The following is a 62,580-nucleotide window of genomic DNA, read 5'->3' as shown; positions in this document are numbered from 1 at the left end:
GTGCTAAGCCTCTTCCCTATGGCAACTTCCCCCAAACATACATGTTCCAGGCACTTCTGGCAGTTACTGTTGGGGCCAGGCATGCCAGAGCCACACTGGCCTCATGGTGCCCCCAGGCAGAATGGGTCTGGGAGGTGGGCAGACTCCTGGACGGTGATTTCCATGTCATCTCAGCTGTGCTGAGGACTGTGTAGCCTGTGTTTCCTTTGGGAAAGTGATCTTCCTACTTCCTAGCCACTGAGCTCCTGATCTCCATGAGAAGCAGGTTTCTTGCTTCTTCCCTGCTTCCCCTCCCAAACTCAAAGGACAACTAACTAAACTGGGATTTGCAAGCCCGATGGGATGATGTCTGGGGTCAGGACATCTCTGAGCCTCCATTTTCTTATCTGTAAAGGGACAGTGGCACTCACCTAACAGCTTTGTTGTAAACTTAAGAAATAATTTGGCTAAAGCTCTTGGCACTGTGGTCAAGAATAGCAGCATCGTAACCAGGATCCTGTCTAGTCTTTTCCCCTTGCTGTAGCTCTACCATTTCCTGTTTCCCTGGGATGCATTAGGTCAGGGGTATCCAAACTTTTTTCAACGATTTTTACCAAGGGCCATATGCTGTAAAATATACAAACAGCCAGGCCACTCACTCGAGGTGAAGTACATATTGCCTCACCTGGTTTATTTAAGTAAACTAAATATATTTTTGGAATTTGCTGTGGGACAATTAACAATGGATTGCAGACGACAGTTGGCCCGTGGGCCACAGTTTGGACACTCCTGCTCTAGGTCTTTCCCAGAAGCTTCACATCACATCCCTACATGGCCTGCTTCCCACTCCGCTACCAACGGGAATATCTGATTTCCCACTTACAGGAAGAAAGGCCCACACCCTTCGTGGTTGAGCAGAACATACTGACCCAGCCCCTATCCCCTTCCCCAGAATCTTTACAACAAGTGAGAAATATCTGTGATGACCTGGATTTTGAGACCCAGAAGCTTACTTTTATGAATCAAAGAAAAATTATGTGTCTTCTTCCAATAATTAACTTTAGCATTTTCAATAAATATAATAACCATGTTAGTAATGATGTAGACATAAATTTAAAAGTTTAACTGGTTTTGTTTCCCACTATTATTCCCTTTACACCGCATCTTCCTCAAATATAAATTCTCGGTTGGGTGGAGGACAGTGAGTCATTTTTCTTCCCCCCCTCTTTCTTCCGCCTCCCCCCACCACTCCAGTTCCAGCCGTTGTTTCTCAGTCTAGTTGTGTCGGACACAGCTCCCGACTGTGTCCCATGCTGGTGTTATGGGCTCTGCTCCCCCCAGCTGTTGGGCATTGATTTTTTTCTCTCAAAATCCCATAGACGTTGCTCCATCGCATATATATGAGTATGTACATTTAAGTGCATGTCGTATATATGTGTAATATACATGCATACATACGCATGTAATTGTAAAATATATCACACATAGAGAAGACTGCGTATAACACGTATACTTTGCAGAATAATTTTAAAGCGATGTTTATATAACTACCAATGAGGTCGAGAATTGCAATGTTGCTAGTACCCCCAAAACCCCCTTCATGTTCATGCTCTCTCCCCCACCAGAGATATCCATTTGCTGATATTTGTGATACTCACCCCTTGATTTAAAAAATCAACTTTATGGCAGTACACTTTACATAAAATGTATCCACTTTATATGTACAGTATATAGTTCATTGGGTTTTGATGGACATACACAGCCCTGTGACCGACACCACAATCAAGAGATAGGATATTTCCAATCACCCCAGAAAGTTCCTCTGTGCCCCTTTATAGACCACCCCCACCCCACCCAGGCAACCATCACTGATTTCTCTCGTCTTCAGCTCTGACACCTCTACGGAGAATCAGCTCTACATGCTGATTCTTATGGGAGACTCTATGCCCTCATGGCTTTAGGGGCCCAAGATGCCCTGATGTTCTTCTAAGCCCATCCCTGAGGTTTCCTCCCTTCACTCCATTCTGAGGGTGTGGCGACCCTTCACGAATCCCAGCTCCCTGTCTGGTACGAACATGAGGCATCGGCTCCTGTCCCCCAGTGGCTGTTTAAATGCCATCCTCTCTCCTCCTGAAGCCCATATCTGTTTCTAATAGTCCCCATTAGCCGCTCAGGATCAGATCCTGCTCATGGTCTTGGCTTTCTAATCTCTATACATTTCTGGCACCTGGGGATTTCCTTTGCTTGATTTTGGCTTCCGTCACATATTAAAACTTTTGGGGTTGCATTTTATGCAGAATTTCTATGTTTGGAGAGAGAAAGAAGCCTCTGTATTGACTTGGTCCACTGTATTGCCCCTAAATATGTACACTCTTATTGGATTATAATGAAATGTGACCACTTTAGACAGATTTTATATTTTTTTCAACCATCAGCACTTGCTTTGCTCACTCCCATTTTTTTGATTTTATAAAAAACAAAACAAACAGAACCCCCCCCCCCCCCGCCCCCAGGGATCAGACTGGGAATAAAAGGAAGCAGAAAAAAAACAACAGAAAAGCAGAACTGAGGTGACTGGAGATTTCTTTGAGTCTCTCAGTGGCAGAACCGAAACCCCCAGCTCTTGTCTATGCTGCAGAAATGAGACAGGGACCCATAGCCTAACACCTACTGTCAGCTCTGCTCATTCTGGGTCCCCCAGGTGAGTGACTTAGGAACATGCAAGGGAGCAGGACCCATGTGCTTTGCTGTTTGGTCTAGGGCTGCACCTACGGAATGTGCCATATTTCTTTCGATATGGCGAAAGAGGGAAGATAAGAAGTTGTGCTCATACAGCAAAAGATGATTTGGCAGAGAGTTCTAAAAGACAGTGACGTTTGGAGGCCATGGATATGGACTCCTGGGAAAAGAGAAGAAGCAGTAGAAGCCAATGACAGGGATTGTCACTGGATGATCTTTTCAGTTACCTGTGTCTTAGAGGAGAATATGCTTCTGATGCGTACGTTGGACGGGAGGGAGTGTATCACTGCCTGAGAGACCAGATGAGAAGCTATTTCAATGCCCAGGGCTATTCAAAAGATATTTAACATTTACTGAGCAGTTACTATGTCCCAGGTACTGTGCCAAGCACTTTACTTGTGTTCACTCATTTATTCGTATGGGATAAGGATGGCTATTATTATCCTATTTCATATGAGGAAACTGAGGATGAGCATGATTTAGTAACATGCCCAAAGGTATTTGGTTAGTAAATGATAGAGAGGGGAGTTGAGTTTGGGGTCAACTCTGTGCTCTTAACCAACACTCTTATCCTGAATTAGGTTAATAGTGTACAACCAGGAGGAGAATCCTCACAGGAAGTCAGAAAGTTGGGGCAGGAGCCCAGTGGGCTTATTAGGTGAGAGGCAGATGAATGAGGTCATCCACATAAAGGTAAAAGTTGAGAGAGATATGGGGGGGGGGTCCTCACCTCACATCTTTAATCGAAGGTATCTTATGATCCAAAAGGGTACCCAGAGAAAAAGGGCAGCTGATTGGATCAAGGAAGCAGTCCCAGACAGGAAGAAGACAGAGAGGGTCTCACGCAGGTTCTCCTCCATGGGAAGTTTCATACATTGGGACTGACTTTCAAAAAGGCTCATGGTGACCCAAACATTGTACTATCACTAAATAGGGGGAAAATCAGCAGATTTCCTGTGTTGCTTTTAATCCATTCTCTGAAATATCTCTTGCCACTCTTCCCCTTTTTCAAAGTAAGGCTTCAAATTAGGAAGTAACTAAGAGATTGACAAGGAAGTATAGGAGAGAGAAACACAGAGGAAACTTGAAGAAGTAGAGGGTGCATGACCGAGGCTCTGTTGCAAACATCTGGAATCCAGCTGGGACCTGGATTTGCTGGGGACACCGGCCAGAGAGATAGGACCATGGGGCTGCCACCAGCTCTGCTCCTTCTCTGCCTCCCAGGTGAGTGGGGCGGGGGCTTGGGGAGCCTGGTATTATAGGGGGCAGGACAGTAGGTAGAAGGTCTGTCCTGGGTTCAAGTAAGAGGCAAAGTGTCAGAAATGGGAAGGACACATCCATCCATCCATCCATCCATCCATCCATCCATCCATCCATCCATCCATCCATCTATCCATCCATCCATCCATCTGTATATTCTTCTATACATTTAAACATTCATCCACAGATCTTACATACACTTATTGAGTACCAACTCTATGTCAGGACTGTTCTAGGTGCTGTAATTAAGAGCAACTTCTGCACTCAGGGAATCACGCTTCTATGAACTTCCAGCAACCAGCAAGCATTGTTATAAAAAAAAAGCACACACACATTTACATAACCGCCCAACTCGTTTCCAGGGATATGCCAGATTTCATTAAGACCGACTGATCTTGCATCCGGGCAACATTCTAGCAAGACAGAGGAGAGTATTCTTTTGGAAGTAGTAGAAACTTCTTTTTTCTTAACTTCAGGTGCCCAAGATTGAACTGCTCACGGCTCATGACAACTTTTCATCATGCAAAGGCTCTTTTAATTGTATGTAATTCAACAAACATCTGTGAACTTACTGGCCAACCCAAGAACTAGAATGCCACCAATAATTTCGCTCTTTTTGCTCCTTTCCAATCCAATTTTGCTTCCTCTTTCTAACACTAGTAACTTGGTGTCATTTGTCAACACTTTGCAGGAATGTTTGCTTTTGTCATATTTGTGCGTCAGGATAGAAAATTGGGTTAAGGAACTGCAAGCCATGTTCTAAATCCAAGAGCCTATGATCTAACGAGCCACATCCTCCCACCCCGACCCTCTTCTTTAGGTTTCTCTATCCAGATACTCAATATGCAAATTGCCTTAATTTATCTGTTCTGGACGTGGCTTTGTTCGCTAGGCTGTACCTTCATGCATTTATCCACACTCCCTGTCCTGCCCCTGAAATGTAAGTCATGATCTCATGCAATCAATACCCAGCTCTGGGGGGCAGGCAGGTAAGGCTGTGAGCCTCATTTCCCAGACACTGATGCACAAAGTAACGACTAGCAAACGGTAGAGCCGTGCCTAGAACCAAGGTCTTATGACTCCTAGTCAGGGCTCCCTACGCCAGGAAGTGCCCCCCTCCCGTCCCTGTGTCCTCAATGCTCTGCCACAAGGTTCCATGCTATGCACTTTGCAAAATAGAGCTGGTATGTGTTCATTCACTCAGCCTACAAGAGCACCCAAACCCAGGAACAGCAGGGATGTGGGCAGGGGAGTCCTGAGTGGGAGAAGGAGCAGGAAAGAGGAAAGAGGGAGCAAGGGAGTCTTTCTGGGACGCAGGATTTCGTGGTAGGGAACTGCTGCCAGGAGAGTGACAGCGAGAGAGAGAGAGAGAGAGAGAGAGAGAGAGAGAGAGAGAGAGAGAGAGACAGAGAGAGAGAGACAGAGAGAGAGAGAGAGAGACAGAGAGAGAGAGAGAGAGAGAGAGAGAGACAGAGAGAGAGAGAGAGAGAGAGAGAGAGAGAGAGAGAGAGAGAATATGCACTCCCTGCTTCCTAGGAGGTTGTAGGAGCCCAGTTTGTAAGCAGGGGAGTGGTGGGTAGATTCCAGCAGCCAGGGGCAGACGGCTAGACCAGCTCTTATGGATATTGACTTATTTTATGGAATTATAGACTCCCTGGGCTGGAAGGAGCCTGGAAGTTTCTCTTTAGTCTGAATGCTCATCTGCTGTTAGAATCTCCTTGATTGGAGAGGCAGTAATTCTAGGGCACACTCAGCTCTGAAGGGTTTGTCCCCAAGCCCAGATGGATGGAACGACTCAAAGTTCTCCAAGGATTCCTTCCTGAGCCTGCCCCGAGCTCTACTTTCCAGGTTCCTGGTTGTGACACGTGCTCTGCATCCTGATAAATTCCCACAGTGGGAAAGTGAACTTCTGAGCTCTGTCCAGGACCAGGGGGAGGCACTGCTGAGAACACACCACCTCTAGGAGGAGACGGGGCAGGTGGAAGGGAGAAGGTGAGCCCAACTCTCAACCCATGGGTGGAGGATAGTGGAAACATAGATGGGGAAAACACAGGTGTGGGGCAAGGATCAGAAAAGGGAAGGTTCTCCAGGGTGAGGTGTTCAGGTTGGGAAAGATTGTCACATGAATTAGGACAGCAGGAGAAATGTGGAGAGCTCAGAGGCTGCAGGGTTGGGAGTCACTTTCTTATGGGCAAAAGAGAACACAGGCAGGGGTTGGGGTGAGGCTGACAGGTGTTGGTGAGTTTGGAGGGGCCAGGGGCAGTGACAGTAAGATTTTCTGGGGCCAAACCTGGTTGGTGGGTGAGGAAGCAGAGCGTGTTCACCAGCCAGGAGCATGACAGAGTGAGCAGGGGACAGTGTGGGGAGAAAGGGCAGGTGGTGGGAGGAAAGCAGGACACGAGGGAAAGCTAGGAGTCAGGGGCGCCCCCACCCTTGCACTCGCCTTGCGTCTAGATGTAATTAGCTCAGGTCCCAGCCAGGGCTCTGCCACCATTTCTGCGAATCCCCAGGGCTATGTTTCCCTGGCCACAGCAAGCGCAGCCCTTTCACTGTTTTCACACGCACACATGCACACACACTCAAGCTCAAAACAGTGTAAGTTTTGGAACATTTGCTCCAGATTGGGGGGGGGGGCTCTGCTGAGAGTAACATCACACAATGCAGGACTTCCGCCCACCTGCAGCTTTTCCGGCTTTTTCTCTCCTTCCACATCAGCTTCTCACACTTTACTTCCCAGATTCTAACCCCCACTGCTCCCCAGCTCCAAAATCATCCTACTCCGTGACATAAAGCACAATCTCATGAAACCCCTTTTTCCTCTGAACACAGAGAGTCAGCAGGCCCTGGGGACTACGATTGGATTGCGGGTGGTCAGCTCGTGCCCCAACCCCCCCAGGAAGCTGAATAGGGTCTCCTTTGGGACCCAGCCCTCTTCCCAGCAGCCAGGTGCATGACAGCGAGTGTGCTGGTCCTCCCTGGAGAGGGGGTGAGAGCCAGAGATTCATTTTTCCTCCCTGGAGGACACATGGAGAGCATAGTAAACAAGACATGTCCTCTTAAAGAACAAGGGTGAGTTGCAGAAAGCCCAGCATACAGAGGTCTGACTCCAAAGGCAAGTGTTCTGGTACATGACGGAACCTTAGGCCTGGCAGAGGCTGCAGGCTAAGGACAGGGCAGGACAGCCAGCTGTCTCTGCTCCCACCTCCAACTTTGGTCCGACCCTCCCCATCTGCATGGGCGGGGTCTCCATGCGGTAATTCACTGTTTCTGGGCTCACAGGGCACAGGTCTTTATTCATCCTGCCGACCACGGTCTCCAGATCATCCGGCGCAGGTGCTAAGCTCAGGTGTCCCTCCAGGTCCCCATCCTCGAGCCCAGAACCGTCCGCTCCTCCCTGGCAACCTTCCCTTTTGGCTTCTGGCAGTGGCTGCTGCTGCTGCTGCTGCTGGGCCCATCGGGATAGAATCCTGGGACGTGGCTTGTGTTTTCCAGGCTGTCTGTCCCTGACGGGCCCCAGCTTTGTGACGGGCACCACGGGGGACTCTCTGAGTGTGCAGTGTGGGTACGAAGAGGCGTACAAAGAGCATAAGAAGTACTGGTGCCGAGGACAGCATGACACAGACTGTAACACCATTGTGGAGACCCAGGGAAAAGAGACAGAAGAAAGGAGTGGCCGCATGTCCATCAGAGACAGCCCTTACGACCTCGCCTTCACAGTGACCATAAGGAACCTCGACGCAGCTGATGCTGGATCCTACTGGTGCAAAATTCAGACAGTGTGGCTCCTGGACGCATGGTCACGTGATCCCTCCTTCCAGGTTCAGGTGTCTGTTAACCCAGGTAAGAGCTCCTCTCACTAGCAGCAGGCCGTGTGAGACAAGACTGGACCTGGGGGCAAGGAGGGATGCCACACTGAAGAGTGTCTCTGGGCCTTGTCTTGTCCTGGGTCTCAGTGGTGTTGGAAGAGCCTATGATGCAGGCACAGAGAGAGGAGGCTGGTCCTTCAGCCTTGGCATGAGTGGGGGCAGAGCTCAGAAAGCCCTCACTCTCAGTGGGCTGGGGAGGCCCCTCCATGCTGAGCTAAGGCTACTTTCACCAAACCCTTCAGACACCTGTACCAAAGGAAATAAACTCATCATACATATGAGGGGTGATCAAAAAATACAGTGAATGTTTAAATAAAGAAGTATTACAGTAAAAGACACATGGCCATTAATCCCCCTCAAAATCCTCCCCCTCACTTCGAACACACTTATCCCATCATTCTTGCCACTTTCTGAAGCAGTTCTGGAAGTCCTCTTTCATGGGTGTCTTTAGTTGAGCTGTCATGGCTGTCTGGATGTCCTGAATCATTTGACTTTGGGGAAGAGCCAGAAGTCACACAGTTCAAGATCCAGTGAATGAGGTGGATGAGGACACACCGTAATGTTTTTATTTGACAGAAATTGCCGTATACCAGAAGCGATGTGTGACACGGAGCCTTGTCATGATGGAGGATGATGTATGGCACACTTTCAAACACACCTTCTCTCAACCGTAGCTCACACCCGACTGACTGCACCGAACAAGTGGAAACTTGTCACTCACTGTTACTAAGGTTCTAATACTAATACTGTTACTAATACTGTTACTAAGGTTCCACATGCCGCTTTCCATATTGAAGATCCCTGCCTTTCCGTTGGATGGCACTTGGCAGCAGCATTCACTGTATTTGGTGATCACAACGGAAAAACTCTGTCACACATCCCTTCTGGTACGGCAATTTCTGTCAAATAAAAACATTACAGTGTGTCTTCATACACCTTATTCACTGGATCTGGCATGGTGCAACTTCTGACTCTTCCCCAAAGTCAAAATGACCATGAAAAGTAAATGTTTGAACCAATTCAGGACACTGAGGCAGCCACAACAGCACAGCTAAAGACACTCATGAAAGAGGACTTCCAGAGCTGCTTCAGAAAGTGGCAAGAAATTTCTTGGGATAAGTGTGTTTGAAGCGAGGAGAAGTGTTCTGAGGGGGGTTAATGGCGATGTGTCTGTTACTGTAATTCATTTTTTAAAAAATGTAACCATCCACTGTGTCTTTTGCTCACACCTCGTACATCTTCAGCTTGATCACAGAACATTCTTTCTACCACATTGTCCTGAAATTGGCCTCACTCCTCTTGTTTCAAGAGGTAGGTTTTCTGAGTAGAAGCTACTCTTAGTCGAGGCTGCTCTTTCTCCTGCTCCCCATATGTCACAGGGCCATGAAGCCATGTCCACATTCTCCCAGCTCCCCATCACAACTTCCAACCTATTACTCCCAACCTATTACTTTCCCACCTGTAAAATTTGTGTGACCCACCCCCTATGTCTCTTTGACACGGCCATCCATTGGCTTCCAGGTCACTCCAGGCTCAGTGGGGACCTGGCAGCTTCTCCAACCCCCGTCGTTGTCTTCGGAGGTTTCAATGAATAGCTTGTTAGGCATTTTTGTCTCAGGTTCTATGGTCTTCTCAACTTCAGTGGCCTGCATTTCCACTCTTTCAGAATCCCACTCCATGACAACATTGCAAATCTTACTATCACCCCAAACCAGCCCATGTCTAGAACTCTATACTCCTCAAACATTCTACTTCCTAACAACGTTCCATGCACCAGCCTTCACGTACCCTCATCCCCATTTTCCCCATTCTTAACCTCACATACACCTCCAGGCTTTCGATCCTTCTCTCCTTGCCTGACCTCCCTTCCGTCCTAAGCCAGTTCCAACCCTCATAGTAAACTATATTTTCTTCCCTTACCAGTACCCTCAACTCCCGTGCACCATTTTCCTATCTACCTTTTGAAACCTTTATCCCTGAATTCATCCTAAAATTAGGGTGACCAACCATCAAGGTTTGCCCAGGACTGAGAGGTTTCTTGGCGTGGGGGGCTTTCAAGCTAAAGGTGGAAAAGTCTCAGGCAAACTTGGGCAAGTTGGTCATCCTACCTAAAATCTATCTGCTCCAGTATTGCTGGAAAAAAGTCACCAATGGTGCCTCGGGGTATCAGTAGAAGTTCACGGTTTCTAATATTACCCTACCATTCTGCTACCTTACCAAGAGAACACAGGATATCAGACCGAACTCAGTTTCTTTCCTTCTCTGCTGACAGATTTCCATGCAACCTAACTCACTCTTCCCTCTTTCCATTTTAGGTTGAGAGTCAAGTTTTCTCCTCCAGTTCAAGAGCAATCCTGGAGCTGGCTTCTTACCCCATGGCTCCTTGCTTCCCTGTCTCTTTGAGCCAAATTTCCTCAGCCATCTCCTTCCTCCATCTATTATCCACACTCTCTCCTGTCCTTAGCCTCTTTCTGGTCACTGCTCTTCACCTCCACCTATAAAGACGCTCATGTAGCTCGTATCCTAAAATCATCGCGTAATCCTGCAGCCTCCTACGCATGCCACCATGTCTCTTCTCTCCTTTCTGCTGCCCGGAAGGTGGATGAGGTATGCTTGTGCTGCTGCTATGCCTGGTGGAGTTTCACCCCCGTGCCCGCCACTTTCTATTGGAGTGAGCTGATTGGTTTATGTGTCTGCCTCTGTCATGGCAGGGATAGTGCCACATGCATCAACGAATCCCCAAAAGCAAGGACGTCAAAGGCTGTTGTTGGGTGAAACAGAGCCTGTGTTGGGTGCTCAGTGAAGGGCTGAGTTTCTGGGAGACTGCTTTTTTGGGGGACATCATGAGGCTGGGGCAGAGTCGGGGTGGGAGCAGAGGTTACGCCAATACTTTGGACACCTGAGGTCCTTGGGAGGAGCTGAGTGACAACGTATCCACACCCCAGCTGTGGGTTAAAATGGCCTTAGTTTCCATATAAAGGGTGCTGTGAGCCCCTCCCAACGTCTCTGTGCCCTTTTGATTCTTACATGGCCATCGTCATCCAGACTTCTCCCTTTCCCTACCTCCCCTTGGGGCTCCTCATCAGGTTGGGGAACCCCTGAGAGATCCCTGTCCTCACCCCAAGCAGAATCAAATTTGGGATGGAAAGAACAAGCTGGCACTTATTAGAACTGACTCCTGGCCACTTGTGGAAAAGCCTCATTGGTTCCTGAGGGGCTCACCCAGGAGGTGGTCTGGGTTTGGCTTCAGGCTATCTCTGAGTCCCTTGAGAGTGGATGATTATGTGTGACGTCAGATTCAGACAGGTGCTTCGTGCATAGCTGGGGAGAGAGCAGGGCCTGATGTGTGATCTTATCTCCAGCTCCACGTACAACCACAAGAATCACACATCCAGCCACATCTACCACTTTCCTGGCGGAGATCCCCGGGCAGAACTTCAGCACCAACCAAGTACTGAACCACTGCCCAGGGTAAGTGCCCAAGGCCTGGAGGCTGTGGAGGAGGGTCAGCAGCCTAATGGGACCCTGGGGTGGGGGCTGATGACACACCACGTCCTTTGTACCTTACTGTCTTTGGGTTTTTCTCCAATTCTGATCTTGATTCTTACATGGGAATTTTGTTCTGTGAATACTCTCCCTTGTGGGAAGCTACAGAGGCACAGGCGGGGGCTGATTTCAGGGATGTGAGCCCCTCCCCCCACCCCCACCTTTCCTCTCCCCATTCTGGACTCAAAGTCCTGGTTCTGTGGTCCCTAACCCAGGCTCGCTTCCAAAGAAAGGGCTTTGTTATACCAGAGATCCTGCTCCCATGAGCTGCTTGTGGGTCTGTGGGGAGATGGCCAGGCTCCAGGATGGAGTTTGAATGCGTTCTCTTCCTCTCAAAGATATTCAAAGAAGGGCTGTGATGCTGCTGCTAGACCCTGAAGGGAAGGGGACAACGGACAAGGGCTTTAAAGTGTGAGGTTTCAAGATGTCATTTCAATAAAGGGGAAACTGAGGGGGAAATGGACAGAGAGGGTGAGCTCAGAGCGTGCTTCTGGAAAGCAGGCACTGCCTGGGGCCCTCTTCTCTCTTTGCTGTGTCATCTCTCAATGACAGTCCCAAAGGAGTTCTTGACTAAGGGAGGAGAGGTGACAGGGGCCCCAGGGACAGGCCCTGGCATAGGTCCTTCTACATTTGATCCTGAGTTATTGGGGCTCTAGAGTCAGGGCCCAGGGGGAGGTGGGGAAAGAAGGGTCCTGGGGCCTCCCCCTGAGGAGGAGGCAGCTCGTTTCCGTCACTGTGTCCCCCACAGGGTTCCGCTCAGTACTTTCCATTTCCTGTTCCTGATCGTCCTGAAACTGCCCTTGTTCCTGAGCACGCTCGGTGCTGTCCTCTGTGTGAGGAGACGTCGGAAGGAGCCTGAAGGGACGCAGAGTCAGCCTGACCAGGGGAATCCACCATGCAGTGCACAGTCTCCAGCAATGCCCTATCCAGGAATACAGCTCTTCAGGCTGGACAAGAGAGACCTTCAGATTCTGCAGCAGAGAGCAGGGAAGCCATAGTGCCTGGATTCTGGAGGGACTCAACCCTTCTGTGTTCCTGTGTCCCAAGGGAAGGTCCTGGATCCTAGAGCACTTGTAGTCTGAGTCCTCAGGGGGAGGAAAGATGAGCCTCCAGGCCCCTGAATGGGGTCCTCCTTTCTCTTCCCCAGATCCTCTGGTTCCTTGCCCCTATGCCCACATCAGAAGGAAAAGAAGTCTCTGGAAGTTGCATGCTCAGAAGCCTGACTCTGTACTCTTCTCCTTGGCATAAAGCTTCTCAACTCAGTGTCCCCCCAGGGCAACCACTGCCTTCTTCCGGCAGACAGGCTGCTCCCTGAGGACCTGCCCCTCACCGCTTCTGTCCTTGAGCTCCCAGGGCTCTGCCTCCTCCTCTGGGACAATCCCAGGGGAGTTTGGACCTGACAGCATGCTCATAAAGCCACCCACTGTCCTGCATGCTTGGGATTCCTTTCCCTCTTAGGACGCCTCTGTGTGTCACCGAGCTTCAACCCTCTCGTGATTTTGTGATCAGGGAGTGTGTGGTTGGGCGCAGTGCATCTTTGTCTGGGGTGGCCATGGCTGAAGTTAAAGTTCTGATGTCAGTTATCACAGCAGTGGGGGAAGAAGGCGGTGGGTGCCCTTAATATCTCCTGAAATCCCCCAACCTGGAAGGTGTCCTATGTGCAGAGCCAACGGAGAGTCTAGCTTTATCTTCTTTAGGGGAGGCCTGGCTTGGGCACCTATCGATCACAAAGCCTGTCCATGGAGGAGGCAGACATAGTTTTCTAAAGACGGCGTAGGACACCGGAGCGAGAATATACTTTATCATTTGGGGAGGACATGATGCCACAGCCACCATTGGGCTTCCCCTAGCCCAAGAAAAGGTATGCTTGCTGCCCGCCGCTGAAGCTTGTAGGGAGGATTGCACAGTCTGTCGCAGACAAACATCACCATCTCCACTCACTCCCTGCATCTAGACCAGCCCCCCCCCCGAGAGCTCCCCTGAGTGCTCAGATATCGGGCAGGGCTGCCCTGTTCAAAACCTGAGCCCTGGTATGGATCGCACACAGGCAACTCATTCATGGCATCTCCAGGAGAGCGAGGGCTGGCCCCAGACTCATGCTGAAGGAGAAATTCAATCTAGCGAAGCACATATTAATCCTATTAATAAGACACACAGGGGGATATAGAAACACAATGCTGCCAATAGAGGAGCGAATGTGGCACTTTATTAAAAAAGATAAACTCACACGTTAGTACCCTACAGGCAGGACTGGTACGTGCCAGAGGAGAGCCATAGGCAAGATGCTTCATGATGGAAAGCACTATGTCAGATTGGCTGGACTAGAAAAAGGTAATATTGGAGAATGATGAGGAGGGAAGGGTAGGATTTCAGTGGAGTGGGGGGTGGTGAGAGGAGCAAGGAGAGAGGACAGATTAAGAGCCATGCAGAAGTGAAAGCAGAGAGGCAGGAAACAGTCATCATAATGGTCACTTGTAGAGGACCTATCAGCACATGGAGTGTTTCTCATGGAACGGGTGTGTCTGAGATTTCAGTGGAGTGAAAGTGTCCTTGTGGTTGTGCAGATGGAGCTAACCTAGAGTAGCTAAGGTTGGGGCATGTGGTAGAGGCTTCAGACCCTACTCTTACTTAAACTTAGATTGGAGACACTTGGATGGATTTGAGCAGATCAAAATGGGATCATGGATGTGTTGTCAGAAGGCTTATCTAGTAGATATGTAGGGTAGTCTGAAAGGAAGAGTCTGGGTGTATAAGGTCTCAAGTCTGGAGAACCAAAAGAATTGGGCATCATTTACAGAAATAGGAAAGGCAGGAGTGGACTAGAGTGACACAGAGCTTAGTTTTCTCTGTGTGACTGGGATTACCAAACAGGAGTTCTAGCAAGAAGTTCGAGATGTGGGTTAGGAGAGTATTGACTCTAGAGAGAAGAGAGATGGAGGTGAATTGGAGCCCAAGGAAAGGCGACATCTTCAAGGGGAGAGTTCAGGACAAAGGACAGAGTGTGGCGACCTTACAGTTAAGAACCAGGAGTTTGGTGTTCTACATTTTCTTCCATTGATCTATGTGCCTCTCCCTCCACTAATTATCACACTGTCTTGATTGCTATATCTAAATATGTAAGTCTAAACATCCGGGTAAGTGATTAAGTGATTCTTTAGGAAGAGTACAGGCAGAGTAATTCCTCCCTCTATTCTTTTTCAAAATTGTTTTAGGTATCCAAGTTCCTTCGCTTTTCCATATAAATTGTACAGTGAGCTTGTCATATATATATATATGACACTATATATATATATATATATATATATATATATATAGATATAGATATAGATATGGATATAGACGTCTTGCAGGGATCTGGATGCAAATTGTGTTAAAATTATAGATCAACGTTGTGAAAAAGATCTTTACTATGTTGACTCTTCCAATCCACAAACGTGATACATCTCTGTTTATTTAAAAATTCTTTGACTTCTGTCATGAACATTTTGTAATTTTTAACATACAAATGCTGCACATGTTCTGTTAGATTTATACCCAGGTATTTCTTTTTTGGGGGAGCAATTGTAAATAGTATTGTTATCATTCTGGTTTCTGCAGGCTTGTTGGTAGTATATAGGAATATAACGTGTGTGTGTTGATCCTGTGACCTTATTAATTATTAGTCCTAGCAGTTTTTTGGTAGATTCCTGGGGATTTTCTACACAGACAACGATGTCATCTGCCAAAGAAGATCGTTTGATTTCTCCTTTTCTAATGTGTATGCTTCACTGGCGTCCTGCAGCCCCTGGCAGAATTTAAACACTCTGAGGGCTGTGTGGAGAATGACACACTGTGCTTTCAGGCATTTCTACTTTTAAAAGAGAAGCTAAAAGGGAAATTCCTCATTTACGTATAGGCAACAAACTTCATTACAAACATATTGTCATCAAAGCAAAAGATGTTTGTAAGTCCATATTGGAGTCCAAAGTGGAGAAAATGCAGCATGTTGTTGTGTCTGCCCAGTATCTAGGCCTGTTTGCAAAGGTACCCAGATGTACCCAGGGTTTGTTTTAAAAGGGTAGGTCAGTCACACAGACATGGAAATGACTGTCATGAATGAAGTTTGTACTCATAGATCCCACCACACAGGACCACAGGAGGAAGGCCAGGGTCCAGCAGGAGGCGGAGACAGGGCTGAGGCAGAGGAGCTGTGGGCGGGAGCCATTATGTGGTGTTTGCTAGAAGGAAAGGGTGAAGCAAGGTAAACAAACGGAACAGGTTTAGGATGGGATAGTCTGAATCATTTCAGGAGGCTCTAGGCTATGGGGCTGGTTCCCAGTTGTTCAGTACCTGGCTCTGGGGTGATGTGGAGCCAAGGGATAAAGTCCCAAACTGCAGGAGCCTGATGAAAGGAGACACGTGGGAGTAGGATTTGGGATTGCTTCGTTTGCATATCAAAGACATGCTTGCAGACAAGTCCTGTACTATCTAGAGCAGGGGTGTTCAAACTTTTTTCAATGTTTTTTACCAAGGGCCATTGCGGTAAAATACACAAACAGCCGGGCCACTCATTGGAGGTGAAGTACGTATTGCCTCACCTGGTTTATTTAAGTGAACTAAATATATTTTTGGAATTTCCTGCAGGCCAATTAAATGGATTGTGGACCACATTTGGCCTGCGGGGCAGCATTTTGGACATCCGGATCTAGAGGAATTAGCTAACCCAGGAGGGGCAGTCCTTCCTTGGGTTCCACAAGGCCCTAAGACGTTAAAGCGTCATAAAATATAGAATTACTTTTAAAAAGCACATGATTAATAGTAGAGTAATAATTGAGAGTAATTAGTAATAATAATTAATAGAGGTTAATCAGTAGAGCTTTGATGGGAGCTGACCACTCCTGCATCCTTAGATCTTGGTTGGGGGCAGTGCACTCGGAATAAGGTATTGCTCATAACTCCACGTCTTGATGGGAGGAGCACAGTTTCAAGACTCTTTTTTTTTTTTTACCATTATAGCTTTTATTGCAAAGGTTATTGGGCCAACGGGAGGGCTCTGCCTGCTCTTAAGACTATGTACCCTGGTGATACACCCACAGATCTGGGATGTGGCCACAGGTGAGTCCACAGAGATGGAAGCTTGGGTAGAGATGAGCTTTCCCTTGCTGAGACCCTTCTGTCATGTCCACGCCACCTGTCAGTCAGAAAGCTTTGGGATTGTTTGGGGTAACTGGAGAACGAGCAGGGGGCGGGCAGAAGGCGAAGGGAGCCCACTGCCCCATCTGTGCCTTCTCAGTTCTGTACCCAGGTCCTCTAAAAGTACCTGCAGGCTCAGCATTGCCTCAGCTCCAGAATCAGCCGTAGACAGGATGAAAACCAACAGCCTGAGAAGTCCTAGCTGGACTGTTAACACCCAAAGCTATTCACTCAGCCAAGCCAGCTGGGCATGTGTGGGTCCCCAGAGTCTCACCTCCTGCGTGCCTCAGTGCCCCAAATCTCTGCATCCAGCATTCTTAGGCCTCCTCCTTGGGTGATACAGTCTTTTGAGGATCTGCCTTAGTTCTCTTTTGAGGATCTGCCTTAGTTCTCTTTCTGTGGTGTTTAATCTTGAAAACACCCTAGAAATCCAGACCTGAGCTCAAGTCTATCTCTCTCAAGACCAAAGATCTTTTTTCAAGGGGCTGGAGCCTTTCCTCCAGGTCCAGCCCTCTGTCTGGAGGGAGCTGGAGGAGTTCAATGTCAAAGCTGGATTCTCAAGTACATTGGGATGAGGGTGAGGTGAGGGGATTAAGAAGCGCAATAAAGTCACGGGGATATGAAAGACAGTATGGGGAATACAATCAGCAATGTTGTCAATATTTTGTAGGGTGTCAGGTGGGCGCTTGTCCTATTAGGGGGACCACTTCCTGGATGGTGTAGATGAGGACCACTGCGCTGTCCACAGAAGCATTTCTATTTCATGGGTTGAAGGAAGGTCACAGCCAGAGCACGCTTGTGGCAGTTCTCCAAGTCACCAGTAGATGGCCCTAGTGACCATTTGCAAAGCTTTCCTACAGACCACTTGAAGGACTTGGAAATAATTCTTCTCTAACAGGATTGCTTCTCAGCTGCTGGGTCCCTCCCGCCTGCTTCCAATATCCTGACTCTGACCACCATATTAGAGTATTAGAGCCAAACCCATTGTATCCTGCTGGCCTGTCCTCCAGGCTGAGTCCCATAGCCTGGCCCAGTCCCTCAGCCCCCATCCTGCTCATCAGCGTGGGCTATCTGTGTCAGTAGGGATCACCTTGTCTGCCTTGGGGCCGACCAGATGTGGGCTCAGACCTTCAGGGGACCAGGGTCCAGAGCTCAGGGTACAACCAGGGCTCTGGAGCCCAGTGGGCATTCAGACTGGAGTAGACTGAGCCTCTAAAGTCTGGGACCGGGGAGGGACTAGAGCCAGGCAGGGAGGACTAGGACACATCTGATCCCAGTCCAAGGCTTCAGCTTTATGGAGAAGCAGCACTCACTTGGCTCATTTGGATTCCTTACGCCCCAGGAGAGGTAGAGAGACCCAGCGTTCCCAGGGAACATGTTCAGAGGCTTGGAACCTCGTGTGGAGACAGCGATTGACGCTTCTTCTTATTACCCATGAAAAAAGGAAGCAGTTTTTGAAGGACTGACTATAACCAGTGGCAGGAAAGGTTGAGGAAGGGCAGCTGTGGGATGGAAAACAATGAGATGGAGGGGCAGGGGCTGAGAGAGCTGGGAAGGAAGTGGGGAGGGCTGGGGTGGGGTGGTCTGGCTGGGAGTGTCCTGGGAGAGTCTGCACTTTGGCCCTGGCCTAGCTTCCCATGAATGGCCTCAAAATCAGCCTTTAAAATTATCTCTAAATTGAATTATCTGTACAATAAGGTCCACGGGGCTGCGTTGACAGAAATGTTTATGCTACGTATTTATCTACGTGTTTTATTCCCACCAACCACCAGGAAGTTAAATTTTCAATGCAATAGTCATCCTTTTTTTATAGTCCAATTAATTCTACCTTATGACCCTTTGTATCAAAAAGCTTATTTGTGAATATGACACATTTAAAATACACCACAATTTTTTAACCCAATTTTGACATTTCTCTTGTTTCAAGATGCTGAGAGCTTAAAAAATAAAACGGGCCCTGGCCTCTCTGTACCTCAGAGAGACCCTGAAGGCCAGAGAGGAACAAAGCAGATACTTCTGATTCCAGCCCAAGGAGAGACAATAACACTTGGCTTTGACTTTATCTTTGCTTAATCATCTTGTCCCTTGCGAAAGAGACACCCGATTCACTCTATGGATGGTTCCCATGCTATTTAATGCTCAGCTTGCTGATTTCTTAGGCTTTTATACTCTGTTTGTCTATAGCATCCCCTTGAACTACAAATAATTTATCAACTCTGGGAAACGTTTGTGGGAAGGTCACTCTGCAGGTGAGAGGAGGGCCGAGCTGGTGAGGTTTGGGGTCTTACTGTGTTGAGTCGTCCCCTCAACATCCTGAGTTAGGCTTGAGTTGAAGCCGAAAATTCCCCCGGGTCAAATACACACGCCTACTACTCAGGGTTCTCGAGAAAAACAGAACCAATATACGCACTGACACATAGTGCAAGGGCCAGTTCCTTATAATTTATATTTAGAATTTATACAGGGATCATATCTAATTTATGTATGTTATATATATAAATTATAAGGCATTGGCTCATGAGGTTATGGAGGCTGAGCAGTGCCACCCTCTGCTGTCTGCAAACCGGAAACCCCAGAAAGCTGGTTGTGTAATTCAGTCCAGCTTTGAAGGTCTCAGATCCAGGAGTGCCAAGGGCAGGAAAAGATTGATGTCTCAGCTGAAGCAATCAGGCGGGAAGGGGTGAATTCCTCCTTCCTCTGCCTGTCATTCTAGTCAGGCCCTGAATGGATTGGAGGACGCCCACCCACTCGTGGGGAGGGCAACCTACTTTACTGAGCCCACTGATTCAAACGGTATCTCACCCAGAGAATTCTCATAGATACACCCCCAAACAACGGTTCATGGGGGACCCCACCGCCAATCAAGATGACTGACACATACGGTTAATCGGCACAGCACGTACTCAAACCTGAAGCCAACGGCATATTCCCAAATGCTGTTGTGTTTGCACTGTCCAGCCGTTAGATCTTCCAACTAATCAGCCCAGCCAGGAGCTGGCAGAAACTGTGTTTAGTTCAAGAAGTGTTTTCTGAAAACAAATATTCACTCGGGATGTGAGAAGGAAGAGAAAGTGGTGAGTGAAGAGGACTTGGGAAACACTGACTTCCTGTCAAGTTTCTCAGTCTGGGTTACCATGGCACCAGCTGCCTAACAAACCCTGTCATTCTGATTCTTGGGTCTGAAGATGGCGTGTTTCCATCTTGCTGGCCAAGGGCCACTCTCTGCCCTTCAGAGTGACAGTCTGGTGGAAAGACACTGGGGCGTCATGCCAGAGAACTGTGGGTTCAGATCCTGCCACCCTCACTTATAATATCCGTCTGGTCAGGTTGTTTACTCTCTGATCTGTGGGCCAGGTCGTCGGGAGGAGGAGAGATCCATATATATAAACTCTTTGCTACTTGAAAAAAGACCGATAAATGATAACCCCCCCGCCAAATCAAGCAAACTTTCAGAGGTGTAATTTCATGTTTTGCTTTTTAAGTTCTTCTATTGAAGTATAACATACAAACAGAAAGGTACACCAATCCCAAATATACAGCTCAGGGAAATTTTAGGAAGTAAATATTCTTCTGTATCACCTCGCAGATCAGACATTCCTGCCGTTTTGTGGGCCCCACCCAATTATTTCAGAGTAGGTCTGTGTAATCCACAGATATGGTAGAAGCAATGGTATATGACCTCCCGGGACAGGTCATAAAATGTATCAGGATCACTCACTCCGGGAGACGCGAGTTGCATCTCAGGGAGACACTCACAGGCTCTGTGGATCAAGGAGCTGAGGCTCCAACAGCCACGTGAGGCCCCGTCTTGGAAACAAATCCTCCGGCCCCAGTCCCACCTTCAGATGACAGCAGCCCTGGCTGACATCACGACTCTAACTTCCTGAAAGAGACGCCCTGGGACAGAATCTCCGGATAAGCACTCAGATTCGTGACTCTCAGGAAATGTGAGATAATAAATATTTCTAGCCCCTAAGTTTTGGGGGGATTTATTATGCAGCGATGGCTATCTATATAGTGGGACCACACTTGCCTAGGGCCTGTCTCTGCAGCCACTTCAATCCTTCATCATTCACTTAGTCACTCATTCTGCTAAAGCCAAATGCAGCAAATATTTATCATTAGCTGACCACCTGTCACATACTGCAGTGGGGTGCTGGGTGATTCTGGGATGAGTAAAACAGACCCCAGATGCCACTAGGATATAAGCTATATCCTAGTGAGGGAGATGAATAGAAACCACCAGAAGAAAACATACTAACAATGTCTGGTGATCTGTGGAGGAAACAAACAGGGAACAGCGATGGAGACAAGAAGGGTGACCCCTGGGAAAAGTGACCATGGAAGGCTTTCTGAGGAGGTGACATCCAAGTGGAACCTAAAGGACAAGGAGGGGTAAGCAGTGAGGAGAGCTGGGGAAGCAATCCAAGGAGAGGGACAACAGGTGCTAAGGTCTGGGGAGGGATGAGGACTGTGGCTGAAACATAGGGTTCCTTTAAGGCAGGGGGAGCAAAATGAAACTGCAGAAGCAAGCAGGGGTCGGGTCCACGTGGGGCGTGTAGGCCAAGCAAGGAGAGTGGGTTTTATCTGAAGAACACGGGCCAAGGCGTGACACTGACTACAGTGCACTTCACTGGAAGAGCCCTCTTGCTGAGGAGCGGAGAAGGGAGAGAAAGGGCATGAGAAGGATTAGGAAGAAGAGGGAAGTCACTGTAGAGGAGAGAGGACTCTTATAATATCAGGGGGAAAGGAGGGACGGGGGCAGGTTGGAGGGAGTTAGAGTAAGGATTGATGGGGAGTGAGGAGAGAGGAATCGGGGTTACGGGATTGGGTTGCAACAACTTGGAGGATATTATCGGTCATAGTATGAGAGTGAGGAAGAGGAACAGCTATGGGGGAGAATGTGTTTACGGGGAAATGGGTAGATGTGGATTGTGCATGACAAAGCTGAGAAACTGAAAATCTGAAGACATTAAATGGCCTCTCTGGCATTTCCATGGTAAACTGACCCTAAAGCCATCAGGACATGAGAACAAGCCTATGAATTAAGACAGACCTGCCTCCCCCACTCCGGGGAAGGACCATCCCCATCTCTGCACCTGCATGAGATCCCTGGTCATCCCTGTGAACACAAGCGATGCCAGCTGCCGGGGTCTCTGGGTAGACTGCTCTCTTGTCACACAGCCCGCGCTCTGTGCCATTGGATGGAGAGGAAAGTCTCAGTCTCAGCCTTACAGGCTCCCCAACTTCCCATTCAGCATCTTCACACCTCTGAACTGTCCTCTGTCCTGAATCTCACAGTGGACTTGACTTTGAAGAAGAAAGAGTAAGAAGTGAAGTACTCAGAGGGTTGGTGACAGCGGCTCCACGTCTGTGCCTGGGGAACAGGAAGATACACAGGAGGGAAGATGCAGCCTGAGGAGCTTGTACCCTGGATGGGATGTAGAACCAAGATGGGATCACTGAAGGCATCTGAGGTCACAGTGCCAACCTGTGTGGGAAGAAAAGCTGGGGTCCCCCGGGGCAGAGCTCTCCATGGATGCCTAGAGCTGAAGGTTGGGGGTTCATTACGTCTCTGTGGTCACAGCCAAGGCCAGAGAGCATGAAAAGGTCTGGCCTTCATCCTCAGGACCATCCTGACCACAGGAAGTGACATATCACAGAGGTGGGAACGCCCCACTGAGGAGGAAATGTCCCAGCTTGGCTCTCGTGTGTGACACAGTGAGAAGAGCAGCTGCACGCATGAGGAAGGACCTTGGTCTTGTCCAGTCATTGGGACTCAGAGAAGCCCAGGGCACCGAGAGTCAGGGGTCTGCACCAGCCCGTACAGCTTCTCTCCCTAAGCTTCCTGCACCCTGACCAGTTCCAGCATCAGACTCGAAACCAGGCTAGACAAGGAAGCAGAGGGGTCGAGAAAAGCAGAAGTGGGGACACGGACATCAGGCCCTCTGTGAGGAGGCTCGGTCTTATCCACATCCAGGGCCTGGTGCTGCTGCAGGTGACATCTGAGCTGGGGAAATGACACTGAGGGTTGGGGCTGCATGGCTGCCTTCAGCCCTGCTCTTTCTCCAGGTCCCAGGTGAGCGGTAGAGCCTGGGTGGGGAGCTCTGGGCGTGGGAGAGAGGAAGGGCCCGGGTGGAGGTGGGGAGAGGAGCTAGGAGAGCCCCGAGATGAGCAAGGGAGGGAGGACGTGGGAAGGGGGAGGGGAGGCAGGGAAGCTTCCAGGAGCGGTCAGACCTGCCTCGGTAGCGTCCAGGAGGATTCAGTGAATAAAGCAGATATTGTCCTCTGCACTTGACAGAGTAGCATTGGGGGGGAGGGAAGCTGTGATTGTCACCTAATTGTCACAGTCAGAGACGAGGTCTTGGTATATCACACACATGCACACACACACACACGCACACACACACACAGAATGTTTTCCCATTCGGGCCCCCTTTTCTCTCCACGGACACCCTTTCCCTGTGCCACCTTGTGAGAAGGAAGCTACTCCCCCCTCATCCCGTTGCCTGGTCTGAGGGAAGGCCTGACCCTGACATGACCTCCAGCCCTTGAGGGCCCTTGAGGGACCTACACCCCAGAGCACCCCGACCCTGGCCCATCTGGTGAGGAGCCGGGACTCGGCTGTGTCTTCCAGGCTCTTTGTCTCTGAGTGGCCCCCGCACCGTGACGGGCACTGTGGGGGGATCGCTGAGCGTGCAGTGTCAGTACGAGGAGAAATTCACAGAATATATCAAATACTGGTGTGACTACCCATGGCTGCCACTGATGAAGAACATTGTGGAGACAACAAGGTCAGAGAGAGAAGTGAGGAGCGGCCGCGTGTCCATCAGGGACAACCCAGCAAACGTCACCTTTACAGTGACCTATGACAACCTCACAGAGGATGATGAAGGCACGTACATGTGTGGGATCGATGTACCATTTTCTCACGACCTCCAGTTCAAGGTTACGGTGTCTGTGTTCCCAGGTGAGCCGCACACCCTCCCCTCGTACCAGCTCCAGGGCACCTGAAGGGTCTCAGGTCGGAGTAGCCGAGGCAGGAATCAGATCAGACTCGGAGCAAAGTATGAGAGTGTGTGTGTGTGTGTGTGTGTGTGTGTGTGTTGTTCTCTGCACACACACACAGTCACATGCACGCCTCGGGCTCTTCTAGACACACTATGGGTCACACCCTGGAACTTTCTGTGGGTCTCAGCCTGGGTCTTTCCTGGGTGGGCAGGGTGGGAACAGACCTGACTCTGGGGACATACTGCCTTCTGGTCCTCACAAGAGCCATGGGACTCTAAAGGGGACCCTCTTTTCCTTCCGGCACCTCTCTTGGTCGTCCCTGTGGGAATGGCACTGCTGGAACATTTTCTCCAGGCTGCCCTTGACCTAGTCCATGAGAGGACATCACTGTGTCATGGACAGTTGATGAGGTACCGGCCTCACAGCTGTGGGCCTGGGGGTCTGCTGCAGCCAGAGGTGGGCACAGAAGATCCCTTGTGGGGCTCCTTTGATGGTCTGGGGACCACCCTACCCCTTCAGCCTGACACTCTCACTCGCCCTCTTTCTCTGACACCTTGTATGAGGTCGGACAATTAAGTTAGTGAACTCATCCTAGAAAAAGTGCTACATACCTCATTTCTGAATATCACTATGGTCACCTTCGAAGTTCTCCCCTTGGGAAGCTATGCACTGACGCCAGTGCCTAGTCCACCCTTCAAAGCAGTTTTGGAACTCTTTTTCTGGAATGGCCATCAGAGCTGTCATCGTATTACCCTTGATGTCCTGAATGTCATCCAAATGTCTTCCTTTCAATATTTTCTTTATCTTTGGGTAAAGAAAGAAGTCACTGGGGGCCAGATCAGGTGAGAAGGGAAGGTGTTCCAATACAGTTATTTGTTTACTGGCTAAAAACTCACTCACAGACAGTGCCATGCGAGCTGGTGCATTGTCATGATGCAAGAGCCATGAATTGTTGGCTAAAAGTTCAGGTCGCCTAACTTTTTCATGCAGCCTTTTCAGCACTTCCAAATAGCAAACTTGGTTAACTGTTGTCCAGTTGGTACAAATTCATAAAGAATAATCCCTCTGACATCAAGAAAGGTTAGCAACATTGTTGCAACAAGTTGGAGAACTTAACCCTCAGACCTCGCATCCATAGGAGAGAACCCAGAGAAACCCCTGAAAATACCTCCCTCAGATAAAGGAGAAGAAGATGATTAAATGGGCTCTTAGGTGTTATGTCCCCCAAAGTTCTAGCATGTTCTCCAAACAATTCTTCAACAGATCATGGATTTTGTTCCCTCAGAACCGAATCAAGACCATGTGTCTGTGTCCATTTTCCATGCGTCTTATTCTGTGGTTGTCTCTGACTTCCTTCTTGTGGGTCTTAGTTTCTCGCTCTCACAGGGAGGTGTCCTCACATGCCCTTTGTGCGTTCCTGTTTAAGACTCAGGAACTGAAAATCCACTGATACGGCGGGGTGTGTGGGAGGGGGTCTGTCCAGTTAACTCATGTTCCGTGGGGTCCACCTGGAGTGTGCCTCTCTAGATCTTTCTTTCCACTCACTCCCTCCCCCAGAGAGCAATGTAGTGGCCGCCCGAGGCCATAGGCCTGGCTGACAGTTTTGGGGGACTGAGTGTACCTTCTTAGTCCATTCGGGCTGCTGTAACAAAATCCCCCAGACTGGTAGCTTATAACCAACAGAATGTACTGCTCACAGTGCCTGAGGCTGGAAGCCCCCGGTCAGGAGGTCAGCATGGTGGCTGAGGGCCTTCCTCTGGGTTGCAGACTTTTGCTGTATCCTCACGGGGCGGAGGGCCCTTTATAAGGACACCCATCCCGTGAATGAGGTCTCTACCCTCATGAGCTAATCACCCACCAAACGCGTTACTTCCTATACCATCTCCCACTAGATTTTCAACAAAAGGATTTTGGGGGACACAAACACTCAGCCATAGCATGTACTAAGGGATTGCAGGGTGCTGTCAGTGCACACTGTGCAGGCCCTGTCTCATCTGAGTGTCACGCCAGCCGTCAGATGTGCCCGAGGGCCCTGGCTCCCCACCATTGCAGTGAGTAGCTACAGAGTTAAGGTCAGCCCATCCCCTGCAGGGTGGACGAGGAGGAGGAAGGTGTGACTGTGGCTGGGCTGTGACCTGGAGCCCAGTGCCCTTTCCAGACTCTCAAACCCCCTGGTGAGCAGAGCACCTGGAAAGGGGGCCCAGCTGCTGGTCAGGCCTGGCAGTGGCCATTCGAGATGTGGGACACAGTATATATGTCCAGTAGCGTGAGTGACCTTGACTGCTTGAGTCAGAGCCACACAGCTGACAGAGTGGGGAGCTGAGAGGGATGACACGGGGCCTGACGTTTGCTTCTCCCTTAGCCTCCACAGAAACCCCCAGCACAAAGGTCTTCACAAGCAACCTGGGCCCTCCGTCCTCTCTCCCAGCGACCACCTGGCCCAGCATGACCAGGCAGGACGCTCCGGATCCCAGCCAACACTCTCGGTAAGGGGTTTGCATCTACAGACTTTGACACCTGGGTGATTTCTCTTTTAGGCGAGATCGGGGCTGTGGAATGTGGGTGTCACCCCCTCATCCAGGTCCCACATTTATCTACCTGTCCCACACCTTACTGTGATACTCCAACCAGGTGTTACCAGCTTTGGGACACACCATGAAACACCCAGACACCATCCCGCTCTCACAGAAGTTATGATCTAAGGGGAATTCACACAGTGAACAAATCACACTCGTGTTAATATATAAATATGCCAGTCGTGATAAATACCATGGAGAAAAGACATCACTGGGGAGACCTTTGTGGAGGGTGGTGGTGTTTGCTATTCTCACAATCATCAGGGAGACCTCACTCATTAGAGGACACCTGAGAGGATACCTGCAGGATTGGGGGAGCCAGGCACTCAGGTATCTACAGAAATTGGGGTCCAGACAGAGGGAAGAACCAGTGCAAAGTCCTGCAAAAGTAACCTTCAGAACCCCGGCCCAGGCCAGGCAAGAAGCAGAGTGCCCTGGGGTTTATGGCCTCTATGCTCTCCCGCCTGCCTCCCCTGAGTCCTGGGCACAAGTGTCATTCTGAAGAACCCCGGCCTTCAACAGGGAGGTGAGAGCTGAGTGGTGTCATTCGTTCACTCCTTCATTCCATCAACTACAATTATACATCAATTATATTTGACTCTTGTTGAATTATATTAAGTGCAAACATTTGCAGATGCTTGCCAGGCACCAATTACTCGCTGTAAAGAGACCAGAACAGTCTCTACTCTTATGGCGTGTGCCGTCTACGGGAGAGCAGATGTCAAACAAACATCTCCTTTATCGATTCCCATACCACAGGTGGGATAACCTGCAAACGTGGAGTGCTTAGGAAGAAATGCTTCTCCTGACACAGGACCCACCTGGATCCCTGCGTCTCCCTCACATCATTCTGATGGCAGCCCTTCCCGTGTCCCCAGTCCTAATTCTCAAGGGCGCTTGTTAGGCAGAGAGGCAGGGGGCGGTGGTTCTTCCAGTGGGGACGCCCTGTCCATGGTTGGTTGCTATGTGGAGTATTGTGGCCCTGGATCTGGGCTCAGGGACAGGAGGAAAGTGGAGGGCACCAGGGCCTTCCCCTGGGGACGTGGCTCACTGTGTATCACTGTGTCCCCTGCAGGTCCTTACTCAGCAACGTCCACTTCCTGCTCCTGGTCTTCCTGGAGCTGCCCCTGCTCCTGAGCATGCTCAGTGCTGTCCTCTGGGTGAACAGGCCTCAGAAGAGCTCTGGGCGGAGGTGCAACCAGCCTGATTACGAGAAACAGTAACACTTGTCGCCCATCGATGCCCCTCCCGGGAACCCAGCCTCTCTGGTGGATGGAAATGATCTTCTGACTAATAAATCCAATGTCATTGTCCATGTTTCTGTCAGAATATTCTATAAACTTTTTTGAAAACTTTTCTTACAATGTATCAGACTCGTACAAACACGTGTCTAATAAGTGCGCCCTCCTTAAGCCAGGAAGACTCTTCCACACTGTGCGCCCACCTTGTACCTTAAGTAACAAACAGCATTAACACTCCTGTAGCCCTAAGCTCCTCTGCCGAGGGAGCCAACCTGACTTTCATATTCATCATCTCCTTGTTCTCTTCATGGTTTGGCCATATGTATTTATACCTGCTTCCGGAGGGTATCCGTATAGTTTATAACAGTCCCCAAGGCTACTTTAATTTTCCAGCGTTATTTAGATATAATTAACATACAGCACTGTATAAGTTTAACGTGTACAACGTGTTGATTTGATTCACTTATTTACTTTAAATACAAACTTATTAACCTTATAGTTAGCGAACATCTCCCTCATGTCACATAATTGTCATTTCTTTTTCTGTGGTGAAAACATTTAAGATCTACTCTCTTAGCAACTTTTAGGTAAATAATACAGTGCTAGTAGCTATAATCACCATGCTACATTAGATCCCCAGAATTTATTTTATACCTGGAAGTTTGTGCCCTTTGACCAATATCGCCCCATTTCCTCAAACCCCGAGTCACCGGTAACCACAACTCTACTCTGTTTCTCTGAGTTTCCACCTATAAGTGGCATCGTACACTGTTTTTGTCTCTCAGTGAGACTCATTTCACTTAGTTAGCACAATGCCCTCAAGGTCCACTCCTGTTGTCACAAATGGCAGCATTTCCTTCCTTCTCCATTTCCTTCTTATTCCATTGTATGCGTACACCACATCTTTATCCATTCATTCATTGACAGACACTTAGCTTGTTTCCATATTTTGGCTGTTGTGAATAATGCTGCAGTGAACATGGCGGTGCAGATATCTCTGTACGCTCCTCTTTTCATTTCCTTTGGATAGATACCCAGATGTGCGGTGTCTGGATCATATGGAAGTTCTACTTTTAATTTTTTTGTGGAACCTCTATGCTATTTGTTTTCCATAGTGGCTGGACCAATTTACATCCCCACCAAAGGTGCACAAGGGGTTCCCTTTTCTCCACACTCCTACCAACACTTGTTATGTCTTGCCTTTGTCGTAACAGCCATTCTAACAAGTGTGAGGGATGTCTATTGTGGTTTGGTTTGCATTTCCCTGATGGTTAGTAATGTTGAGCAGGTTTTTATGTACCTGTTGGCCACTTGTATGTCTTCCTTGGAAAAATGTTCAGTCCCTCTGCCCACTTTTTTAATTGGAGTGTTTGGGTTTTGTTGTTGTTATTGAGTTGTATGAGTTCGTTATGTATTTTGGGTTTTAACCCCTTATCTTATATATGATTTGCAAATACTATTTTCTCTCAGTCTGTAGGTTGACTTTACATTTCATTATTTTTTTTAAGTGTGCAAGGTTTTAAATTTGATACAGTCCCATTTATTAATTCATTTTTGCTTTTGTTGATTGTGTTTTTGGTGTCATATCCAACGATGGTTGGCAAGATCAGTGTCAAGGAGCATTTTTCTGTGTTTTCTTCTAGCATTTTCATGGTTTCAGGTCTTATGTTTCAGTCTCACACCCATTTCAAGTTAATTGTTGTGGGTGGTGGAAGCTAAGGGTCCAATTTCATTCTTCCGCACGTGGTTATTCATTTTCCCAGCACCATTTCTTGAAGAGACTATCCTAACTCTATTGAGTATTCTTGGCTTTCTTGTCCAATATTAGTTGACTATATATGCAGGGATGTATCTGTGGGCTTTCAATCCTGTTCCACTGTCTGTGTGTCTTTTTATGCCAGTACCAGACTCTTTGGATTACTAGTATAGATTGGTAATGTGGTTTGAAATCAGGAAATTTGATGCCTCCAACTTTGTTCTTTTTCAGGATTGACTTGGCTATTTGAAGTCTTTTGTGGTTCCATACAAATTTTACGATTGTTTTTCTATTTCTATGAAAAATGTCTCTGGTAGTTTGATGGGGATCATACTGGGTCATAGATGGCTTAAAGCAAAAGCTTTAAACCTTTTACTACTGAGTATGATATTAGGGGTGAACTTCTCATCCGTTGCCTTTATTTTGTTGAGGTTTGTTCCTTCTATACCCAATTTGGTGACGTTTTGTTTTTTTAAATCATGAAGATGTTATATTTTGTCAAATGCTTTTTCTGCATCTATTGAGCTGATCGTATGATTTTTTTTCAGACTACTAATATGGTATGTCACATTTATTAATATGCTTATATTGAAACATCATTGCGTCCCAGGGATAAATCCCATTTGGTCATGGTGTATGATCCTTTTCACGTACTGCTGAATTCAGTTTGCTAATATATTGTTGAAAATTTTTGCATCTCTATATATGAAGCTTATTTGGCTTTGGTATCAAGGTAATGCTGACTTCATAAAAGGAGTTTGGGAGTGTTCCTCCCTCTTCAATTATTTGGGAGACTTTGAATTGGCATTAATTCTTCTTACATGTTGGTAAAATTCACTAGTGAAATTATGTGGTCCTGTGCTTTCTTTTGTTGGGAGGTTTATGAGTAGTGATTCAATGTCCTTCCTTGCTATTGGTCAGTTCATATTTTCTGTTTCTCCGTGATTCAGTCTTGGTACATTGTATGTTTCTAGGAATTTTTCCATGTCTTCTAGGTTATCCAATTTGTTGGCATATAATTGTTCTTAGTAGTCTCTTATGATCCTCTATATTTCTGTGATCCGTTGTAATGTCTTCTCTTTCGTTTCTGATTTTATACATTTGACTCTTCTTTCTTTTTTTCTTAGTTGGTCTAGCGAGAGGTTTGTTGATTTTATCTTTTCAAAAGATCAGTTCTTAGTTTTGTTGATCTTTTCAACTGTTTTTCTGTTCCCTATTTCATTTATTTCTGTCCTGATCTTTGTTATTTCCTTCCTTCTGCTAACTTTGGGCTTAGTTTGTTTTTCTTTTCCTAGTTTCTTGAGGTGTAAAATTAGATTGCTTCTTTGATATTTTTTTTTCTTAATATAGACATTTGTCACTATGAACTTCCCTCTTAGAGCTGCTTTGGCTGCAACCCATAAGTTTTGGTATATTTCACTTCTATTTTCATTTGCTTCAATATATTTTTTTCCCCTTTGGTTTCTTCTTTGACCATTGGTTGTTTTTGAGTGTGTTAATTTCCAAATAATTTTTAATTTTCCAGCTTACCTCCTGTTAGTTATTTAGTTTCTTACCATTGTAGTCAGAAAAAAATATTTGGTATGATTTTAAACTTCTTAAATTTGCTAAGATTTGTTTGGTGACCTAACATATGATCTAGGGAATGTTCTTTGTGCACTTAAGAAGAATTATATTCTGCTGTTGTATGGAATGTTCTGTATATGTCTGTTAGGTCTATTTGATTTATATTATAGTCTGTCTGATCCCACAGCCTACTCTTTTGCACGTCTGTAACACATGAACAAATGCACTTCCACATATGCTAAGCATGCGCACCTGACACCTGAATTGGTTGGTGAGGGGGGTGTTCCCTGCTTCTGAGACCCATTATTGTAGTGGAGAGCCTATTCTGGAGTTGGTACACAGACGGTTGTACACCTTGAACAACAAGCCTATCAAGACCTGATAGTCTGGATTCCCTTCCTTGACCCTTCCACAGAAACATCTCCCCAGCACCTCTGCACCCTACACAACTCCCTTCCTTCCTCTTTCCTACGACACAATGGGGACTCCGCTGCCCTCTGCTACAGACTTACTAAGAAATGACACTCTTCTTACTCAATAGTTAAAAGGAGGAAATGCTAACAATATAAAAGGAAGTGAATGAGTAAGAAACACAAAGGCAGTTTGGATAAGCAGAAAGTGCAAGCCTAGGCTCAGTAGAGCTTCAAGTGTCCAGCTGGGATCCAAGTGTGCTCTCCAGTTGTAGGTCAGGGGGTCGAGGAGCAAGAGAAGCAGGACCATGTGGCTGCCTCCAGTTCTACTCTTTCTCAGCCTCCCAGGTGAGTGCAGCTGGGCTTTCGGGACTTGATAGTACAGGTGCAGGGCAGGGGGCAGAGAGCATCCCTCCAAGGGAAAAGGGGAGGTGTCGCATCTGGCATAACTGAGAGGTGGTTTTGTTAATTCATTCAGCAAAAGCATACTGGATTCCCAGTTTGTGCTAGGTATGTATCAGGCCCTGAGGACATGAAGGAAAAAGAGAAATCAGGGGGAAAAGAGATAAAAAGGACTGGTTTTTAAAGGGAGAACCCCACATGCTTCAGTGGGTGAGATACACAAATAAACAACAATTAGTGGCACGACACAATGAGGCACTGATGGTCATGGAATCAGAGGATGGAGCATGTCTGACCGGGGGGCTACAGAATGCTTCAAAGAGGGCTGTTCATTTGATGAGCCTGGAGGAAAGGGAGCAGCCCTTCCAGCAGAGAAGAGAGAAGAGCATTCTGGGAGAGGAGACTGCTTGATCAAAGTTGGAGGCCTGAGAAGGATGGTGCATTCACACAGAGGGGGCTCTCAGTGTGCAGGGTGAGTGCTGGCACATGAGGCTGGCACACGAAAGACAAGAGTAGCAGGGCCACAGACACCATGCTCAGGAACTGAGCCTTACAAAGAGAACATTGCTCAGGAGCCAAGGTGGGAGATCTAAGGGATACCAGAAGCTCTTCTCCTTGTAGAAACCCACTGGAGACACGTTAAGAGAACATTGGGAGATAGTCTGGAAGTTTGCACAATGTATGCAGTATGTGTGGGTCACGCAGCCTTCTCTGGGTGTCTGGGCACTACCCATTTGGCACAAACCAATTGGTCCACAGAGGGACCGCGGGAAATTGCATAGTCATGGAGTTGGGAGACCTGAGTTCCAGCCAGAGTTCCAGGGTGCATGAGACAGGCAGGTCCCTCACTGTTCAAAGACCTGGCTTCTGGTGTGAACGGAACGTTCCTGAAGCCTTTTGTAGCTTTAACAATGCAGGACTCTGCTATTTAGGTCGGATATCAATAGATGAGGGCTGTGGGCATTCCCCGAATTATCACTGCCCTTATTGATTTTACTGATGGTTTAGAAGCCCCGAGATGATACCTGTACACCTGCTGTGAGGGTGGTGGCTTCTCTGGGATGGTCATGTTCTTTAGCAGGTCACCAAATGGCCCAGAATTCCCGGAGGACAGCAATTCAGAATGTCTGCCCTCTCTCTAGGCTCCAGCTTTGCATTTGAGTTCAGAGACCCCCCTCTGCTCCCACTCTTAATGTCAATGTCCAGCTCCTCTGAAGGCCAAGGAGAAGGGCTTGGGTAATTCTGGGCTCACACACACTCACACAACACGCACGGTGGAGTCAAACCCACACACCCACATGCAGCCACACCTCTGTGCACATCTGTGTTCTCACACCCTCTTACACAGTGTCATTCTCATACTCACACCCAGGGTCACACTCATATATACACACAGGCACGTCCTCACACACAGGACACCGAGTGACACATATACTTGCACACACTCGCCCTGTCACACACACTCATGCACAGTCTCCCTCATCGGCACACTCCCACACAAACACTCTTCTCCCCCAGACAAAGCCTGAAGCCCACCATGGCTGCTGAGCTCTGGCTTGGAGAGGGTGGTGTGCCGTAGAGACAACATGGAGGAGTCCCTCCTCCTCCCTCCAACTCTGTGAGTTAACGGGAAGGGAGTGAACTTAGTCAAGGACGAAAGAAAAGGCAGCCCACCAAGTTTTCACCTACAGACCACCATTAGCTACTGAGGGGTTACTTCTGTGAAATGAAGAAGGAGAGAAAGTGGGTGGTGACGTCAGAATGACCCAACCTCTGGTAGGACGTTCTCTTCTCTGCTCGGTTACATGAGCCCCCCAACAATCCTGACAGGAAGGTAAGCCACCACCACAGAGTAGGTGCTGGGTAAGTGTTTGCAATGGAAGAGCTGACCCTTGTTCCCCTAACAAGGAAAGTAATGCAGGAATGGCCAGGGGCACAGACCTGCACCCCAGAAAGGAGCCTTCAGAGCTTGGGCTGGCATGACTGCATGAGGAAGTCAGCAGAGACACCTCGTCCCATAAGTGCCAATAAGATGGGCCCCAAGCCCATTGCACACCCCACGCCCCACGGTCGTCTGTGCTCTAGCTATCCTGTGGCTGCCTTTGTCCCATTTGTGTATCATTTGTCACTTGCTGTCAGCCCAGACCCAAAGCTCAACCATTTTCTCAATTTTGAGACAAGAATATTCACACAGGAATTTCACACACATGGCAATTTTTCCTGAAGGATTGACACCTAGGAGGAAGTCTAAATCTCGGATTCACGAAAAGGAAAAATTGAAATTCAAACAGTCTAATGCTTTTAAAACCTGCCCCCGTTCCCCAGGGTTCTGCTTCCTGCCGACTGCTGTCCTCTCCTCCTTTCTACCTGTCCCCCTCCTTCAAACAAACTTGAAAATTTCATAGGCCTAATTAATAGTTCCATCCATCATAATCTGTGTTTATAAAAACCCTCCACATATTTTCAATAAATGAATCCAATGATATTATGAGTGATTTCCTGTGAGATTAAATTTCCAAAGGTGGGAGGGATGAAGCTTCTATTTCAAAGCAGCAACATCTCTTCTCTGCTCTTTGTGATTGAGCCTCTGTTTTCTACTGTAGCTGTGTGATTTATTTTTAAGATAGAAAGTGACCCGATCTGCAGACGCCTGCATTTGTATTTTTTTTTAATTTATTAGGGTGACAATTGTTAGTAAAATTACATAGATTTCAGGTGTACAATTCTGTATTACATCATCTATAAATCCCTTTGTCTGTTCACTACCCAGAGTCAGTTCTCCTTTTATCACCATATATTTGATCCCTCTTACCCTCATCTTCCATCCCCCAACCCTCTTACCCTCTGGTAACAACTAAACTATTGTCTGTGTCTATGAGATTTTGTTTCTCATTTGTTTGTCTTGTTCTTTTGTTGTTTTTGGTTTATATACCACATATCAGCAAAATCATATGGTTCTCTGCTTTTTCTGTCTGACTTATTTCACTTAGCATTATACTCACGAGCTATCCATGTTGTCACAAATGTTCCTATATCATCTTTTCTTACCGCCAAATAGTGTTCCATTGTGTATATATACCACAATTTCTTTATCCATTCAACTATCGAAGGACATTTTGGCTGTTTCCATGTCTCGGCCACCATAAACAAAGCTGCATTGAACAGACATTTGTTTTTAATTTCCTGGTTTGTCAGTTGCTGTCTCCCAATTGACTTTTTTTATTAAAAAAATTATTTTTATGGTTTTATCACTTAATGATATTGTAAACATTTTAAATTAAATAGAAATGTATGATTTAGAAAGGGAAGTTTCCCCCAGAAAACCCAGTCTCAGCTCTAACCACTGTTTAAAGTTTAGAACACATATTTTCAGATTTCTTCCTACTCATGAGATATAAAAACCACAGAAATGCAATCATATCCACTCTGTTAAGCTATGGTTTTTTTTAACCTAATGATAATATATCTGGGACATTTTCCCATCATTATCTGTGAGGTGCCTTTTTCTTTTCAACTATGTTGTAGATTGACCGTAATTTATTAGCTTAATCTCCCATCACGGCATTTGAGTCTGTTTCCAGCAGATACTATTACATTACTACTGAATCAGTATCTGTATACTTGTCCTGCTATGGAAATCACAGTTCATCCTAGAATCAAAACGATTATGTCCAAGAGCATGCTGACCAGCTTCCTTTTCCAAAACAGTCATAAACTTCATTGGTGCCTACCAAGTCCAGACACTGTGCAGGACGTGAAGAAGCAGGGGTGGGAAGACGGCAGAAAAAGAAACAGGAGATCCCTGCTCTTCAGGACGGAGCAGCCTAGCAGGGGAGACTGAGATAGAGACCGCTAAGGATAACGAAATACCAGTGTGGCAATCAGGTTCCTAAAAAGGGCCCTGGGAGCAACAAAGGAAGCAGTTCCTGTTGGGAAGGAGAATAAGACTTTGCAAAGAAGGTGGAACCCTGAAGGGGACCTCAGGGAGACCAGTAGATAGGAGGGATTAGAGAAGGAATTTCCAGGGGAGAGAAGGAAATGAGCAATGAAGCAACCGCCTGGAAAGACACATCAGAATCAGGGCAAGAGAAAAGTGGGGGTGGGTCATAGGGTCGAGTGGGAGGCAGAAAGTGGCTCTGGACTTGGATGTAGATTATAGAAAGATCTGAATGCCAAACTGAATCATGTTACTTGGTTCCAAGGCAGTGGGCAGTGGCTGCAGGAGAGGATCCAAAAGATTTTTAAGTGCTTACAGCAATTGCAGATAAGGACTAGGGAGGGACAATTTCAGGGCCAACCTCCAGCAGCCATCTGCAGAGGAGAGTGAGGATGTCTGCAGTAGGAGCTGGGGAGACCTCCCCAGATGGTACTGCCACGATCCAGGGGTCAGATGAGTGCCTGACCTGCTCACAGGCTATTGCTGATGACATGACCCCATGACTAGGGTTTGACTCATTCATATCCGAGTCTTATAACAACCTGTAAGCTGGAAAGCAGTTTCGTCATTTACCCATAAAGAGGTGAGATTTTGAGAGGTTAAATACACTCTCCAAGGTTTCCCAACTAGTTTGTTGTTAACGGGTCTCTGTGTCCAAAACTCATTCTCTTTCTCCATGTCACACGGTCCTTGTGGACAGCAGAGAAGGAAGAAAGAAGAAAGAAGAAGATCATTTTGAGAGCATTTTTGAGGTAGAATAGACACTCCTGGTACCAGCGAGCTGTGGAGGGAAGAGGGGACAGGATCGGTGAAGAGGTCAAGCTCTCCAGTGAGGTGTGCTGGAGTAATCGTTGATTGAAAGAGCGTAAAGTGAGTTCTGCTGGTGGAATACTACATTACTTGCTGATACAGATTTACTATCTTACAGTTCTGAAGTTCATAAATGCAAATGGTCTCACTCGCTAAAATCAAGTGTAGGAAGGTTGCATTCCTTCCAGAGGCCCTAGGGAAGAATGTCTTCTCTGCTTTCCCAGCTTCTAGAGGCTAACCTCATCCTTGGTTCAAGATCCCTTTTTCCATCTTCAAATCTCCTTCTGACTCTGACATTATCTCTCCTTCAACCTATAAGGACCCTTGTGATGGCACTGGGCCCACCCTCATAACCCAGGATAACCTCCCCGCCTTAAGGTTCTTAATTTAATTCCGTCTGTAAAGTCCCTTTTGCCATGTACAATGACATAGTCACTGTTCTGGGGATTAGATGTCACCATCTGTGGGAGGGGCATTAATCCACCACCACAAATGCAAACCTCCAGGAAACTCAAATAGCTTCAGGTAAGAGGTCTAACGTGTGAGGAGGCAGCACCTTCCAGGTGCTACAAGGACACATCCCACTGGCCACCCCACTGCCTGGCCCTGAAAGCTCCGGGACTGTGAGAGGGTCAAGAGGGGCTTTGGCTGTCCTTCTCTGCTTCTCTGAGCTGATTCATTTCTGATGGTCAAGGCAAGTGGTCATTGCCATGGACAGGGAACGTATCTGAACACAGTCAGTTTAACCCGTTTTGGTCAACAGAACAGTAGAATTCCCATGCAACATAGACGTATCTCTAAGTGTTCCACTTATGTCAGCTTTTGCTACTCTGTCCACGTGGACCCCCCACTAGAGGGAGGAAAGACTGAAGAAGAGTAAGTTCAGGGCAGAAGAGACGGTGCCCTGAGTTCTGTAACTATTGCATTTGGGGTGGAGAGGTCCACTGTGTATTTATACATGGTAGGCTGGAGGGAAAGGGAGAATTTGGGCTACAACTATGGGTTTGGGAATCATCAGCATGTAGGCGATACCTGAAACCATGGAACTGGAGATTCATTCCGTGGGGACAGAATAGAACGAGACAAGATGAAGGCTGGAGAGGGAGCCCAGGTCCCCCCCTGGTGTCTTGGAGCTGCTCACACTGGTTCACAAGAACCGAGGCCAAACAGCTCTTCCCAACTCTGTGTCCAGTGACGTTATATTGATCAATGAAATCAGCCACTGTGGAAATTGGAAAATGCTACAAACTGGAGATTCTCCACCTCCCCCCGCCACTCCCCCAGAAGGCTGGTTGTTAAATATTAATCTACACACCCCTGGTTACACTAAGATTTAAAGAGAGAGGAAAACGAACGAGTAGAGGCCTCTCAGACAGTGTCGTCAAAGATGGAGGTGACCAGGTGAGAACAACGTTGAGAGGACAGTTAGTTAAGTGTCAGAAGATCAGAGTGTCACATGGTGTGTGTGAGCATGTCTGGGGAGATGGAGACCAAGGAGGCCAGAGCATTGTCACTGAGGGAGCGAATGGGGAAGGTGGACAGAGGAGAAGGTGGATGTGAGGTGTCAGCTAAGGGGTGGCCGGGAAGGCTGGGGACCCTGGTCCAGGCCCTGGACATACATCTGGGTCGTCCTGAGTCAGGGGGCTCCCAGGTCAGGATTGGCTCAGGGGCGGAGGCAGCATCTATATCTTGGGGTCTGTTTTCCAGGCTGTTTCTCCATCCAGGGCCCAGAGTCCGTGAGAGGCACAGAGCGGGGCTCACTGACAGTGCAGTGTTGCTATGACCCCAGATGGGAGACCTACGTGAAGTGGTGGTGTAAAGGAGCTGTTTGGGATTCCTGCAAGATTCTAGTTAAAACCACTGGATCAGAGTGGGAGAAGGACCGTGTGTCCATCAGGGACAATCAAAGAGACCACTTCATCACGGTGACCATGAAGGAGCTCAGGCGAGATGACCAAGACACCTACTGGTGTGGGATTCACAGGTTTGGAACTGACCTTGGGGCACAAATTAAAGTGATCATTGACCCAGGTAAGAACTTTCTCTTATATACGATGAGGCCCTGACACTCCTCTGACACTAAAATAGTGAGAACTCCTGCAACCCTCCTCCAAGGGCGGAAGGGAGATGACTGAGTTGCTGAGAATCAGTGTGTGAGAGAACGAGTGAGAGACAGACCAATAGATGGGGAGGGAAGTGAGAGACACTGAGGCAGAGTAGCAGCCCCGTCCTGTCCCCATCACACTGCCTGAGGTCTCCTCGAAGTATCCGGCTGCCATGTGGCAGGAACGGCAGGGTGTGGGGTGGGGGTGTGGATGTGGGTCATGGCTTCCATGACCATGGCTCAGCCGAGCGACAGCCCTGGCAGCCCCCCATTCTCTCATAGGAGCCTCAGTGGGCCTTGGATGCCTGCAGAGGGTCTCAACATCACTCTGGGATGTGGTCAGTCTCTGCCAGTCACATTCTGGTTCTGTCCTTACATAGAGGGAAGGGTGACACCTGGAGCAGCTCAGAGGGACTCCACACTGAACCCTAGGAACTTGGCCAATGCAGAGTGGCTCTGGGCATTTACAGAGCTCTCCTCTCTGGGTCCCCAGCTGCCCATCCTCTCCTTGGTCTGGCTGCATAAGAATAAACCAGGAGTGAGAGGGATCCAGGGACGAGCTCGGGCGACAGTGGGTACTTTAAGGCGAAAGGAAGGTTTCACCAGTTAGTCAATATCAGGGACCGCTCTGGCTGCTCTGCAATCTCCTCGGGGTCTGAACCATCAAAGGGTTCGGGGCTCTTCCTGGAAGCACAGCCTGCTGCGGGGGCTAGTGACCGAGAAACAGCCCCTCTCTCCTGCCCGGCTCAAGGATGTCCTGTCACCCCTCGGCCCAGCGTCCACTCACTAGATGCACAGTAGATGGTGACATGCAAATAGACAACGTTGCCCTACGAACCCTTTATTGTCAGGGTTGGAAGCAGAGAAGGACGGGGCTGCCTTTCTTCCTAATGCCCACCACTGGGTGGACTGGAGTCCAGGGCTGCCCAGTAGCAGAAGCCAAGATCTTCAGGGACAGAAAAGGAATTGATTAAGACACGTGAGCTGGGACCGAGACAGGCTAAAGTGTGCCCCGTGGTGGGCATTAGGAAGAAAGGCAAAGTTTAAGGGTCTTGGGCGCTGAGCCCAGGGAGGGGCCATCTGTGAAGGCGACCAGGGGCCTCCAGAGGAGCTGTTGTGACAGCAGTGACCTGGAGCTCAGCTAGGAGCCACCCAGCATGACCAAAGATGGGACCTTGCAGAACAGAATTTGCCAGGCCTGGGACTCAGATACCAGGCAGATCACTGCCACTTGGTGCAAAGCGGGTCTCAGGAATCCATGACCAAGCTGCTCACCATAAATGGTCTCATAATTTCTCATACGGATGCTTCATTCCTCAAAGTCACTGTTCACTGTTTAACCAGATGGGCCCTCCTCTTCACAAGCCTTCCGGAATCGTCCTCACTCTCACCACCCCAATAACTAGAGGCCGCCTTTCCAGAACCGTCTGTCCCTAAGCCATGTTCAGGCCTTGCTTGAGCAAAAGGATCAGGGATTTCCCACCGCCCACCCCCAATATCCAACTAAGAGTCCCACTTAGCGGTGGAAATAGAGATAATCTGAAAAGGTCAATCTCTGTCCCCAGAATAAACTACAGTGCTTACTCCTATTTAATTTTTATGTCTTCTTGCCACACCTGAAAATGACAGAAACCATGGCTATGTGCTTTGGTTCAGATGATGCAATAGAAAGGGGAGAAGCCCGAGAGAATGACCCAAAGAGACGAAGCCTCCTAATCCAGGGAAGTGGGGGGTGTCTCGTGGTGAGGGCTAGCAGGGAGGCAGTGGCAGTGTGAGCCACGTACCAACCCCCATTTGTGCCGGCTTTGCCTGTCCCTAGAGGGAACAGTCATGACCAGCTCAGAGAACCTGCTGTCTAGGACAATTGCCAACAGCCACGGAGGGTGGTCTTCTCGCTCCAATGTCAGGTGAGTGGCTACGATCCTTTCTGCTGCCCCTTCCTGCGTCCTCTCCCATGAAGCCCTGAGCCTGGGAACCCCTGTGCTCCTGGGAGGTCACCTGATGTCAGAGCCAATCCCAGCCAGAGTCAGGTCCCCAAACTCCTCTCTGTCTCACTTGGGCCTCCCTCCCTGCTCAGCCTCCACCTCGCAGCACAGGCTTCACCAGAAAACCGCTCTGCAGAGCAGTCCTCGCTGAGCAGTATCACCCTGCTCAATTGTCAACCACAAAGCATTGACAACGTGGTGCGTGCCAAGGGGGATGAGACACAAATCTCCACAATGCAAAGTGTCAGGTGCCACAGAGCAAGAGGGTGGTTTAGCAACCTGGAGTTGGCATGAGTGGAGCAGGGAGGACACTGAGGCAGCCGGCAGCCTGTCCTGGGTGACCTGCAGGCTTGTCCACTGGGCTAGGTGCACTTCGGGCAAATGGGGTGTCCCAGAGGAAGGGGGCCCAGTGCAAAGCAACACCAAAAGCTGAGGTTACCTCTGAGGAGCCCTCATAGTTGAGCCATTGAGGAGGTTTCTGGGTGTCTTCAGAATGGGGCTAACAGGCCCAGGGTCATAGGCTTGGCTGGGCTGGCTAATGCCCCACAGTGTCAGGGCACTGGGAGTGACGGGGCCCTGAGGGACCGAGGACCCTGACATCTCTGCCCTCTTTCACAGGACTCACTATGTCCTCCTGGTGTTTGTGAAGGTGCCCATATTGCTCATCTTGGTTGGTGCCATCCTCTGGTTGAAGGGCCCTCCGGGGGTCCCCGAGGAGCAATGGGAACAGCCTGTCTACACGTACTTGTCCTCTGACCTGACCACAGTCACAGCCCCTTAGACAGACGGATGAGAAGTCCCTTCTGACCCTGGACCCCATTTCCAGAGGAGACATGGACTGTGAAAGGGACATTTCTGCGACATCAAAATGCAATGGCTGAGGCTGGGAGCCCCATGCTCTGCACAGCTCAGAGACACAGCTCAGGCCCCTCCTGAGGTGTCACCACTGCCTGGAGTGTCAGCACCTAGTTCCCACTCCTTCAGGTCGAAACAGCTACCCCACCCCACTATGGGTCAGGAGCTATTGGGATGGAGCTTAAATTCAGACAGTTGTGTCCCCACCTCAGAGCTGGGGAGCAAAGCACAGAGAGAAGCAGCAGGAATGTGCGAGAAAGAGACAGAGAGGGAGCCCTGATTAGTGTGTGGTTTTTATCATTCCCGAGACCAGCCAGACACCCTCTATACCTGAGCTTCTGATGTATGTTTTTAAAAATCATTTATTCCTTATCCTTACCCAAAGTCAGTTTGGGTTTTGATGGTTCTTGCCCATGAATACCGACTGAAGCAAGGACGTGCACATGTGTGTGTGCGCGTGCCCACACACACACACCAAAGAGGGTTATACTGTGATGATTTCCTGGTTCTGGGGCCTGAGAAACTGGATGTCTCCTCTGTCCAGAGAGGACACCACTCTGAGTATACTGGGCTGAAGAGGGACTGGGAGCCTCCTGCCTTCCTCATTCATCCTCCTCCTCCTCCTCCCTCTCTCCCTTTTCCACCTCCATTCTGGCTCCCACCTCTCAGGGGCTGGGGCTTCCTTGGGGCCATAGTTGGAAGTCTGACCCGAGTTTTTCCTCTCAGCATAACTGCACAGGTCTCCCATGGGGCTGCTGGGCCTCAGAAACTGCCTCAGGGTCAGGAAGGGCGGTCATAAAAACTGAGGAAAAACATCTTAAGGTGATGTGATCAAAATGGCAGTGTGAGTTGAGCCTCTAAAAATCTCCCCTGGAATTCACAACAAATTAAACAACTATAACTCCATAAAAGACTCCCTGCACTGCAGGCAGGCAAGACCAAGAGGCCCACTACTGAATTCACCTAAAGGTAGGCAAATTGCACAAATCAGGGTGGAGGGAAGGGAGAAGTGCGCAGATTGAGCCACGGGGCACAGGACGCAGACCTAGCTTACTGCTCTGAGCTCGCTGCATCCCGGAACTACCGCAGCTGCGGGAGATGGAAGAACTCGGACTGCTATGGCTCCGCTTATGGCCCACAGGACTGAGGGGGCAGCATATAACACGGCTGAACCCAATGCTCATGGCAGAGACCTTGGAGCAAAGACTGAGGGAAGAAGGCTGAATACGGTGGTTTAAGCCCTCACTGCTGAGCAGAACATGGAAGCCTTAGGCACAGAGTCTAGCCACCCCCTCCCTACCCTCCCAGAGCTCGCCCTGCCCCCACCTGCCCAGTGCTAGAAGCAGAACAGTAGTGGTGTCAGATCAAAAGAACAGAATATTTGCAGTTTTGAGAACTGTGGTCCGCAGACACGGACTTGCAGCCCAACTAATTCTGGCAAAGGGGAGGGAGCTGTGAAAGCAGGACTGGCTGCAGTGGTGGTCGCCGCCATTGCTCTGGGCCAATTCTCACTACCCACTCCGTCCCTGTCCCTACTTATCTGGACGGGTCCCTGCAGGAATAAACAGAACTGATGAAACACATGGGCTCTGAATCTGGTGCAGGAACAGCTTTGGAACTTCGAAAGCTCTCTGCATCCCCACATGGATGGGGTGCCCTATGACCCAGGCAAACTGTTCTAGGGATCCTCCCATTGTGTGAGAAGCTGGAATAGTGCAGAGAAAACATAACACTACAGTGTGAGAGACAATAAAATCCTGCAGTCAGAGAGAAAATAGAACATTCTACCAACACCTACTGGAAAACAAAAGAAAGACTTATATCTATCAACCTGTTGCAGGACCCACTTTTATAGATGTCTAGGAAGAAAAATAATAAATCATTAATTGGCATGAATAACCAAGGTAACAAGACAGCTCAGATAGAAAATGAAAAGTCTCCAGAAAATGAACTTAAAGATATAGAAATATGTGACTTAAATGACAGAGAATTCAAGATTGCAGTTCTGAAAAAACTCAATGAGATGCAAGAAAACAGACAGGCAGTTTAATGAACTCATAAACACAATCAAAGAACAAAATGAACATTTTACCAAAGAGATTGAAATTTTAAAAAAGAACCAAATAGAATTTCTGGAGATTAAGAACTCAGTAGAAGAAATGAAAAGTGAAACAGCCAGCTTAGGTAGTAGAGTTGACCAGATGGAAGAAAGAATCAGTGACATCGAAGATAGAAACCTGGAAATGACATGGATGGAAGAAGAAAGAGACTTGAGACTTAAAAGAAATGAAAGAACTCTACAAGAACTTTCTGACTTCATCAGAAAGAGCAATATAAGAATAATGGGCATGCCAGAAGGAGAAGAAAGAGAGAAGGAAACAGAGAGTACATTCAAACAAATAGTCTGTGAGAACTTCCCAAATTTGTGGAAAGAACTGGATCCTGAATCCAAGAAACAAATAGAATACCTAATTACCTCAACCCAACAGGCCTTCTCCAAGGCACATTATATCGAAGCTGTCAAAAATCAACGACAAAGAAAGAATCCTCAAGGTAGACAGCAAAAAGAAGACGGTAACCTACAAAGGAAACCCCACTAGAATATCATCAGATTTTTCAGCAGAAACTCTACAAGCCAGGAGGGAGTAGAACCAAATATTCAAACTATTGAAAGAGAGAAATTATGAGCAAAGAATAATATACCCAGCAAAGATATAATTTAGACATGAAGGAGGAACAAAGACCTTTCCAGACATACAGAAACTGAGGGAATTTTCTAACACCCGACCTGCACTACAAGAAATACTAAAGGAGGCTATTCGATCACCATCAACAGGGACAATTTCTAGCAACTAAAACATAAAAAGGGGGAGTGTAAAGGTCTGAACCAGAATATCAAAATGAAGAAAGTAAGCATGCTAAAGAAACTGGAATACTCTAAATATCAAACTTTCTTTTACATGAACTTAATGGTAACCACTCAAAAAAAATCCAGAACTGAAATATATCCTGTAATAAAAGAAGAAACAGAGGGAAAAATCATAGAACACCACCACACAGAAATAACAGACAACAACAAAATGGCAAAGAAATAATGGAGACACAGTCTTACTAGAAAACTAAAGATAGAATGATAGGAAATCCTCATAATTCAATAATTAACCTAAATGTAAATGGACAGAACGCACCAATATAAAGGAAGAGAGTAGCATGTTGATTCAAAAAACTCAACCCAACCATATGCTGTGTCCAAGAGATACATCTCAGCTACAAGAACAAACACAGACTCAAAGTGAAAGGGTAGAAATTAACACTCCAAGCACATGGTATCCAGAGAAAATCAAGTGTACCCATACTGATATCAGATGAAACAGACTTCAGGGTAAAAAAAGTAACCAGAGACAAAGATGGACATTTCATAATGGTAAAGGGGACTCTACAACAAGAAGACATAACAGTCATCAATATTTATGCCCCCAATTAAGGAGCAGTGAAATATACCAAGCAACTACTAGTAGAACTAAAGGGAGAAATTGACCAAAACACAATTATACTAGGGGACCTAAATACATCATTGACAGCTATGGATAGATCATTCAATGAGAAAATAAATAAAAAAAATACAGCCCTACATGACACATTAGATGAAATGGACATAATTGACATATATAGAGCACTTCATCCTAAAACATCAGACTATACATTTTTTTCTAGTGTCCATGGAACATTCTCAAGGATAGACCATATATTGGGACATAAAATCAGCCTCAGCAAATTTAAGAAGATTGAAATCATACCAAGCATATTCTCTGATCACAAGGCTTTGAAATTGTATATCAACTGCAAAAAGAAAGCAGGAAAAACCACAAATACGTGGAGATTAAACAACATACTTTTAAAGAATGACCGCGTCAAAGAAGAAATAAGAGGAGAGATCAAAAGATACATAGAAACAAATAAGAATGAAAATACATCCTACCTAATTATTGGGATGCAGTGAAAGCGGTTTCAAGAGGGAAATTTATATCATCACAGGCCTATCTCAAGAAACAAGAAATATCTCAAATAAATAACTTCATGTTACACCTTAAAGAACTAGAAAAAGAAGAACAAATGAAATCGAAGGTCAGAAGAAAGGAAATAATAAAAATCAGAGCAGAACTAAATGAAATAGAGAACAAAAAGACAATAGAAAAAATTAATGTGACAAAGAGCTGGTTCTTTGAAAAGATTAACAAAATTGACGAACCCATGGCTAGACTCACTAAGATAAAAAGAGAGAAGACACTAATAAACAAAATCAGAGAGAAAGAGGGGAAGTTATCATGGACACCACAGAAATACAAAGGATCATGCAAGAATACTATGAGGACTATATGCCACCAAATTCAATAACTTAGAAGAAATGGACAAGTTCTTAGAAACATATAGCCTTCCAAGACTGAACCATGAAGAACTGGAAAATCTAAACAGACCCATCACCAGTAACGAAATTGAATCAGTCATCCAAAACCTTCCCAAAAGCAAAATTCCAGGACCAGATGGCTTCACAAGTGAATTCTACCAAACCTTCAAAGATGATCTAATAGCAATCCTGCTCAAACTCTTCCAAAAAATTGAAGAAGAAACAGTACTCCCTAACTCATTTTATGAGGCCAACATTACCCTGATACCAAAACCTGGTAAGGACAACATAAAAAAGGAAAACTACAGACCAATATCTCTGATGAATACAGATGCAAAAATCCTAAACAAAATTCTAACAAATCGAATGCAACAATGCATTAAAAAGATTATTCGTCTCGACCAAGTGGGGTTCATTCCAGGGGCACAAGGATGGTTCAACATACGCAAATCCATCAATGTGATACATCACGTAAACAAAATAAAGGACAAAAATCATATGATTATATCAATTGATGCAGAAAAAGCATTTGACAAGATACAACATCCATTTATGATTGAAACACTTAATAAAATAGGTATAGAAGGAAAACACCTTAACATAATAAAGGCCATATATGACAAGCCCTCAGCTAATCTCATAATTAATGGTGAAAAACTGAAGCCCTATGCTCTTCGTTCAGAAACACAACAGGGCTGTCCCCTATCACTTCTGCTTTTCAAAATAGTGTTGGAAGTCCTCACCAGAGCAATCAGGCAAGAGAAAGAAATAAAAGACATCCAAATTGGGAATGAAGAAGTTAAATTGTCACTCTTTGCAGATGACGTGATGTTATATATAGAAAATCCAAAAGACTCCACCAAAAAGCTATTAGAAACAATCAATGAATACAGTAAAGTTGCAGGCTACAAAATCAATGTACAAAAGTCCATTGTATTCCTATATACTAACAATGAAATCTCAGAAAAAGAAAAAAAAATTCCTTTTGCAATTGCAGCAAAAAGAATACAATACCTGGGAATAAACTTAACGAAGGATGTGAAAGACCTATGTCCTGAAAACTTATAAGACATTTTTGAAAGAAACTGAAGAAGACACAAAGAAATGGAAAGACATTCCGAGCTCATGGAGTGGAAGAATCAACATAGTTAAAATGGCCATATTACCCAAAGCAATATACAGATTTGATGCAATCCCCACAACAATCCCAATTGCATTTTTTAAAGAAATAGAGCAAAAAATCATCAGATTTGTTTGGGACCACAAAGACCCCAAATAGCCAAAGCAATCTTAAGAAAAAAGAACAATGTTGGAGGTATCACACTGCCTCACTTTAACTTGTACTACAGGGCTACAATAATCAAAACAGCATGGTATTGGCAGAAAAACAGACACACAGACCAATGGAATAGAATTGAGAACCCAGAAATAAAATCACAAAAATATGGACAGATAATTTTTGACACGAAGCTAAAAACACACAATGGAGAAAAGACAGCCTCTTCAATAAGTGATGCTGGCAGAATTGGAAAGCCACGTGCAAAAGAATGAAACTGGACTGCTATCTGTCACCATGTCCCAAAATTAATTCAAAATTAATCAAAGACTTAAGCATAAGACCTGAAACAATAAACTGCATAGAAGAAAACATAGGTACTAAACTTATGGACCTTGGGTTCAAAGAGCATTTTATGAATTTGACTCCAAAGGCAAGGGAAGTAAAAGCTGAAATAAATGAATGGGACTATAGGTAACTTAAAAGCTTCTGCACAGTAAAAGAAACCATCGACAAAATAAAGAGGCAACCGACTGAATGAGGGAAGATTTTTGCAAAAAGTGCCTCCAATAAGGGGCTAATATCCAAAATATAAAAGGAACTAATGAAGCTCAACAACAGAAAAACAAACAACACAATTGAAAAATGGGCAGAGGACCTGAAAAGACGTTTCTCCAAAGAGGACATATAAATGGCAAATAGACATATGAAAAAATGCTCAACATCACTAATCATCAGAGAAATGCAAATAAAAACAATGAGATATCTCCTCACACCAGTTAGAATGGCTATCATCAACAAGACAAATAGTAACAAGTGTTGAAGAGGCTGTGGAGAAAAAGGAACCCTCATACATTGTTGGTGGGAATGCGGACTAGTGCAGCTGCTATGGAAGGCAGTGTGGAGGTTCCTCAAAAAATTAAGAATAGAATTACCAAATGACCCAGCAATCGCTCTCCTGGGTATCTACCCAAAAAATCTAAAAACATTTATACATAACGACAAATGTGCTCCAATGTTCATTGCAGCTTTATTTATGGTGGCCAAGACATGGAAACAGCCAAAATGTCCTTCGATAGATGAATGGATAAAGAAGTTGTGGTATATATACACAATGGAATACTATTTGGCGGTAAGAAGAGATGATATAGGAACATTTGTGAAAACATGGATGGATCTTGAGAGTATAATGCTAAGCGATATAAGTCAGACAGAAAAAGCAGAGAACCCTATGATTTCACTGATATGTGGTATATTAACCAAAAACAACAGAAGAACAAGACAAACAAATGAGAAACAAAAACTCATAGACACAGACAATAGTTTAGAGGTTACCAGAGGGTAAGGGGGGTAGGCGGGGTGGGAGATGAGGGTAAAGGGGATCAAATATATGGTGATGGAAGGAGAACTGACTCTGGGTGGTGAGCACACAGTGGGATTTATAGGTGATGTACTACAGAATTGTACACCTGAAACCTATATAACTTTACTAACAATTGTCACCCCAGTAAACTTTAATTTAAAAAAAACTGAGGGAAATGGTGGTGTCTCTTTTAAGTCATGTTACTTAATACAGTTAATTAAAAGTGCCTGAGGGAAATAATGTTGCCTCTTTTAAATGATGTAAAAATAATCTGAATAAAAAACGCCTCAGGGAAATGATGCAGCCTGTTTCAAGAGCCTCAGTCCCAGCCACGACACCCCTGGACTCGGTCACTTTGTGCCACATGGGTCTTGGGTCCCCACACCAAAGGAGCATTACTTCCTGTGAGAAGAAACTGTCCCATTTGAGACGTGCTGACCACAGGCAAACACATACACAGGCACATGTTTGGAACGTGTTCTTTTGTGGGTTTTCCTCCCCTGCTTTATTGAGGCATAATCAACAAATAAAAATTGTATATATTTAAGGTGTAAATGTGATTTTTTAAAGGTGTGCAATGTGATGATTGAATATGCATGTACATTGTGAAATAATAACCACAATCACGTTAATTAACACATCCATCACTTTACAGAATCATCTCTTTTTGCATGTTTGCTTGTTTGGTGTGGTGAGAAGCGTAATTAACTATGGTCACCATGCTATCCATCAGATCCTCGATTCATCCATCTTTTAACTGAAAGTTCGTACCCTCTGTTCAGCGTCACCCATTTTCCCCATCCCCAGCCCTTGGTTCTATGTGGAATGTTTCCCTTTGAACGCCAGTGAGGCTATGCCCCCCCCCCCGCCCCGCCCTATATCCTATAGATGGGCCCTGGTTCTCCACCTCAAGAGGCCACGGGAAGAAGTTTGTAGGGAGGATTGCACAGTCTGTCGCAGACAAACATCACCATCTCCACTCACTCCCTGCATCTAGACCAGCCCCCCCCTGAGAGCTCCCCTGAGTGCTCAGATATCGGGCAGGGCTGCCCTGTTCAAAACCTGAGCCCTGGTATGGATCGCACACAGGCAACTCATTCATGGCATCTCCAGGAGAGCGAGGGCTGGTCCCAGACTCATGCTGAAGGAGAAATTCAATCTAGCAAAGCACATATTAATCCTATTAATAAGACAGGGGGATATAGAAACACAATGCTGCCAATAGAGGAGCTAATGTGGCACTTTATTAAAAAAGATAAACTCACACGTTAGTACCCTACAGGCAGGACTGGTACGTGCCAGAGGAGAGCCATAGGCAAGATGCTTCATGATGGAAAGCACTATGTCCGATTGGCTGGACTAGAAAAAGGTAATATTGGAGAATGATGAGGAGGGAAGGGTAGGATTTCAGTGGAGTGGGGGGTGGTGAGAGGAGCAAGGAGAGAGGACAGATTAAGAGCCATGCAGAAGTGAAAGCAGAGAGGCAGGAAACAGTCATCATAATGGTCACTTGTAGAGGACCTATCAGCACATGGAGTGTTTCTCATGGAACGGGTGTGTCTGAGATTTCAGTGGAGTGAAAGTGTCCTTGTGGTTGTGCAGATGGAGCTAACCTAGAGTAGCTAAGGTTGGGGCATGTGGTAGAGGCTTAAGACCCTACTCTTACTTAAACTTAGATTGGAGACACTTGGATGGATTTGAGCAGATCAAAATGGGATCATGGATGTGTTGTCAGAAGGCTTATCTAGTAGATATGTAGGGTAGTCTGAAAGGAAGAGTCTGGGTGTATAAGGTCTCAAGTCTGGAGAACCAAAAGAATTGGGCATCATTTACAGAAATAGGAAAGGCAGGAGTGGACTAGAGTGACACAGAGCTTAGTTTTCTCTGTGTGACTGGGATTACCAAACAGGAGTTCTAGCAAGAAGTTCGAGATGTGGGTTAGGAGAGTATTGACTCTAGAGAGAAGAGAGATGGAGGTGAATTGGAGCCCAAGGAAAGGCGACATCTTCAAGGGGAGAGTTCAGGACAAAGGACAGAGTGTGGCGACCTTACAGTTAAGAACCAGGACTTTGGTGTTCTACGTTTTCTTCCATTGATCTATGTGCCTCTCCCTCCACTAATTATCACACTGTCTTGATTGCTATATCTAAATATGCAAGTCTAAACATCGGGTAAGTGATTAAGTGATTCTTTAGGAAGAGTACAGGCAGAGTAATTCCTCCCTCTATTCTTTTCCAAAATTGTTTTAGGTATCCAAGTTCCTTCGCTTTTCCATATAAATTGTAGAGTGAGCTTGTCATATATATATATATATATATATATATATATATATATATATATATATATATATATATATATATATATAAATATGACACTATATATAGCTATAGATATGGATACAGATGTCTTGCAGGGATCTGGATGCGAATTGTGTTAAAATTATAGATCAACGTTGTGAAAAAGATCTTTACTATGTTGACTCTTCCAATCCACAAACGTGATACATCTCTGTTTATTTAAAAATTCTTTGACTTCTGTCATAAACATTTTGTAATTTTTAACATACAAATGCTGCACATGTTCTGTTCGATTTATACCCAGATATTTCTTTTTTGGGGGAGCAATTGTGAATAGTATTGTTATCATTCTGGTTTCTGCAGGCTTGTTGGTAGTATATAGGAATACGACGTGTGTGTGTGTATGTTGATCTTGTATCCTGTGACCTTATTAATTATTAGTTCTAGCAGTTTTTTGGTAGATTCCTGGGGATTTTCTACACAGACAACGATGTCATCTGCCAAAGAAGATCGTTTGATTTCTTCTTTTCTAATATGTATGCTTCACTGGCGTCCTGCAGGCCCTAGGGAGCCCCTGGCAGATTTTAAACACTCTGAGGGCTGTGTGGAGAATGACACATTGTGTTTTCAGGCATTTCTACTTTTAAAAGAGAAGCCAAAAGGGAAATTCCTCATTTACGTATAGGCAACAAACTTCATTACAAACATATTGTCATCAAAGCAAAAGATGTTTGTAAGTCCATATTGGAGTCCAAAGTGGAGAAAATGCAGCATGTTGTGTCTGCCCAGTATCTAGGTCTGTTTGCAAAGGTACCCAGATGTACCCAGGGTTTGTTTTAAAAGGGTAGGTAAGTCACACAGACATGGAAATGACTGTCATGAATGAAGTTTGTACTCAGATCCCACCACACAGGACCATAGGAAGAAGGCCAGGGTCCAGCAGGAGGGGGAGACAGGGCGGAGACAGAGGAGCTGTGGGCGGGAGCCATTATGTGGTGTTTGCTGGAAGGAAAGGGTGAAGCAAGGTAAACAAACGGAACAGGTTTAGGATGGGATAGTCTGAATCATTTCAGGAGGCTCTAGGCTATGGGGCTGGTTCCCAGTTGTTCAGTACCTGGCTCTGGGGTGATGTGGAGCCAAGGGATAAAGTCCCAAACTGCAGGAGCCTGATGAAAGGAGACACGTGGGAGTAGGATTTGGGATTGCTTCGTTTGCATATCAAAGACATGCTTGCAGACAAGTCCTTTACTATCTAGAGCAGGGGTTTTCAAACTTTTTTCAATGTTTTTTACCAAGGGCCATTGCGGTAAAATACACAAACAGCCGGGCCACTCACTGGAGGTGAAGTACGTATTGCCTCACCTGGTTTATTTAAGTGAACTAAATATATTTTTGGAATTTCCTGCGGGCCAATTAAATGGATTGCGGACCACAGTAGGCCCGCGGGCAGCAGTTTGGACACCCCTGATCTAGAGGAATTAGCTAACCCAGGAGGGGCAGTCCTTAAGACATTAAAGCATCATAAAATATAGAATTATTTTTAAAAAGCACATGATTAATAGTAGAGTAATAATTGAGAGTAATTAGTAATAATAATTAATAGAGGTTAATCAGTAGAGCTTTGATGGGAGCTGACCACTCCTGCATCCTTAGATCTTGGTTGGGGGCAGTGCACTCGGAATAAGGTATTGCTCATAACTCCACATCTTGATGGGAGGAGCACAGTTTCAGGACTCTCTTTTTTTTTTTTTTTTACCATTATAGCTTTTATTGCAAAGGTTATTGGGCCAATGGGAGGGCTCTGCCTGCTCTTAAGACTATGTACCCTGGTCATACACTCACAGATCTGGGAAGTGGACACAGGTGAGTCCACAGAGATGGAAGCTTGGGTAGAGATGAACTTCCCTTCTGTCATGTCCACGCCACATGTCAGTCAGAAAGCTTTGGGATTGTTTGGGGTAACTGGAGAACTGGAGCAGGGGGCGGGCAGAAGGGGAAGGGAGCCCACTGTCCCATCTGTGCCTTCTCAGTTCTGGACCCAGGTCCTCTAAAATTACCTGCAGGCTCAGCATTGCCTCAGCTCCAGAATCAGCTGTAGACAGGACGCAAACCAACAGCCTGAGAAGTCCTAGCTGGACTGTTAACACCCAAAGCTATTCACTCAGCCAAGCCAGCTGGGCATGTGTGGGTCCCCAGAGTCTCACCTCCTGCATGCCTCAGTGCCCCCAAATCTCTGCATCCAGCATTCTTAGGCCTCCTCCTTGGGTGATACAGTCTTTTGAGGATCTGCCTTAGTTCTCTTTCTGTGGTGTTTAATCTTGAAAACACCCTAGAAATCCAGACCTGAGCTCAAGTCTATCTCTCTCAAGACCAAAGATCTTTTTTCAAGGGGCTGGAGCCTTTCCTCCAGGTCCAGCCCTCTGTCTGGAGGGAGCTGGAGGAGTTCAATGTCAAAGCTGGATTCTCAAGTACATTGGGATGAGGGAGAGGTGAGGGGATTAAAAAGCACAATATAGTCACGGGGATATGAAAGACAGTATGGGGAATACAATCAGCAATGTTGTCAAGATTTTGTAGGGTGTCAGATGGGCGCTTGTCCTATTAGGGGGACCACTTCCTGGATGGTGTAGATGAGGACCACTGCGCTGTCCACAGAAGCATTTCTATTTCAGGGGTTAGAAGGAAGGTCACAGCCAGAGCACGCTTGTGGCAGTTCTCCAAGTCACCAATAGATGGCACTAGTGACCATTTGCAAAGCTTTCCTACAGACCACTTGAAGGACTTGGAAATAATTCTTCTCTAACAAGATTGCTTCTCAGCTGCTGGGTCCCTCCCGCCTGCTTCCAATATCCTGATTCTGACCACCATATTAGAGTATTAGAGCCAAACCCATTGTATCCTGAAAGCCAGACAGGAACAAAGCAGATACTTCTGATTCCAGCCCAAGGAGAGACAATAACACTTGGCTTTGACTTTATCTTTGCTTAATCATCTTGTCCCTTGCGAAAGAGACACCCGATTCACTCTATGGATGGTTCCCATGCTATTTAATGCTCAGCTTGCTGATTTCTTAGGCTTTTATACTCTGTTTGTCTATAGCATCCCCTTGAACTACAAATAATTTATCAACTCTGGGAAACGTTTGTGGGAAGGTCACTCTGCAGGTGAGTGGAGGACCGAGCTGGTGAGGTTTGGCCAACATCCTGAGTTAGGCTTGAGTTGAAGCCGAAAATTCCCCCGGGTCAAATACACGCGCCTATTACTCAGGGTTCTCGAGAAAAACAGAACCAATATACGCACTGACACATAGTGCAAGGGCCAGATCCTTATAATTTATATTTAGAATTTATACAGGGATCATATCTAATTTATGTATGTTATATATATAAATTATAAGGCATTGGCTCATGAGGTTATGGAGGCTGAGCAGTGCCACCCTCTGCTGTCTGCAAACCGGAAACCCCAGAAAGCTGGTTGTGTAATTCAGTCCAGCTTTGAAGGTCTGAGATCCAGGAGTGCCAAGGGCAGGAAAAGATTGATGTCTCAGCTGAAGCAAGCAGGCAGGAAGGGGTGAATTCCTCCTTCCTCTGCCTGTCATTCTAGTCAGGCCCTGAATGGATTGGAGGATGCCCACCCACTCGTGGGGAGGGCAACCTACTTTACTGAGCCCACTGATTCAAACGGTATCTCACCCAGAGAATTCTCATAGATACACCCCCAAACAACGGTTCATGGAGGACCCCACCGCCAATCAAGATGACTGACACATAGAGTTAATCGGCACAGCACGTACTCAAACCTGAAGCCAACGGCATATTCCCAAATGCTGTTGCTTTTGCACTGTCCAGCCGTTAGATCTTCCAACTAATCAGCCCAGCCAGGAGCTGGCAGAAACTGTGTTTAGTTCAAGAAGTGTTTTCTGAAAACAAATATTCACTCGGGATGTGAGAAGGAAGAGAAAGTGGTGAGTGAAGAGGACTTGGGAAACACTGACTTCCTGTCAAGTTTCTCAGTCTGGGTTACCATGGCACCAGCTGCCTAACAAACCCTGTTATTCTGATTCTTGGGTCTGAAGATGGCGTGTTTCCATCTTGCTGGCCAAGGGCCACTCTCTGCCCTTCAGAATGACAGTCTGGTGGAAAGACACTGTGGCGTCATGCCAGAGAACTGTGGGTTCAGATCCTGCCACCCTCACTTATAATATCCGTCTGGTCAGGTTGTTTACTCTCTGATCTGTGGGCCAGGTCGTCGGGAGGAGGAGAGATCCATATATATAAACTCTTTGCTACTTGAAAAAAGACCAATAAATGATAATCCCCCCGCCAAATCAAGCAAACTTTCAGAGGTGTAATTTCATGTTCTGCTTTTTAAGTTCTTCTATTGAAGTATAACATACAAACAGAAAGGTATACCAATCCCAAATATACAGCTCAGGGAAATTTTAGGAAGTAAATATTCTTCTGTATCACCTCGCAGATCAGACATTACTGCCGTTTCGTGGGCCCCACCCAATTATTTCAGAGTAGGTCTGTGTAATCCACAGATATGGTAGAAGCAATGGTATATGATCTCCCGGGACAGGTCATAAAATGTATCAGGATAACTCACACCGGGAGACGCGAGTTGCATCTCTGGGAGACACTCACAGGCTCTGTGGATCAAGGAGCTGAGGCTCCAACAGCCACGTGAGGCCCCGTCTTGGAAACAGATCCTCCAGCCCCAGTCCCACCTTCAGATGACAGCAGCCCTGGCTGACATCCCGACTCTAACTTCTTGAAAGAGACGCCCTGGGCCAGAATCTCCCGGATAAGCACTCAGATTCGTGGCTGGATCTCATGGAAGATCTATTTTTAATTTTTTTGTGGAACCTCTATGCTATTTGTTTTCCATAGTGACTGGACCAATTTACATCCCCACCAAAGGTGCACAAGGGGTTCCCTTTTCTCCACACTCCTACCAACACTTGTTATGTCTTGCCTTTGTCGTAATAGCCATTCTAACAAGTGTGAGGGATGTCTATTGTGGTTTGGCTTTCATTTCCCTGATGATTAGTCACGTTGAGCAGGTTTTCCTGTACCTGTTGGCCACTTGTATGTCTTCCTTGGAAAAATGTTCAGTCCCTCTGCCCACTTTTTAAATTGGAGTGTTTGGGTTTTGTTGTTGTTATTGAGTTGTATGAGTTCTTTATGTATTTGGGGTTTTAACCCCTTATCTTATATATGATTTGCAAATACTATTTTCTCTCAGTCTGTAGGTTGACTTTTCATTTCATTATTTTTTTAAGTGTACAAGGTTTTAAATTTGATACAGTCCCATTTATTAATTAATTTTTGCTTTTGTTGATTGTGTTTTTGGTTGTCATATCCAACGATGGTTGCCAAGATCAGTGTCAAGGAGCATTTTTCTGTGTTTTCTTCTAGCATTTTCATGGTTTCAGATCTTATGTTTCAGTCTCATACCCATTAAAGTTAATTGTAGTGAGTTGTGGAAGATAAGGGTCCAATTTCATTCTTCTGCACGTGGTTATCCAGTTTTCCTAGTACCATTTCTTTAAGAGATTATTCTAACTCTATTCAGTATTCTTGACTTCTTTGTCAAATATTAGTTGACTGTATATGCAGGGATGTATCTGTGGGCTGTCAATCCTGTTCCACTGGTCTATGTGTCTGTTTTATGCCAGTACCAGACTCTTTGGATTACTAGTATATATTGGTAAAATGGTTTGAAATCAGGAAGTTTGATGCCTCCAACTTTGTTCTTTCTCAGGATTGACTTGGCTATTTGAAGTCAAATTTTAGGATTGTTTTTTCTATTTCTATGAAAAATGTCACTGGAATTTTGATAGGGATTGAACTGGATCATAGATGGCTTAGAGCAAAAGCTTTAAACCTTTTACTACTGAGTATGGTATTACGGGTGAACTTGTCATCTATGGTCTTTATTATGTTGAGGTTTGTTCTTTCTATAGCCAATTTGGTGAGATTTTTGTTTTGTTTTTTAATCATGAAAGGTGTTATATTTTGTCAAATGCTTTTTTTTTTGTATCTATTGAGATGATCGTATGATTTTTTTTTTCAGACTATTAATATGGTGTGTCACATTTCTTGATTTCTTTATATTGAAATATGCTTGCGTCCCCGGGATAAATGGTGTATCCCTGGGATACATACACTTGGTCATGGTGTATGATCCTTTAAACATACTGTTGAATTCAGTTTGCTAATATATTGTTGAAAATTTTTGCATCTCTCTATATGAAGGATATTTGGCTTTGGTATCAAGGTAATGCTGACTTCATAAAAGGAGTTTGGGAGTGTTCCTCCCTCTTCAATTATTTGGAAGATTTTGAATTGACATTAATTCTTCTTAAATGTTGGTAAATTCACTAGTGAAATTATGTGGTCCTCGGCTTTCTTTTGTTGCGAAGTTTATGAGTAGTGATTCAATGTCCTTCCTTGCTATTGGTCAGTTCATATTTTCTGTTTCTCCATGATTCATTCTTGGTAGGTTTTATGTTTCTAGGAATTTTTCCATGTCTTCTAGGTTATCCAATTTGTTGGCATATAATTGTTCTTAGTAGTCTCTTATGATCCTCTGTATTTCTGTGGTATCAGTTGTAATGTCTCCTCTTTCGTTTCTGACTTTATATATTTGACTCTTGTTTCTTTTTTTCTCAGTTGGTCTCGCTAGAGGTTGGTTGATTTTATCTTTTCAAAAGACCAGTTCTTAATTTTGTTGATCTTTCCAATTGTTTATCTGTCCCCTATTTCATTTATTTCTGTCCTGATCTTGGTTATTTCCTCCTTCTTTTAACTTTCCTCTTAGTTTGTTTTTCTTTTTCTAGTTACTTGAGGTGTAAAATTAGATTGCCTATTTGATATTATTCTTTTTCTTAACATAGGCATTTGTGACTATAAACTTCCCTCTTAGAGCTGCTTTGGATGCACCCCATAAGTTTTGGTATATTTCATTTCCATTTTCATTTGCTTTAATATATTTTTATTTCCCCTTCGGTTTCTTCTTTCACCATTGGTTGATTATGAGTGTGCTAATTGCCACATAATTTTTAATTTTCCAACTTTCGTCCTGTTAGTTATTTAGTTTCATACCATTGTGGTCAGAAAAAAATATTTGGTATGATTATAAACTTCTTAAATTTGCTAAGACTTGTTTTGTGACCTAACATATGATCTACCCTAGAGAATGTTCTGTGTGCACTTAAGAATAATTATATTCTTCTGCTGTCAGATGGAATGTTCTGTGTATGTCTATTGGATTTATAGTATAGTTTGTCTGACGCCATGGCCTACTCTTTTGCACATGGCTGTAACACTTGAATAAATGCATCATGAAGTATGCCAAGCATGTGCACCTGCCACCTGAGTTGGTTCGGGAGGAGGGTGTTCCCTGCTTCTGCCGCCCATTATTGTAGTGGAGAGCCATTTCTGGAGTCGGTACACAGACTGTTGTACACCTTGAACCCAAGACCTGATAGGCTAGAAGCCCTCTCCTTGACCTTCCACAGAGACATCTCCCACAGCCCATCTGCACCCTACACTACTCCCTTGCTTCCTTTTTCCTACTACCCCATGGGGACTCTGATGCACTGTGCTACAGACTTACTAAGATATGACACTCTTCTTGCTCAATACTTAAAAGGAGGAAATGCTAACTTTATAAAAGGAAGCAAATGAGTAAGTAACACAAAGGCAGTTTGGATAAGCAGAAAGTGCAAGCCTGGGAACAGCAGAGCTTCAAGTGTCCAGCTGGGATCCGAGTGTGCTCTCCAGTTGTAGGTCAGGGGGTTGAGGAGCAAGAGAAGCAGGACCATGTGGCTGCCTCCAGCTCTACTCCTTCTCAGCTTCCCAGGTGAGTGCAGCTGGGCCTTGAAAACTGGTACTACAGGGGAAGGACAGGGGGCAGAGAGCATCCTTCCAGGGTACAAGGGGAGGTGTCACATCTGGCATAACTGAGAGGTGGCTTTGTTAATTCATTCAGCAAAAAAACACTGGATTCCCAGTTTGTGCTAGGTATGTATCAGGCCCTGAGGACATGAAGGAACAAGAGAAATCGGGGGGAAAACAGAAAGAAATAGGACTCATTTTTAAAAGGAGAACCCCACATGCTTCAGTGGGTGAGATACACAAATAAACAACAATTAGTGGCACGACACAATGAGGCATTGATGGTCATGGAATCAGAGGATGGAGCATGTCTGACCGGGGGGGCTACAGAATGCTTCAAAGAGGGCTGTTCATTTGATGAGCCTGGAGAAAACGTAGCAGGCCTTCTAGCAGAGAAGAGAGAAGAGCATTCTGGGAGAGGAGACTGCTTGATCAAGGTTGGAGGCCTGAGAAGGATGGTGCATTCACACAGAGGGGGCTCTCAGTGTGCAGGGTGAGTGCTGGCACATGAGGCTGGCACACGAAAGACAAGAGTAGCAGGGCCACAGACACCATGCTCAGGAACTGAGCCTTACAAAGAGAACATTGCTCAGGAGCCCAGGTGGGAGATCGGAGGGACACCAGTAGCTCTTCTCTTTGTGGAAAACCACTGGAGACACGTAAGAGAACATTGGGAGACAGTCTGGCAGTTTGCACAATGTATGCAGTATGTGTGGGTCACGCAGCCTTCTCAGGGAGTCTGGGCACTACCCATTTGGCACAAACCAATTGGTCCACAGAGGGACCGTGGGAAATTGCATAGTCATGGAGTTGGGAGACCTGAGTTCCAGCCAGAGTTCCAGGGTGCATGAGACAGGCAGGTCCCTCACTGTTCAAAGACCTGGCTTCTGGTGTGAATGGAAAGTTCCTGAAGCCTTTTGTAGCTTTAACAATGCAGGACTCTGCTATTTAGGTCGGATATCAATAGATGAGGGCTGTGGGCATTCCCCAAATTATCACTGCCCTTATTGATTTTACTGATGGTTTAGAAGCCCCGAGATGATACCTGTACACCTGCTGTGAGGATGGTGGCTTCTCTGGGATGGTCATGTTCTTTAGCAGGTCACCAAATGGCCCAGAATTCCCGGAGGACAGCAATTCAGAATGTCTGCCCTCTCTCTAGGCTCCAGCTTTGCATTTGAGTTCAGAGACCCCCCTCTGCTCCCACTCTTAATGTCAATGTCCAGCTCCTCTGAAGGCCAAGGAGAAGGGCTTGGGTAATTCTGGGCTCACACACACTCACACAACACGCACGGTGGAGTCAAACCCACACACCCACATGCAGCCACACCTCTGTGCACATCTGTGTTCTCACACCCTCTTACACAGTGTCATTCTCATACTCACACCCAGGGTCACACTCATATATACACACAGGCATGTCCTCACACACAGGACACCGAGTGACACATATACGTGCACACACTCGCCCTATCACACATACTCATGCACAGTCTCCCTCATCGGCACACTCCCACACAAACACTCTTCTTCCCCAGACAAAGCCTGAAGCCCACCATGGCTGCTGAGCTGTGGCTTGGGGAGGGTGGCGTGCCGTAGAGACAACATGGAGGAGTCCCTCCTCCTCCCTCCAACTCTGTGAGTTAACGGGAAGGGAGTGAACTTAGTCAAGGACGAAAGAAAAGGCAGCCCACCAAGTTTTCACCTACAGACCACCATTAGCTACTGAGGGGTTACTTCTGTGAAATGAAGAAGGAGAGAAAGTGGGTGGTGACGTCAGAATGACCCAACCTCTAGTAGGACGTTCTCTTCTCTGCTCGGTTACATGAGCCCCCCAACAATCCTGACAGGAAGGTAAGCCACCACCACAGAGTAGGTGCTGGGTAAGTGTTTGCAATGGAAGAGCTGACCCTTGTTCCCCTAACAAGGAAAGTAATGCAGGAATGGCCAGGGGCACAGACCTGCACCCCAGAAAGGAGCCTTCAGAGCTTGGGCTGGCATGACTGCATGAGGAAGTCAGCAGAGATACCTTGCCCCATAAGTGCCAATAAGATGGGCCCCAAGCCCATCGCACACCCCACGCCCCACGGTCGTCTGTGCTCTAGCTCTCCTGTGGCTGCCTTTGTCCCATTTGTGTATCATTTGTCACTTGCTGTCAGCCCAGACCCAAAGCTCAACCATTTTCTCAATTTTGAGACAAGAATATTCACACAAGAATTTCACACACATGGCAATTTTTCCTGAAGGATTGACACCTAGGAGGAAGTCTAAATCTCGGATTCATGAAAAGGAAAAATTGAAATTCAAACAGTCTAATGCTTTTAAAACCTGCCCCCGTTCCCCAGGGTTCTGCTTCCTGCCAACTGCTGTCCTCTCCTCCTTTCCACCTGTCCCCGTTCCTTCAAACAAACTTGAAAATTCACATAGGCCTAATTATTAGTTCCATCCATCATAATCTGTGTTTATTAAAACCTTCCACATATTTTTAATAAATGAATCCAATGATATTATGAGTGATTTCCTGTAAGATTAAATTTCCAAAGGTTGGAGGGATGAAGCTTCTTTTTCAAAGCAGTACCATCTCTTCTCTGCTGTTTGTGATTGAGCCTCTGTTTTCTACTGTAGCTGTGTGATTTATTTTTAAGATAGAAAGTGACCATATCTGCAGACGCCTGCGTTTGTTTTTTTGTTTTTCTTTTCTTTTAATTTATTGGGGTGACAATTGTTAGTAAATTTACATAGGTTTCAGGTGTACAATTCTGTATTACATCATCTATAAATCCCATTGTGTGTTCACCACCCAGAGTCAGTTCTCCTTCCATCACCATATATTTGATCCCCCTTACCCTCATCTCCCACCCCCCACTCCCCTTACCCTCTGGTAACCACTAAACTATTGTCTGTGTCTATGAGTTTTTGTTTCTCATTTGTTTGTCTTGTTCTTCTGTTGTTTTTGGTTTATACACCAGATATCAGTGAAATCATAGGGTTCTCTGCTTTTTCTTTCTTACTTACTTCGCTTAGCATTATACTCTCAAGATCCATCCACGTTGTCACAAATGTTCCTATATCATCTTTCCTTAACGCCGAATAGTATTCCATTGTGTATATGTACCACAACTTCTTTATCCATTCATCTATCGAAGGACATTTGGCTGTTTCCATGTCTCGGCCACCGTAAACAAAGCTGCAGTGAATATGCATTTGTTTTTAATTTACTGGTTCATCAGTTGCTGTTTCCTAATTGACTCTTTTTTTATTTAAAAAAATTATTTTTATGGTTTTATCACTTAATGATATTGTAAACATTTTAATATAATAGAAATGTATGATTAAGAAAGTGAAGTTTCCCCCCACAAAACTCAGTCTCAGCTCTAACCACTGTTTAAAGTTTAGAACACATATTTTCAGATTTCTTCCTACTGATGAGATATAAAAACCACAGAAATGCAATCATATCCACTCTGTTAAGCTATGCTTTTTTTTTTTAACCTAATGATAATATATCTGGGACATTTTCCCATCATTATCTGTGAGGTGCCTTTTTCTTTTCAACTATGTTGTGGATGGACCGAAATTTATTAGCCCAACCTCCCATCACGGCATTTGAGTCTGTTTCCAGCAGATACTATTACATTACTACTGAATCAGTATCTGTATACTTGTCCTGCTATGGAAATCACAGTTCATCCTAGAATCAAAACGATTATGTCCAAGATCATGCTGAACAGCTTCCTTTTCCAAAACAGTCATAAACTTCATTGGTGCCTACCAAGTCCAGACATTGTGCAGGACATGAGGGGTAAGGGTGGGAAGAAGGAAGAAAAAGAAACAGGAGATCACTCCTCTTCAGGACGGAGCAGCCTAGCACAGAGAGAGAGAGAGAGACTCTCTCTGTGTGTGGCATTCAGATTCCTATAAAGCGCCTTGGGAGCAACAGACGAAGCAGTTCCTGTTGGGAAGACTTTGCAGAAAAGGGGGAACCTTCAAGGGGACCTCAGGGTGACCAGTAGATGGGAGGGATTAGAGAAGGAATTTCCAGGGGAGAGAAGGAAATGAGCAATGAAGCAACCGCCTGGAAAGACACATCAGAATCAGGGCAAGAGAAAAGTGGGGGTGG

The 62,580-nt window shown here is 46.1% G+C and overlaps 3 protein-coding genes across 3 annotated transcripts in view; all 3 read left to right on the top strand.

Annotated features, from left to right (window-relative positions):
* Positions 1–3,902: 3,902 nt before the first annotated feature.
* LOC308488380 (CMRF35-like molecule 6) lies at positions 3,903–27,372 on the top strand (the record flags this gene model as incomplete). Its single annotated transcript, XM_081028040.1, has 8 exons — positions 3,903–3,942; positions 7,471–7,818; positions 11,207–11,315; positions 12,139–12,260; positions 22,573–22,641; positions 23,200–23,532; positions 25,936–26,059; positions 27,225–27,372. The coding sequence occupies 8 exons, from the start codon at positions 3,903–3,905 to the stop codon at positions 27,370–27,372; spliced, it is 1,293 nt and encodes a 430-aa protein (XP_080884166.1).
* Positions 27,373–31,325: 3,953 nt separating this feature from the next.
* On the top strand, positions 31,326–44,228 carry LOC308488977 (CMRF35-like molecule 7). Its single transcript, XM_081029438.1, has 4 exons — positions 31,326–31,470; positions 37,979–38,302; positions 40,195–40,282; positions 40,979–44,228. Exons 1-4 carry the CDS (start codon positions 31,431–31,433, stop codon positions 41,139–41,141), a joined length of 615 nt encoding a protein of 204 aa, XP_080885564.1. The 5' UTR covers positions 31,326–31,430; the 3' UTR covers positions 41,142–44,228.
* A 14,009-nt stretch (positions 44,229–58,237) lies between these two features.
* The window catches only part of LOC308488456 (CMRF35-like molecule 7), an 11,122-nt gene continuing 6,779 nt past the window's right edge, over positions 58,238–62,580 (top strand). The window contains exon 1 of the mRNA XM_081028193.1: positions 58,238–58,425. Within this exon, the coding sequence (XP_080884319.1) occupies positions 58,386–58,425 (40 nt within the window). The 5' untranslated portion in view covers positions 58,238–58,385. The remainder of the gene's footprint in view (positions 58,426–62,580) is intronic.

The sequence above is a fragment of the Rhinolophus hipposideros genome (genome assembly GCF_964194185.1).
Source record: "Rhinolophus hipposideros genome assembly, chromosome: 20".
In the NCBI taxonomy this organism is placed as follows: domain Eukaryota; kingdom Metazoa; phylum Chordata; class Mammalia; order Chiroptera; family Rhinolophidae; genus Rhinolophus; species Rhinolophus hipposideros.
Note: the sequence above shows the minus strand (reverse complement) of the source record. Positions and strands in the feature narration are given on the sequence as shown.

What these genes read in the sequence shown, in the direction of transcription:
- LOC308488977 (XM_081029438.1), top strand. Translation starts at nt 31,431, where the DNA reads ATGTGGCTGCCTCCAGTTCTACTCTTTCTCAGCCTCCCAG. An exon ending in ACTCTTTCTCAGCCTCCCAG is followed by an intron (nt 31,471 to 37,978) that starts GTGAGTGCAGCT and finishes TCTGTTTTCCAG; the next exon opens with GCTGTTTCTCCATCCAGGGC. An exon ending in TCTTCTCGCTCCAATGTCAG is followed by an intron (nt 40,283 to 40,978) that starts GTGAGTGGCTAC and finishes CCTCTTTCACAG; the next exon opens with GACTCACTATGTCCTCCTGG.